The sequence below is a fragment of the Rhinolophus sinicus genome, linkage group LG06 (assembly GCF_036562045.2).
Source record: "Rhinolophus sinicus isolate RSC01 linkage group LG06, ASM3656204v1, whole genome shotgun sequence".
NCBI lineage: Eukaryota > Metazoa > Chordata > Mammalia > Chiroptera > Rhinolophidae > Rhinolophus > Rhinolophus sinicus.
Window position 1 is genome coordinate 68283755 of NC_133756.1, and position 71549 is coordinate 68355303.

General features: G+C 44.8%; 1 protein-coding gene and 1 long non-coding RNA gene across 5 annotated transcripts; one reads left to right on the top strand and one right to left on the bottom strand.

The window, feature by feature from the left end:
- The first annotated feature begins 27432 nt into the window (after nucleotides 1–27432).
- Nucleotides 27433–50166, top strand: TFAP2A (transcription factor AP-2 alpha). 4 transcript variants are annotated; one of them, XM_074335244.1, is made up of 8 exons: nucleotides 27433–27580; nucleotides 36566–36623; nucleotides 36763–37000; nucleotides 40157–40208; nucleotides 42291–42522; nucleotides 44444–44562; nucleotides 46495–46636; nucleotides 48315–50166. In XM_074335244.1, exons 1-8 carry the CDS (start codon nucleotides 27508–27510, stop codon nucleotides 48601–48603), a joined length of 1203 nt encoding a protein of 400 aa, XP_074191345.1. In that variant the 5' UTR covers nucleotides 27433–27507; the 3' UTR covers nucleotides 48604–50166. The 4 variants fall into 4 exon arrangements, with proteins under 4 accessions (XP_074191345.1, XP_074191343.1, XP_074191342.1 ...); XM_074335241.1 differs by lacking the exon at nucleotides 27433–27580 and adding an exon at nucleotides 31854–31985 and having other exon boundaries at nucleotides 36566–37000; nucleotides 48315–48599; nucleotides 48717–50166; XM_074335242.1 differs by having other exon boundaries at nucleotides 36566–37000.
- LOC141572152 (uncharacterized) lies at nucleotides 30522–35735 on the bottom strand. Its single transcript, XR_012497328.1, has 4 exons — nucleotides 35581–35735; nucleotides 34763–34969; nucleotides 31874–32242; nucleotides 30522–31670 (listed from the first exon to the last, which is right to left on the bottom strand). It is a non-coding gene; the product is annotated as an uncharacterized LOC141572152 (long non-coding RNA).
- Nucleotides 50167–71549: the final 21383 nt, after the last annotated feature.

Genomic DNA, 71549 nt, shown 5'->3' on the forward strand with positions numbered 1-71549 from the left:
ATATTGTGACAATGTTCCAATGTGGTATTTTAGATACTCAAATGTATCAAACATATAGCACATGCCCAGCCAGTTTTCTGGTATGCAAAATTATTCTTGATTCAGTATAAGAATTCAAAAGGAAGGAGTACAAGCTATACAGATATAGCTAGTTAGACATATTTATATTATTCACCAAATCTAGCTTGACAAGAAACTCTTCAGCCTGAACATGCTTCATCCAGAACTGAGCTAAACAGTACTTTTTCTGGGCTTTAGTAATATGGATGTCATTTGGTTGGGTTAGTTACAAAATTCGAGTCCAGGCCAAAACTTCCGGCTCCATAGCTACCTGAATTCCAACCTACCTTCTTGCAATTCTACACCCAGAACACAGTCTCCCTCAATGACCCAAAATAGCTAAAAAATGCATTACTAGCCTTGATATAGTATCTTGAGGAGATGCATTCTGAAGTATAGTAGTGCCCCCTTCTCCATGGTTTTGCTTTCTGCAGTTTCAGTTACCCACGGTCTGAAAATATTAAATGGAAATTTTCAGAAATAAATAATTCATGTTTGAAATTGTGCTATGTTGTGAGTAATGTGATGAAATCTCGTACCATCCCACCTGCAACATGAATCACCCCTTGTCCAGTGTCTCTACACTATATTCACTCCCCAGTTTGTTACTTTGTAGTCGTCTCAGTTATCAGATCAACTATCTCAGTATCGTGCTGCTTGTGTTCAAGGAACCTGTATTTTACCTAATACTGGACCCAAAGCACAAGGGTAATGATACTGGCAATGTTTTTTTATCATCTCAAGAGATGGTTTATTATAATCACCACACTCTTACACGTATTTGACAATCCTAGGGAAGGTTAAAAGGAGTACCAATGAACAGCTGTTTATACAGAGCATATATCCACTTTTAAAAATTCTTATCCATTCAAAAGAAGCCAAAATAAATCCTAAAATGAAGATAATCACAAAGAAGTGGCCTTGGAATCAGCATCAAAGAAAGTAGTTTTCATAGCCTTCAATTCATCAACAACTAAAAAAACCCAAAGCACTCCCATAAGCTGCAACTGAATTCTATTCTAGACGTGTTCAGCTCACCAAAATCCATCTAACTAAATCACTATTCAAATTCAGCAAATTTTAACTACATTGAATGATGCCTACAATTGTACAATGAGTTCTTCTTAGCACAGCGGACAAATTTTGGACGGGCCAGTTTAATCCATACACTAAGTTAAAGATGTTTTAATGTTTCTTGAACGGCCATTTTTTTTCTGGACCTATCTTTTGAAACGATTCTTGGGCAATCACTTAAAGGATACACTCTGTCATTGCTGCAACATCCAGTGTATCCATATCAGGTGAGTCAGGGCAACAGTTCTTGAATTCTTTTCGCAGATCAAAAAACGAATAGAAGCATTCAGGTAATAATATCTTTTTCTTGGAAGCCTCAGGATGCAAGATTTGCCTGACACAAAGCTGCCCATCAGTACAGAGACAGGAAGAGGTTCCTACCCCAATATTTAGTTCATTGCTCATTGACTGGTTAAACTGTTGCGGCGCGGAGGACAGGCTTTCGGTGTCGATCTTAGTTTCTTCTTTATAATCCTCCGTCAGCGCCAACTGATCCGGTCTAACTAGTACTTCTTGCAACTGTCCCACGTTCTTGTTGGCCAGATCCACGACTTTCCTTAACAGCAGGATCAGCTCCTTCTCATCCGACCCCAGCTTGGTCCCAGTGGCCCCAGCAGTGATTCCAAAAAGCACCACCAAGTAATCTGTAGACGCCGTCATGGTGATGGGTGGGGAGGGGGAAGTGGGAGGTCGGGAGGCGGTGAGGAAGGGTGTACATGAGAACAAGAAAACCTGTCCTAAAACCTCTCCAAGAGAAAAAGAAAGAGTGCCCCCCCCCCACCTCCTCACCGCCACCTGTGTCGATACTGGCAATTTTGATATACCAAAGAGAAGCCATAAAGTGCTTCCTTTAAGTGAAATGGTGAGTACAATACGATAAGGTATTTTGAGAAAGACAGAGAGAGAGACCACATTCACATAAGTTGTATTATAGCATATTGTTATATTTGTTCTATTTTATTATTAGTTATTGTTGTTAATCTCTTATTGTGCCTAAGCTTTATCATAGGTATGTATGTATAGGGAAAAAATAGTATATATAGGGTTCAGTACTTTCTGCAGTTTCAGGCATCCACTGGGTGTTGTTGGGGGACCCCTGTATATTGAGGTGATATATCATGGTGTCTATAATTTACTTTTAAATTGCTTAGAAGAACATGTATTCCTGTCTTCTCTCTCTCTCTCTCTCTCTCTCTCTCTCATATTGTCTGTCACTGTATCATTTATCAATATCTTTCAAAGTATAAGCAAAAGTGGTATAATAATAACAATTGTTAAATCCAGGTGAGGGGCATTTGGGTATTTGTGTACCATTTTTCCAGCATTTCTGGTTGCTTGAGTTTATTTATTTATTTGTTTGAAAAGTTGGGGGGGAAACACATGGCCTTGATTGGGTACGAGGACAGAGAAAAAAGTGCTGAGTATGTCTTGTTTCCTGATATATCACAAGTGCCCGGCACAGTCAGTGCTAATAAATAATTTTGAAACTTAAGCTCCTTTATTTTCAAGAAAGAGAGAGAGAGAGAGTGAGAGAGAGAGAAAGAAAGGAAGAAAGCACAGAAGGAAAGAAGGAAGGAAAGAAAGAAGGAAGAGTAGCAAAGAGTTCATAACAGTGAAATTTAACTTATGGAATGTCAAATTTGAATCAGAAATCAGTTAAAATAAAGAAAAAAAAAGAGATTCTTGGTGGGGGAGGGGAATCTCACTTTGATTTTCTGAGTTACCCCAGCCCATGGATTACCCATTGTCCACGATACACCTTTCCTCCTAGTAAAGAGTATCACTCTTGTCCCCCAAGATATCTATACAGTAGAATTAATCTGTCATTAAAGAAGCAAGTCTAAGCTATTGCAAAACCAGGAAAGAACACAACCTTACGTGCCCAAGATGTCCAACAATTAAAGAGCTTTAACTGCTTGGCAGAGTGTTTATGTTACTTACATAGAAACCTATGAAAGATAATAGACCTTCAAGTTTTTTGAGAAGTAATGCATTTTGGGGAAGAATAATACTTGTTTGCTCCATCATCTGGGGATAACACACAGTTTTTCTTTCCCAGACACTTCCCAGTATTAATTCAAAGAATGGTGGTGATACAAACATGGAAATGTCCATTTTTCCACCAAATGATTGTGGCACAGACATAAGAATATCCATGGACAACAGGCACAAGAATTAGAACAATTTCAACTTAAAAGCCTCTAAGGAAAGACTTAGAATAGTGTCATCCTAATATCAGAGAGACAGTTCAATTGAAAGACTGACACAAGAACCACTTGGTAAGCTGAAAGGAAAATACATAATTAAAAAAGAAAAAGAAAATACATAATCAAAAAAAAAAAAGATGGATAAACCATTGTTAATTATTATATTCTATTTTGGGAGCAAAATGTCAGTCCCACCATTTGATCCATTTGCCTCCTGGTCTACCTTCCGCATTTTAGAATGCACCCTTTCCCCATGCCAAGGATGTTAAGTCAGGGCTCTGCTCCAGTTTGGCCAGCACATGCTTCAAGAACTCCAGCTCTGCCATCTTCCTGTAGGTTTCCAGTGTTTGGGCCTGTTGGGTCTCAATCCTGGCTGCACGTTAGTGCTTTACCGTGATCCTCATCCCAGAGATTCTGATCCATCTGGTCAGGTGGGGGACTTAAGCTTTAATACTCTTTTACGTTAATACTATGTAAAACTCTGCTAATGGTTCATGTTCAGCCTGAGTTTAGAGTCACTGGACTAGACACTTTTCCTGTGCCCTGACCTCATAGAAAGAAGCATAAACTTTGTATGAACACAACCTCTCCCCCTCTATTTTCAAATTCTCAGAACCACCTGAACCCCAAACAAATTCTGGAATGACAACTCTCTTAGCAGGGCTCATTAATGAATTGCTCCTATGTCAACTGTATTTGAAAAATAAATTTAAAACAAACAAACAAACAAAGGACCTGACAATTTCAGACATTTATTTATCCTTTGGTTTAAGTATGTTACCTCATGGAATTTTCTTATATTCACATTGGGATCACCCTTCCTTTATACTCGTAGTTCACAGTCACTGGTTTAGGAACGTCTCATACATTCATTCATTCAAAAGTTTTTATTGAGGCTCTATTATATGGTAGCTTTGGGGAAATAAGCAAGCACAATGGAAGGGCTCATAGTTGCCAATAGATCTTGCAGCCTGCCACCCCCATTTCACAAAAATACCTCCTATAAATACGAGGTGTGATCAAATATGGTGAATGTTAAAATTTAAAAAAATTATTACAGTAAAAGACACATTGTCATTAATCCCCCTCAAAATACTCCCCCTCACTTCAAAATGACTTATCCCATCATTCTTGCAACTTTCTGAAGCAGTTCTGGATGTCCTCTGTCGTGAGTATCTTTAGTTGCACTATTGTGGCTGTCCCGATGTCCTGAATCAATTCAAAACAATTACGTTTCATGGTCATTTTGACTTTGGGGAAGAGCCAGAAGTCGTACAATGCCAGATCCAGTGAATAAGGTGGATGAGGACACACTGTAATTATTTTTGTTTGTTTGTTTGTTTGTTTTAAAGATTTTATTGGGGAAGGGGAACAGGACTTTATTGCGGAACAGTGTGTACTTCCAGGACTTTTCCCAAGTCAAGTTGTTGTCCTTTCAATCTTAGTCGTGGAGGCTGCAGCTCAGCTCCAGGTCCAGTTGTCATTGTTAGTTGCAGGGGGCGCAGCCTACCATCCCCTTGCAGGAGCTGAGGAATCGAACCGGCAACCTTGTAGTTGAGAGCCCACTGGCCCCTGTGGGAATCGAACTGGCAGCCTTTGGTGTTAGGAGCACGGAGCTCCAACCGCCTGAGCCACCGGGCCGGCCCCTGTAATGTTTTTATTTGCAGAAATTGCCACATACCAGAAGCAATGCATGACACGGAGTGTTGTCATGCTAGAGGATGATTTATGGCACACTTTAAAACACACCTCTCAACCATAACACACACCCGACCCACGGCACCAAACAAGTTGAAACTTGTCACACAGTTACTAAGGTTTGACGCGCTGCTTCCTATATTGAAGATCCCTGCATTTCTCTTGGATGACACTCAGCATTCACCGTATTTTGTGATCACAATGGAAAGGTTCCATGTCACACATCACTTCTGGCATATGGCGATTTCTGTCAAATAAAAACATTACGGTGTGGCCTCATCCACCTTATTCACCAGATCTGGCAACATGTGACTTCTGGCTCTTCCCCCAAAGTCAAAATGACCATGAAAGTAAACATTTTGAATCGATTCAGGACATTGAGGCAGCCACGACAGTGTAACTAAAGACACTCACGAAAGAGGACTTCCAGAACTGCTTCAGAAAGTGGCAAGAATAATGGGATAAGTGTGTTCAAAGCCGGGGGAGTATTTTGAGGGAGATTAATGGCAGTGTGTCTTTTACTGTAATAAAATTTTTTAAAAATTTAAATATTCACCATATTTGTTGATCACACATATGTAAGGTCTAGGCCAAGTTCTTTATTAGAACTCCTAACTCAAGATCAATTTATCAATATTTTTATTATAAAAGCTCTTAACAAATATATGGTGATGGAAGGAGAACTGACTCTGGGTGGTGAACACACAATGGGATTTATAGGTGATGTAATACAGAATTGTGCACCTGAAATCTATGTAATTTTACTAACAATTGTCACCCCAATAAATTTAAAAAATAAATTTAAAAAATAGTAATAAAAGCTCTTAAATATTCCAAAAAGTTGAAGGAATTTTACAGTGAACACCCAGTTTCACCAACTAGATTCAACAATTCACATTCTACTATGCTGCCTTTATTGCATATTGATCCACCTAGCCATCCTTTTATCCACCTACCAATCTCTCTCTCTCTCTCTCTCTCTCTCTTTTTTTTTGATGAATTTCAAAGTAAGTCTCAGGCAGCAATACACTTTTCCCCATATACTCCAACATGCATATCGGTTATCAGAGTTCAGTTTTCACTTACTGTTTCTTCCTTTGAGGTAAAATTGGCATATAATAATATGCACAGTTCTTAAGTGTTCATAAGGAATGCCATACTGAGCAATGCAAACCCCTGTCAAGACACAGTACATAAGATCACTTAAGGAAGTTTCTGCAGATGCCTCTTATAATCAGGCCCTGTCACCACCCTCCCACCTGCAGAAGCAACTATTAGTATGGATTTCCCTGCTCCCACCATAGATTAGTTCTGCTTGTTCTGGAATTTCATATATATATATGTGTGTATATATATATATATATATATATGTATATATATATATATATAAAGATATATGTATATATATGTATATATGTATATATATATAAAGATAGTATATATATATATATAAAGATAGTATATATATATAAATATAAAGATAGTATGTATTCTTTTGAGTAAGGCATTGCTCATTCAGCGTAGTATTTTTGAAATTCATCCATGTTTCTATATACATCAGCAATTCATCTTTTTTTGTTGTTTTTAAGCTACATACCATTCCATTGTATGAGTTTACCACATTTGGTTTGTCCATTCTCCATTGATGGACAACTGGGCTGACTTCGGTTTGGGGCCATTATGAATAAAGCTATGAACATTTTTCAAGAAGTCTCTTTGAGGACATACGCTTTCATTTCCCTTGGATAAATATCTAGGAATGGAATTGCTGGGTCAGAATGTAGATAAATGTTTAGTTTTATAAGACTGCCAGATCCTTTTTAAGATCCGTTTTTAAATTGATGAAGCATGAAAATATTATATATGTAAATTAATAAAAACACTAACATATAGATATATCAATGTTAAATGTTTCAACATCCTCTACTCTTGTGGTGAATACTTATCTACGTAAAACAGTGGAAAGAAAACCATGAAAGAGGCCAAGAGGAGTTCTCTAAGCCACAGGCCACTTGTGCTGTGGGCACCTTCATTACTAATTTCACGTCATTTTTTAAAAGATATAATTGATGTGCAACATATTAGTTTCAGGTGTACAACATAATGATTTGAGATTTGTATATATCATGAAATAAGCACCACAGTAAGTCTAGTTAACCATCACCACAGGTAGTTACAAATATTTTTTCTTATGATGAGAACTTTTAAGATCTATTCTTAGCAACTTTCAAATATACAATACAGTATTATTAACTGTAGTCAACCATACTGTACATTACATCCCCAGGACTTATTTATTTTATAACTGGAAGTGTGTATCTTTTGACTACATAAATTTCTAAACTTGTTCCCAATGGCAATGGATATTCCTCTCAAAATGGATTGTAGTTCAATTTCTCCTTAGCACTGCCACCTTTCCCCTCTATGCCTCTCTGCCCTGGGTCATAGAAGTTTCCTTTAAAAATGTCTTTCTATCTCAGGGCCTTAGGCTGAATGTCTTCCGCATCAATCCAGAAATACCCTGCTCTCTGATAACACTCTACATTGTCCTCTCCATACCCCACACTCCCTTTCCCTCTCAGTGGCGACAGCAGCATGCTGAGTGCCTCACGTCAGCCTCATTTTCAGTTGCCTCATCCTCAGATTTTAAGGTTTATCTCTAAATTGCGGAATGAGAGGTTTTATCTTGTGTTAAAGGAATTCCAGGCATCAACAAGCAGGTGGGGTAACAGGCCAGTCCAGGCACAGGCCCGGAGGCTGCCACTCACTCACATGATGCAGTCACCCACAGGGCCCCCTTGGTGGAAGACCTTTCTTCCTCTTATTGAGCTGATCCACTGGGTACACCTCTCAAGCTCCCCAAATATTCCTCTTGGAGAAAAGAACAATTAAGCATTCTAATGTGTTCAACTGATTTGAACATTTTGGTCCAGGGTGCCTGATTCCAATGTTCAAATGTGTATTTTTCATTAGTAAATTTATTAACGTGTAGGGGCGGCTGGTTGGCTCAGTTGCTTAGAGCCCAGTACTCATAACACCAAGAATGTCGGTTCGATTCCTACAAGGGCCAGTGAGCTGCGCCCTCCACAACTAGATTGAAAACAACAACTTGACTTGGAGCTGATGGGTCCTGGAAAAACACACTGTTCCCCAATATTCCCCAATTAAAAAAATTTTTTAAATAGTTTATTGGTATATGTGTCAGAGTGCAGACATAACAAAGGAAAAGCTAGTAATGCTGAAGAATAAATATGTTATTTTCACTCATTTTCTCTCCATTCTTGCAAACTCTTCTCACATCTCATCTCAGCTAAGAAACACATGCTCCAGCCATAGTCACGTGAAGGTGTGTGAGTCAGTTTGAAGCTGGGACTCCAGCTGTTTTCTTCCCAGTGGTCACAATGAAAACACAGCTCATATTTCTCTAGGTCTTTTCCTTCACCAAAGGGATTTCACCTCTCCTCTCCACTTTATTTCCTCTAGGAACTTTTAACTAACAAAACACGTTTAGGTGTAACATCTCAAAGTCAAATGTTTCCCTTTTTATTGAGATATAATTGACATGTAACACTGTATAAGTTTGAGGTATACAATGTGTTGGTTAGATAAATTTATATATTGCACTGTGATTATTAACAGCTAGTTAACACCTTTTTGCATTAATTTTTTTTCTACAGAAAATACATGGACATACTCCAAAATTCAAAAGACACTAAATGGTAAGTTGCAAAAAGGGTCTCTGTTCTCGCTTTTCCCTCAGTCATCCAGTCTTTTGCAAAGACAATATTGCTACTAGGTATTTGTGTATTTCTAGAAATCCCAAGCTTTTTCAAAGGTATATATACAATTTTTGTCTCCTCCCCACCATTTAGATGTTAGCACACCATGGCAGAGACGACAGTTGCTTGTCCCAACAGCCATTCTCCTACTCTTCTTAAAACAGCAGCCCAAATTTATTAAGTGTTGCTCATTGCTGTGTAGCTAAAAAATGGCATTTGCAGCCTTTCTTTTAGCTAATTATATTGGCTATGAAACCAAGTTCTAGATACTGGAATGAAAGCCCAAGCCCATGTGACACTTCTCAAAAGTCTTCCTCCTTCCTGCTGGCTGGATTGTATACTTGCCAACTAGAGTTTGAGCAGCCTTCCTGGACCACAAAAAAAGCCCACTTGAGACGACAGAACAACAAGATGAAAGCTGGGTCCTGAGGATCATGGAGACCCCTTATAAGCCATGACCTGCCTATATCTGGATTTTCTTTTATCAGCAAGAGAAACAGCTGAAGCCACCATTACGAGGTTACTGTTACTTGCAAGAAAACACAGTTCTGGGGCGGCTGGATGGCTCATTTGGTTATAGCACGGGAGCTCTTAACAACAAGGTTGCCAGTTCAGTTCCCGCATGGGATGCGCCCCCTGCAACTAAGATTGAAAACAGCAACTGGACTTGGAGCTGAGCTGCGCCCTACACAACTAGATTGAAGGACAATGACTTGGAGCTGATGAGCCCTGGAGAAACACACTGTTTCCTAATATTCCTCAATAAAATTTATAAAACAAGAAAGAAAGAAAGAAAGAAAGAAAGAAAGAAAGAAAGAAAGAAAGAAAGAAAGAAAGAAAGAAAGAAAGAAAGAAAGAAAGAAAGAAAGAAAGAAAGAAAGAAAGAAAGAAAGAAAGAAAGAAAGAAAGAAAGAAAGAAAGAAAGAAAGAAAACACAGTTGGTAACAGATGTGTCTATCCTACACAGTACTCTGCACTTTGCTTTGTTCCTTAACAATGTATCTTGGCAATTCGTCCATTTCAGTGTATGGAGAATTGCCTCATTCTTTTTAATGGCTGAACGGTACGCCTTTATATGACTGTAACATAATTTATTTAAAGTGTCTTATTGATAGCATTTAGATTGTTTCCAATCTTTGCTATAAGAAAAAAAATGATGCACTCTCCATCCATCATTTCACTCGCTTGCAACTACATCTGTAGGAAAAATTCCTACAAGTAGAACACTAGGTTAAAGGATATGCACACATGTGTTTGGATATATTGCATATAGCAGTCACACCATCTTATGTTCTTTCCAGGGAAGGCAGAGAATGCTGATTTATGATCACCCTCAACGACAGTAACATCAAGGTATCACATTACAATGTAAGTTGCATTTCGCTTGTAAGGCTGGGCACCCGTTCCCCTGCCACACAGCCTTTGAAACCAGCTATGCTCTTGGAATTTGGTCCTCAGAATCAGCAGGTGAACATTTGTCAGCTTAAGATCTGAAACCCCATTGTCCACGACCAGGCTCCCGAGACTAGCCCTCTTTGTTTGTGGATTAAATGGGCCAGAACACCCAACATTATAATTGAGAAATAAAAATAAAACTAATGTGAACGAGATTTTCAGTTGTTTCCAGGAACAGAGGTTTTCCACCTATATCTTCCTGTCCACAACTTACCTTTGCAAATTCAGAATGGGTCTTGGAAGTAGGAAAAGATCATATTTATTATGTTAGAATATTTATGTATTTCTTAGAATGCTTTTAGAGGGATTAAATGGAAAAAAATCATCCAGTTTTACAGTCATGAGAAAGAGAGAAATAAGCATGGCAGCATATAAGATACGGTAATGACAAAGGATGAATATTGTCCAACAAATGAGCTTTGAACAAAATTCCAGTAGGTGGCAGTATTGGCCAACTTTTTTCTTAAAACAAAAAGTTCAAGATGCTAATTACACTTTTGTTGGGCAAGTTAGATATGTTTTTTAAATTTCTAAATAAGAATTGAATATATTTTTTGATGATATATTGTGCTGTAAATTGTAAAAATAAGAAAAATAACATAAGCAATAATAGAGTAATTGAGTGATTAACATTATTGAGTACTAACACGTGCTAAGGGCTTTGTTATGGACGCCCCCCCAAAAAACTCGTATGTTGAAACCCTTACCCCCACCGTGACTACATTTGTAGACAGGGCTTTAGGAAGATAATCAAGGTTAAATGAGGTCATAAGGATGGCGCCATAATCTACTAGGACTAATGTCCCTAGAAGAAGAGGAAGAGACACCAGAGATCTCTGTCTCTCTCTCTCTCTGTGAGCACATAAGGACACAGCAAGGAGGTGGGAGCCTACAAGCCAGGAGCAGAGTCCTCTCCAGAAACCATTCATGATGACACCTTCATCTTAGACTTCCAGCCTCCAGAAGTATGAGAAAATAAATTCCTATTATTTAAGCAGCCCAGTCTGTGGTATTTTGTATGGCAGCCCAAGACCACTAACACAGGCTTCCCTAACATTATATCTTTAAGTTCTTACCACCCTGAGGTAGGAATTACTATATCTGTTTTACCAAGAAGAACACCGAGGGTCAGAGGGATAAATTGCTTAACAGTATCCAGTGCATTTGGCTAAAACTGAAGGGCTCCGTAGTTGCCATGTCTCTGCTGGTTCCACCACAGTGACCTCTCTGTGGCTACAGTCAAGGGTCTACTTTCTGTCTTCATTGTGCTCCACCTGTCATTACTACGTGACCCAGATGTTCACTCCCTCTGCTAGAAATTCGGGTTCCAGAGTTCACACTCAACGGTTTTCTTCCTGCTTCTTTGGCCATTCCTCGTGGGCTTTGCTGGTGTCCCTGCTTTTCCTTGACTCTGAGCCCCAGGGCTCAGTCTTGGGCCTCTTTCCCTGTTTATCTGCAAGCATTCCCGGGATGATCTCAACCAGTCTCGTGGTAATTGCTACATTGCTACAGCCTCCAAACTGGTTTTCCTGCCTCCATACTGGTCCCCCTACAGTGACACAGCAGCCAAAGCATCCCTGTTAAAATATGAGTCAGATTGTGTCATTCTTTGGCTCACACCCCTCCAAAGGCTTTCCTCTACCTCAGAAGAAAGACTAAGGTCTTTATAATGGCTCACAAGGCCCTGCACCCTGAGCTTCTCTAGCCTCTAGCTCCCCTGCCATCTCTCCACCTCTCTCTGGCCTGATCTATTACTACTCTTTCCTTTGCTCACTTATTCTACCCACCTAAACCCCTCATGTTTCTGCCTCAAGGCCTTTGTATGTGCTGATTTCTCAAGGAATATTTCCCTGGTGACGCAGATGTCATCTTATCCTTGGGGGCATCCCTATCTAAATTGCAAATCACATATTCTCCCAGTACTTCCTAACTCCCTTTTTAAATTTATATTTCCTTTTCCTTCCTTTCCTAGTTATCTAACACACTAAATACTTTACTTATTTGTCTTGTTTATTGTGTTTCCTCCCATCTAGAATATGAAGTCCACAAGGATAGGAATGTTTGTCCTTTATTTTCATTCTTCCGGCCCCCAAATCTAGAACAGTAAGTACGTGGCATATGGAAGATACTCAACGAGTATATGAGGAATGATTGAAAGAACCATGCCATGTTGCCCACCTAGAGATAACGACTAAGAGTGAGAAAGGTTATTGTGCAAAAATCTCCCAACAACTCTCCACATCTCACATAGAGAAAGCAAGAAAAAATGATGTAAACCACATGAAGGATTCGACTGAGTAAAAAACATATTCCTACAACTATATCAGACATTAAGTATTCTTAAGTGTGGCAATAAGCTATAAAGAAACATGACTAAATCTCTGCAGACATTGGAAAATAGATTCTAAATTTGTTGGTGCTATTGACTTACCATCGCTGTGTGTAAAGGCGAAAGGGACAATTGGCTGGCTTCTCAGGGTCTTTCAGGCCCAGGTATCTACAACTAAAGTAAATGTGTCTTCATCTGACTTTTGTGCATTTACATATCCAAATGCAGTATTCTTACATGCTTAGAGGATTGTGTAGACAACAAAGAGGATTGTCGATTAATCCTGTTTTTTAAAAAATAAATATAATATCACTGTCCTATAAAGATTATTGTATATAATCATTCGTAGGTTTGTATGAATCAGTTCCCTTAAGGAAATGTCATAATTTTTATGATATCCCTGAATATCATTGGCATGTGTTTATATAGCTCTGTTCAATGAAGTCAATAATGTGATGAAGTGGCATATTATCTCCATATCAGGCAGAACTTACCTGGATTTTGTAAGTTAGGGTATAGAATGAGACACAGATAAATGAAAATGCTCTGCCTAATAATGATAAACCTAAAATTAGGACTGACTCTCATATGTAACAAATTGTTTACTTAAGTTCCATCTGAAGGTGACGAAATATATTAGACGATGTCTTCCAGTCTTGTGACTTGTGCTTTCTTAGTTTCATTTCTATGTTTCATTTCTAGAATTGTTTCTAGGCTGTTTTAGAACTTAGCTGACAGATATATGAATCTGACTCAACAGGCTTTTTAGAGTTGGAAGGCAGAAGTCAGAAACCATCAGGACTGACATGCTTGCTTCATAAGTCAGGCAATGTGACCTGGAGACATGAAGCAACTTGCCCAATGACATACAGGTAGCTCGTGGCAAGGCTGATGCTAGACTCCTGTTCTTCCAATTCCAGTCTGGGTCTCCTTCCTTTATACCATGTTAATCAGAAAACCTATGAACACTCCAAAACACTGTAAATTGAGCATTGCCCTACCTATGACAGCAGAAGTTTTTAGAAGGGTATGTATTGTATTTAAGCAGATCATATGGCTTTGGGAAAGAATGGACACAGCATGGGGATGGGGACCAGCATTTGAGAATCACTGCAGCAAAGACGAAACCCCGGTAATGGAGAGTGGACTGCTGTTAGCCCTGGTGCTTTGCTCCTGCTCCAAACTCAACTGTGGCTCTAAAGGGAATGACTTCATGTCTGTCACTGTGCACCTGGCTCTGAGGGCAAATATCACATCTGTGACTCTCACCAGGTAGTCCTGATTATAGTTGGCAATAATCTCTATAAATTTCATTGGTTTCTTGTACAGAGAAAGAAGTAGAATAACGGAATCCTTATTTAGATAAGGACACATGAATATTTGCTACACCATAAGTCTGTTTTGTATTCAGTTCTGTGTTAGGCAATCTGGTAATGGAGAAAACGTTTGAAAATCTGCCTGAGTTAACCTGAAATGTTGCATTTCCTGCCTTTGGGGCTTTGAATTTTTAAGTTTTGTGTTGTAATAGATGGTGATCAGGCTAGAAGCAATACCTGTCTTATACATATGCACATGTTTAAGTCAGGGACACATGCATATAATTCGTGTAATAAGATGCATGTTTTACTAACATGCAGGTATGCTTAGGAAATACGAGCATGCTAGACGAGAATCCAGTTCCTCCAAGCAATAAATGTTGCAATCACTTATCACATTGTTTTATCAAGCATAGTGTGCTAGCATATGACAATTCTAGCACTAATATATGATATTTAAAGTAGGGTTCATAAATCTAAGTATGATTTAGAATCTGTGCTTGAGGTGCATAACTATTTTGTTAACATTTCAGGCATGCAAAGAATAAGACACAAAAGAAAAGAGTTAAAGGGTTTCACGGTACATCAAGTAGTGGTGCATACGTTAATGACGAAAATGATGACAAAAGCTAAAGGTAAAAAGGAAGGCTTCAAAAGCACCTCTTTAGAAGAATAACAGATTCTAATATAGAAGTTTTCAAACACTGCAGTCATTAAAACTAAACAACAGTTAAGAAACAATTAGAAAATCTTGATATGATGATAAAATGTTAAAGACAAGTGATAATGAAGTGTATGTCACTAATAATCACAGAAAAGATGACAGTAGTAAAAAGTAACAGCTGTACGTATTATGACAGTTTAAGGATTAAGTTTGTATGAATTGTAAGGTTTCCTTTTTTAGGTTTAATCTTATCCAGATCAAATAAGAACTTTCCCACTTGGTCATCTCTGCTCAAGTCCTTGTTTTATATTTGCAAATGAATGAGCTGCTTTACTTCAAAGACAGAAGTGTAAAAGAATAACATTCTGAAATTATATCCTCAAAAATTTTACTGTGTAAACAATACACATCCATACAAAAATCCTATTTATAAAATGTCCTCATAGAATACTAGCAAAATCCCATGGGACCCAGCAGTTCCAAGGACATGGTTTCAGGGACCCAATTTAAAAAACGTGTGCCTGCCTACTTTTTTAGAATTATCAGGGTATAAGCTAAGATGATTTGTCTCCAACTAAATTAAATGTCTTTTATTCACATACTCACCTATTAAGGCCTGAGGTAGGACAGCTACAGGATCAGTTAATTCAGTAGCTTAACAAGACCATCAAAGACCTAGAATTCTTTCCTTCTTTTCACGCTGCTACACCTTGCATGTGCGAGCTTCCTTCATGGTCAAAATGTGGCTGCAGCAACTCCAGACATCACATCCTTTATATCCTCACTGGGTGATAACCAAAACCTAGAAGAGAAATTAAAGGCACAACCTTATCTTCTGTTCCTTTCTAAGAATGAGGAAAACAATCCCAGATGCCCCACCCCCAATCAGATGTCCTTTTATATGGCTGAAAGTTGAGTCATGTGCTCATTCCTAAACCAATCACCAGAGAAGGGAAAGATCATCATTGGCTTAGGTAAGTGATTCTGCACACTAACCTGCACACTAACAACACTTGGAAAGTTTTCAAAATATGTCAAACTCTAGAGCAATTAACCAGATTCTCTGGAGGTGGGCCTGCGCATCATATTTTTATAGAGCTCTCAAGAAGACTCTGATTAAGAGTGAGGGGATAGAATAGCTGTTATCAAAAAGACAAGATAACAAGTGTTGGCAAGGATGTGGGGAAAGGGGAAATTTTGTGCACTGTTGGTGAAAATGTAAATTGGTGCAGCCGCTATGGAAAATAGTACGGAGTATCCTCAAAATATTAGAATTAGAACTACCATATGACTCAGTAATTCCACTTCTGGGCATTTATTCAAAGGGGCGGGGGAAGAAAACACTAACTCGAAAAGATACATGCATCCCTTGTTCATGACAGCATTATTTACAATAGCCAAGATGTGGAAAGAACCTGAATGTCCTTAAATCAATGACAGGATGAAGAAAACATAACCAACACACACACACACACACACACACACACACACACACACACACAGAGGAATATTACTTAGTCATTAAAAAAAAGAAGGAAATCTTGCCATTTGTGACAACATGGATGAACATTGAGGGCATTATGCTAAGTGAAATAAGTCAGATGGAGAAAGACAAAAAACATATAATTTCGCTTATATGTGGAATCTAAAAACAACAACAACAACAACAAGCGTATAGATATGGACAACAAATTGGTGATTGCCAGAGGCAGGGACTGAGGGATGGGCTAAATGGGTGAAGGGGATCAAAAGGTATATATTTGTAGTTATAAAATAAATAAGTCATGGGATGTAACGTACAGCATGGTGACTATAGTTAATACTGTGTTGCATATTTGGAAGTTGCTAAGGGAGTAGATCTTAAAACTTCACATCACCGAAAACAGTTTTTTAACTATTGTGATAAATATTAACTAGATTTATTGTGATCATTTCACAATATATACAAATATCCAATTATTATGTTGTACACCTGAAACTAATGTAATGTTATGTCAATTATATCTCAATAATTTAAAAAATGATAATAACAATAAAACAAAAACTTCTGAATAAAAAAATAACGAGGGGTCAGAACCAGTGAAGTCTACTTCTTAGATGAATCACAATTCATCCCCTTGGGGTAAGGGAGGGACCTAGTCTTTCTTGAAACACATGATTTCCTGATAACTGAACAAAATTGAAGTTCTGTTATCAAGGAAGTAGGCAGAGAATGGCTTTGCTAGGTCCATCATGGTGTTACAGAGAAGATTTAAGAACTAGTCAGAGCTGTAGAAGCACCTGTTCCCAATACATACTATAAACACTGAAGATGATTTTCATTTTTGAAGTCATAGCAGTCTACTGCATAATTGTTGGTCATTAAAGAAAATGAATTCCTTCTTGTCTCCTTAGGCTCAGAGCTATTTGGACATTGAGAAGCAGGTTTGTCAAGATGACAGAGGATTCCAATGACGAAACAGGAAATTCACTCATGAGTTTTTGGCACACGTCCAAATTGACTTAGCCAGAAATGAGATAACTAGATTCTCCTACTTCTGCTTTAGTATCCTCAATGAGAATGACCAAATATTAGACTAGAAGGCACCAAATAGTAGATGGCACCTTAAAACCTAGCTCCCATACTCACCCCATCCTGCCAACCTGCTACCCATTTTAATATTTGAAGAGACCTAGGCACAGAGAAGTTATGTAATTACTGAAGATTACATCAGGAATCTGTGGCAAAAGTAGCCTTTTGCTCCACCGTTCTCCCTCCCTGTCTTTGGCACACTTTCTTACAATAATTAGTGTTTCTCTGATTGTAGTTCTGTGCATCTAAATTGTGAATGCTGTATAGAGAGGTGCTAAATAAACATGATTCTCTTTCACACTCAGTTTTCTAAAGGGACACGTGGGGGCAGCAAATGTTTAAGAAAAAATTCCAATTCTGACTTGTGCAGGATATATATATATTCAAAAGATTTTGAAAAAGGAGTATTTGTGGGATTTTTGGTTTGTTTATTTGATGGTACTGAGATTGCCTATGATCCACAGGCTTCAACAAGGTGTTGGGATTTCAGAGAAAAGTAGCAGTCACCATGATTCAATCTGGCTTCCAAATGTGTCACTGCTGAAAGATTATGAAAAGCACTCCTTATATATAGGAAGTGTGTCTTCAGAATGTTTGTTAAAACTGAGCCACACCTTCCTTGTAGAAGTTAATGAGATTTTGCATCGCATGGACTGGAATAAGTAAAGGTGAGTTTATTGGTGAAGATTTCCTTTAGCTGTTATTATAACTCATTGTCATTGTTATGATTACTGATGAATAGAACATTCTTTTGGTAGTTACTTCTATTTTTTATTTCCTCACTCATTTAATGTTTTCTTTCTTATTGTCAGTTGTTTCTTATTGCTCTCTAATAACGCCCAAATAGGGATTCCTGACGGATTATTCCTGCTTTCCTTCTATTAATTGTTACTAAAAGTGGAATTCTTGCACTGGAATTTTGTGCTATAAAATATCAGGCATGTGTCCAGACAATTTTCAAGACACATGAAAGAGACAGGTAACTGCAGGCATATTCAGACTAGAAGCTTACATGTTCTGGTCTTCTTGTAGCTTTCAGTGGAGATTGAACTCATTCATGGGGAGCAGTCACCAATGAAACATCACCATTAAACCCAAGAGCTGTTTCTCTACATCATCCAGAACCGAGGCTTTGAAGGTCATTTCTATCAACACTGGACATTTCCTATTTGCAGGTAAAAATGGATGCAGGAGTCATATTTAATTCCTTTAAGGCATATTGGGTGCTTTAGGTTTACAAACACTTAGTCAAAAAGTATTCGTAATTGGGCCTTTAATCCTGACCACAAACTGGGACACAGTATGTAGCATGGTGGGCTAACTGCACAGAACAGGGGTGGTGAAGGGAAGGCCACCAGTCTGGGCACTGTGTCTGGACCCCTTTGGTCACCAGCAAGCCGAGTGGTGCTGGGCTCAGAACACACACTTGTGGTGAGGAGTATTACGATAAGAGAGTGAAAGCTCTAAAATTCTATGATTCCAATTATTTCTTTCCCAGGATAAAACTGTGGAAAGCACACTGAATTCCCTCTCTTTGGGAGGTGTGAGCCAGGCTGCTGTTGAATATGGCAAGTCAGATTTTTCCTATCTAGTGTTGGCATTAGGACACAAGACCAAGGAAATCCTATGGTGTGAAGACACTTTGGTTGTTAGCTTCTCTTTCTAGAAGTAAAAGTAAATAAGAGAAAAAAGATGTTAAAAATCTCATCAAATGCTGGAGGAAGGGGGAAGTTGTGTTACTATTTGAACACAATAAGAATATACAAACATGTTTTCACTTAACCTGAATTTTATATAATGGTTGCTTAAGTGTCCCAAACATGAAAGGAGAAAATAGGTATTTAAACAGTTTTTGGTATTTTTACCTTTATTCAGTACACTTGAGAGGTTTATTCGAGCTGTAATTTTAAAATTTTAAAATTTTAAGATAACAGGAAATTGAAGGCAGTCAAATGCTATTGTCTGAGTCTTTGTTCAACCAAGTGTCTTATATGAGTTAGCCTTTAAAAGTCCCTGAGACAAATGAAAACCAGTGTTTCAAAATTAGAAATAAAAATATTTAAACTGAAGACCACAGTTTCAACTTGGTATTTTGAATAGTAATTCTCAAAGGGGAGAGTCAAGTCAGAAAGGGAACTGTCAAGTTCAAGACCAGAACATATGTATACACTGTCAGGTTTTGGTGTTTGTTTTTAATCACTTCCCAAGAAGAAAACCTTCCTTTTTACTCTTCTCAGCACCACACTTCAAAGGAAAATTGTGCAATTCTTATGTCCACAACATTAGAGCTGAAATTATCTAATTAGAAAGGTTGTACAATTTACATCGTAAGATTCAGAAAGAACACATTTTGAGTTTGGAAACTGATGAAGTGACGTGTGCCATATCATTTTTTCAAAAAACCTCATATACTGGATCTAGCCTTGTTGAACTGTTCATTTAAATTGCGAATGCAACTTGCCATGTTGAAATAAATACAGAAAAACAATGCCATTTAAATAATGCTTCCCCAAGTTTCCAGAACCACGTTAAGTATTGTTTTATTTGGAAAAAGAGTTAATGACTTTTTAGAAATCTCTCTAGACTTGAGAAGCAAAATACATGCATCTTTGATTTTTGAATATGTCACTGGAAATCCAGAGGTAGTTGGCCTGTCATTTTGAGTTCTGCGATGAAATAATCGTGTCCAGCCTCAAAATATGCACTGCAGAGCACCCACACTGTAGAGCTAGCTTTTCAGCAGCACGTGCAAAAATCAGTAAGGGTCCATTACTGAGCAATTACAAGAGATTAAAGCATGGAAGTCTCACAGGTTTGCTCTTTTAAAGTCCGTGGTCCCGTGGAAAAGCCGTGGAATCTGGTATCGGCGGGTCTCGTTGAGCACATCTGGAGCTTCCTTGAGGAAGGCAGAAAAGGCAAAGCGAGTAATCCCCACGTTTTAAAATAAGGCCTTACCTCTTACTTCTAAATCAAAGAGACAAATCCTTGAGAAAAATCTCAGAGCACGAATTACAGCCTGTTCCGCCACTAGCCAACCAAGACAAACTGAAAGTAAACGGAACCTGATCCACCACCCAGGACCCCTCCGAGCAGCGGGGAATGGGGCGAACATTTAAGGGCCTGCACAAAAGGAACCAGAACCGACCCTCGCGACAGCCCGGGCTTTGCATGGCAGAAAGTTTTGAGGCTTCCTTCTCAGACCTTCAGGAGGCTTGCATCAATTTACGTAGGAGACTGTCTCCACCAGCCTCTAAATTCTGAATGTGAATAAGCCCAACCGGCTCTCCGCCCCTCGGCCCGCCGGGGTTTGGCGCCAGAGCTCCCTCCGGACAGAGGCTCTTGAGCAGCCGGGACTGTCCACCCGGCGGGGGCGCCCTACGCTCGGCCAGCCGCCCCCTCCTTTCACCGCAACCCCAAGCACCCGCCCCGCCGCCGGGAGGGGACTCGGCCCGAAGTGCGAAGTGTGGCGGCGGCGATGGGAGCCGGAGCGCGCTGCTCCCCAGCCGCAGATCACCGCGCGTCCTGGGAGAGACGCCCACCTGTTTGCCCAGATGGCACCATTTCCAAGGAAAGACACTTGTAGCCCGAATGGAGACCAGGCCCCACCCAGGACACACACCCTCCTCCACAGTACATGTCCCAAGGGGCCGTGAGTGTGCAGCCCGAGGGCCGGGCGCGCTTGCCCGCGGTGCTAGCCTGCAGGCCGGACTGCCGCCGTCCAGCCGCCCGCGGGAGCCCAGAAAAGGCACCCGAGCTACTGCAGCCAGCCAGCCCAGAGCCCGTTCTGGACAGGTGTGGCAGACTTGCCTAGGGCAGAGGATGGGGGTCAGAGAGGGTGCTGCGACTGGGTGCGCACCTGATCGGTACACTTAACCCGACGAGTTTGGGGGTGGGATGGAGCTGACGGAGGGCGGGGGTTTCACTCCTCTGAGGGAGGAAAAAGTCGGCGACTGGAGGATGCGCTATTTTCGGACTTCAGATTAAGAGGGCTAGTTCCAAGGACACGGCCTGAGCGAGTGAGACGACGCCAAGTAGGGTTCGAGAGCTGGGACAGGAGGGAGAGAGACGACGACTCGGGAACAAAAAGAAGCCCGGAGCTCAGCAGTTGAGTACAAGTTACTCCTGGCCCTACGTACCCAAGTGAAACCCTGGTGTGGTTCTAACCACTGACGCCACCGAGAGAGGAGGGGAAACGCTGAGTTTGTAGGCTGTTGTTTAGCAGTGATGTTGAACTTGTTCTTAAGTTGGTTAATTCTAATGCAGAACCATTTGCTTGAGAGATTCACATCTCCCTTTACCTAGGACTGAGAAACGCCCTGTCTTCCCAAAGGATAGGCAGGGAAAGCTGGCGTCTCAAGTTTTTCACAAGGCCAAAAATGAAAAACAGCAGCAGATTAGAAAGCCAACCCCCAAACTCTGCCTCAGATAGAGGCACACATTTCCCCAGGTTAGTGGTTCTCAAACTGGAGCATGTACTAGCCTGCTCCAATTTGGAGGGCTGGTTAAAATACTGAACGCTGGGCCTCACCCTCAGAGTTTTCAGTAGAGCTAATGTGATGCCTGAGAATTTGCACTTCCAATAAATTCCCAGGTGATGTTGATATTTCTGGTCCCTGGACCACACTTCAAGACCCACTGACCGAAGACACTGGTTCTCAAATTTGGCTGCACATTGCAATTACCTGGGGTACTTTTTAAAATGTTAATGTTTGGGTCAGCTTGGGCATTGGGATTGTTGAACTGTTTAGGTGATCCGGATATACAGCCAAGTTTGGATCCCACTGCTCCAGATCATCCATCGCCGCAACACCACTTTTGTGGGAGGAGAGGGGACAAGGACCCTCTCCCATCCTGCTCTTGGCAATTCTGCAGGCTGTGGATCTAGCTCCCCAGTCTTTGGAAAGGAAAAACCCTCACCTTGCAGATGTTTTGCAGTGACACGGGCACGACACTGACTCTCCCCTTTCATCAACCACACAGTAGTTATAAAGAATGAAATATTCCCCTGAAGATCTTAAAAAACCACAAATGATAATTTAGCATTGATAATTCTGCCTGCCCTGTGTAGAAGTCTCTTCAACGTCCCAGCTCAGGATATCCCAAAGTGATCTCTCAGGGTTAGTGATTGCAGACTTTTCGGTTGGAGTTATAGAGACCAAGAGCCCTAACTCCAGGCTGGATGTCAGCACTTGCATGCAAACCCACCAAACACTGACCTGCTATATTAATGTCGGCTGCAGGGGAAATCTCCCCCTTAACTAGGAGAGTGGGGATTTGGGGAGCAGTATATGATGTCCAGGATGGCTCACGCACAAACCCAAACTCTGGTTATATTAAGTGGTGAATTACTGACACCAAGACTAGAAAGGTCTTCACAGCAGACATCTGAAGTGAAATAGAAGGGGGGAGTAGGAGGGGTGAGGGTGAGAAAGCTTCTTCTCTTCCTTCTTCCCAAGGACAACAGGAGAGACAGAGGCACCTGTACCCCAGAGGAGCCCCCAGAATCACCCCACTGTGCATGGCTTCAGCTACCTTAAGGGTTTTTCACCTTATGCCGGACAAGCCAGGACAGGGAGAGATAACCAGAAGGGAGTGGGTCCTCACAGGGATTCTTATAACTTCTAGGACTTCTCCCGGTGCCCCATTTCCTGGCCATTTGACAGGTACTGCTTGGCTTGTCCTTAACACCACCTGTCTTTCATGAACAAGTGCGTGGGGGAACACCTGGGGGTTAGGGGGAGCAAAACCCTTTCCCATTGGCCAGGAATTCCTGAAAACTGTCCTTTGGGCCCTGCAGTGCTCCTGCGGGGAAATAAATTAAAAGGGACCTCTCAGTTTCCAAGAACTCATTTTCCTCTTTCCAAGCATCTATTTTGTTGGAGGGGAGGGAGTTGGAGCGTCTTGGGAGACACTAGAAAAGGAGACGTCAGAGTGGGGGCTGCAGATGGACGGATCTCATGGAGCCTAGAGAGCGATTCGGTGCTTTGCCCGGCCCAGTCTCAGGCTGGGCTCCCCTCTGTAGCACGCGGGCTGTCCTCTGTGTTTCCCGGCCTGGGGGGACATAGAGCGTGTCCAAGCGATTCCCTCTAGAAGAGAGTTGGGAGAGTTCCCTTTTTCTCCCCCTCCCCAACTCCGCGCGGTTCTTCGCTAGGGTTTCCCTCAGGGCAGATTACTTTATGACAGGGTGTGATAAGTGGTGATTTTGTTCCTCTTTTGATGGCAGGATTGCTTTGTAAACAGAAGCGCAAACTCGTTCCGATAGTGGTTCCGCACCAGTGCGCGGCAGCCGCCCTGGCACAGCGGGCGGCGGAGGCTGAGGCTGCACCTGTCGCCTGGGGCCAGAGGGACCCCGGCCGCGCGTGGAGAAGTGCACCTAGCGGGGTCACAGCTCTCCGGCCTCCAGGGCATCTTTAGGTTTTCCGCCCCTGGGCCTCCGGGCTTGCTGCACTCCTCGGGCCTTCTGTACTCGGTGATCCAAGAACTGCCAGTTGAAAGAGCATGCTTGGGAGGCGCCGGCGGACACACGTCAGCGTCGCCGGGCCTCCCTGCTGCCCTTGCCCTGGGCACCTTTGGTAAGAGGTTTGGCTTCTTTCTTCTGTGGTTACTGTAATTCTACTCCTTTGCCTTAATCCAATTGTAGAGTCAGCGGGCTTTTGAGCACTGGAAGAATGGCTCCAGGTGAGCGCTTCAGGTCCTGGCGTTGCAAGACATCTTCAAGTCCCTTCACCTTTTCCCCTGAGGGTCCAACCTTCTCCCTTCCCTGCTCTGAGCCTGGGGGCCAGTTTACTCCTCCAAGGGGCCCAAGAAAGACCCAAAGTTGACTTGGGCTCTCTCAGGCCCAAGGACGGGGAAGATGAGCCTCTGCAAGGTAAGAGGCTGAGGTTCAGTGAGCAGTCAGTCATTTCCCTACTACTCTAAGGGGAAAGCGAAGCCCAGGCCACCACGGAGTTAACTTCCGAGTTAACCCTTTCCTCAGACTCAGGTCTAGATTTCCAAGTGCCTTAAGGAGCCTCCAAAGGGGCGCTGGGAGTTTGGCACTTGGTGATGCATGAAAAGGTGGAGGAAGAGTCCGGGAGGTTCTGAGGTGGGGCGAGTGCAATTCAAGCAGAGCTTTACCCTAAGGGAAAGACGGTTCCAACTGCAACTTGGGGGCTGACGGAACTGGGAGGGGGGTTACAGGATAGAAGTAGATTCCCTCCGGATATCCCGCAAGACCAGGGGCCTCAGAGAGCCTGAACTCAGCGTTACCTGAAGCTGGGAGCTCCTGGCAATCTGGCACCAATTCATCCAGTTCCTTCCCGCAGTTCAGGTCTAGACTGAACGGTGCACAGAAAAGTTTCCTATTGGGCCAAGAATCCCAGGACCTGTTTAACTACGGAACCTGCTTTGTGTGAGTGTGTGTGTATGGGGGGGGGGGATCTCCTGATGCTCTCCCTGTCCTAACCCAGTTTATTTAAAAAGCCGCTATTTCTCTGATTCGCAGGAGGCCAGAAGCCGCGGTTCGGGAGACCGCTTGGATGCTGAGGCGGGCCGCCGAAAGCAGTTAGTGGCCTTGGGCCTGCCCTGGCACTGGGAGCAGCTGGCTAGCTAGGGGGGCTGACTGGAGCATGGGCACAGAATGAAGCTGGGAGACATCCGCCCCCCCTTCCCGTTCCCCTGCCACGGCTCTCTCCCGGAGGCGGCAGAGTCGGACGAGTGGGGCTAGGGAGGAGGTAAGGGTGGGGAAAGGCCCTGAGGGGTGAAGCGGGTGTCTGGGGAGCCAGGGGGAGCGAGCACAACTGGGGAGACAAGGGTTCTGAGGAGGGAGTAGCGGGACTTGCAGTTGACCCCTTAGAAAGCAATGGAATTGACATCACATCTGGAATGGAACCGGTCTTGGGTGGGGGTGGGGGACCGGCGGAGTAGACCGTCCTTGATCAGGCTCAACAGTGTTTCTTGACAACACAAGGTGGGCCAGGTGCTGTGCTAAGCGCTTTGCGGACATTCTCCTAGTGAATTCTCACAACAAATTACCCATTTTATAAGTGAGCAAATGAAGGTTCAAACAAGTTCAGTAACTTGCCCTAGATCACTCAGCCCATAAATGTAAATGACAGAGCAGAGTTTGGACCCCAAGTGGTCATACTCCAAAGCTCAATTTTAGCTCTCGGCTGCTCTCGGATTCCTCGAGTCCCTCATCCCTTCTCTCCGCTCTATCCACCCCAACTCCGCCGGTGACCCTAGCAACTGAGCAGACACCAAGGGCCCTCAAGCCCAAGGCTTGGGCTGCTTCCTTCCAAATCTTCCTGTCCCCTTCCATCCAACCCTAAGCGGAGGCTTGGTCTCCCGCTTAACAACACTACGTAGCAGCTTTGCCGCTTCTTTCCCGCACACTAGCCCCCACCAAAATAAAAAATAAAAAAAAAGTACCGAAGTCGGAAATGGCACTTTTCGCGCCTCACCCAGCCCTCGCACACGCTCGCGTGTCTTTCTCTGGCTTGGCCTGACCCAGAGAGCCGGGTCTCAGGTCTCTCCGGTTCTCGTCCACGAGCGCGCAGGAGAAGCGTGGTTGCCTGGGCCTGAAGTCGTGTTCATTTTGAGAGCACAGCGCCTCCCGCCGGAATCTCAAAGAACTACAGTCACTCTCCCCAGTGAGAGTCTTGGACTTTGAAGAATTCGGATTTCACCAACCTAAATCGATAACCTGGAAAAAGCCGGGAAAGTGAAGTGTAGACGCTTATGGATTAAAACACCCTAATTTTAATTATTTAAGGTTCTCAGAAGAAAAAAAAACACTCACAAACAAAAGTCAAAACTTGAGCAAGGTTCTAAGGCAGGTCCAAGAAAATTTCAAATCAACAAGAGAATCGGCACTGAGATAAAAGTCCCTTAGACCGGGGACAATTAAAATGCTTAGGCGACATGGTGACTCTTTGGAGAGACACCACCACACTATCCCTGGGAACGCCGTGAGGGCGCAGGGCCATCTGCGCAGGCCATCATGGATAGAGGCACAAACGCAGGGTTAGAAAGGGGAGGTCTTGGTGTGGGGACAGATTTCCACTCCTCAGCGCGGAGCTGACCTTTTACACACATTCGCCTGACGAGTCAGAGAAGACGATTTGAAACCGGTTCTTTGTTCATTTCCCGGTCCCCGCGACCGCAGCCGGGGAGGGTAACTGGGCCTGCCCCAGTCGTCCCAGGCCCCAGCCCTGGACAGTTTGATCTCGTGGCTGCCGAGATGGACCTGGCACGGTCTCGCGGCGAGCGCGGCCTGAGGCTAGGCTCCTCACTCTCGCCTCCCTCCCAGCCAGGTGTGGTTCCTGCCGGGGAGGTGAGCTCCTCGGAGCCCCAAATCCTGTGGCTTCTTTTAAAGCTCCCTTCTAATTAGAAGCAGCGGTGAAATCACTTGAGTGATTTTATCTGTCATGGGAAAGCAAACCCCAGCCCAAACCTCAGTTGCCCATCCCACAACCACCAACGCCCCCATTTCTCCCTTTTAAAAGTTTTTAGTGAAATAGATAAAGAGCTGGGAAGGCATAGATAGGTGGGGGAGGGGCGGGGAACTGTGAAAGGAAGAGAAGGTGGACTTAAATACAAGTGTATGAGTGTGCACGTAAGTGTGCATGTGTGTGTGTTTGTGTATGTGTGTGTGTCTGCGGTGGGAGGAGACTAAATCCAGAAGCGAGAAATGAAACAGAATCGTGAACTTCTTCACCTACTGAGAAACACTTTGATCTGGGATCCGACGCTGAAGCACCCCTGGGGGTAGCCGACTCGCATTTGCGAGGCCGGGAACTGTGCTGAACCTCGGGACTGTTCTGAATGAACCTCGTGGGCCGGTGGGGAACCGGGGACAGGGATCTGGCCCCCACCGCTTGCATCCAGATGCGCGGGACCTATCGGGACTGGCCCCATCTCCGGGCCTTGCCCTCCAACCCCCCCATCTCGGGGTGGAGACTCTCCAAGCCCCAAAGTTTCGAGGGGGAGGAGAGCCATGGGAAGAGTGTAGATGCCCCTATTGCTTGAGTGCGTAAACACAGCCACTCACGCTCACATCGCACCCAGCACACCCCAGCAGGCAGTCTGCCTCGGTTCCCTGGTCAGGGACTGACCGGGAAAGCGGGTTGGGGCTGTTGGGAAAAGCTGGAGCTGATGGCGAGATTGCCCGGGCTATAAATCCATCACTTCCCAGGTCAGCTCCGCGAGGCGCTTGGGACTAGGGCTGGCGGAGTGAATTCCTGGGCTAACGCGCATGCGTCGGCAGGTAGCAACCCAGCTCTTTATGACCAGGTGAGATGTTGGTGAGCAGGTAAAAAAGGAGGATTTGCCCAAGCGATTCCAAGGAGCGGGCCCGGTCGAGCCCTATAGCCCATGCCCGGCGGGGACCAGTCGCCAGGAGCGTCGAGCCGCGATGTCCATACTTGCCAAAATGGGGGACTGGCAGGTACGGGGGTTTGACTGGGCTGGGGCCGAGGTGGGCGGGGGTGGAGCGGGGGCGGGGGGCGGGAGGGGGAGGCGGAGAGGAAGAGCCGTGGCCCAGGGCAGGAGAGTAGTAGGTGAGGCGCGCCTGGCAGCGCCCAGGAGTGTTCCCAGGAGAGAAAGGACAGGAAAAACGCGCGCAGGCGGCGGCAGCTGCGCTGGGGGCAACGTGCGCTGCCCGCGGGGCCCGGCGCTCGGGAAAGTTTGGCGTACGCTCTACAAGTGGCCCTGGGGGTCACTTGTGGTTTGCGCTACAGCCTTCTCCCAAACCCCAAGTAGAAACTGGGGAGGATGACAAATTCAGGAGTGGGGAGGGCGCAGGGCGGAGGCTGCGGTGCGCCGTGATGAGTGTTCTCTGCTTGCAACGCTTTGGGTCTTGCCCCAGACCCCAGGGCTGCGCGTGAGGTGGGGTTCTGGTGCACCTGTCTCTCCTTGTGCCTCCAAGTTTTGGGACCTAGGCGGTGTGGAGAATGGAAAGGGGTCCGGAGAGGCGCGCGGCGAGCACGTTCTTTTCGGACATACTTCAAAGAGTTTGCTCAAAGTTTAGCTTCTCAGTCCGCTTCCTGAAGCCAGTTTTCTCCGCTTGGGCTGCGGATGGGGGTGACTGGATGGAGGTTGAATGGTGGATGATAAAGAAGAAGGTCTAAGATTTGCCGAAACCAAAGCTTGCTACACTTGGCCCTGCTAGGCCGCAGGCACCACAAGGCCAACGAGGCTCCGGATCCTGCCCGCCCTGAACCACGAACCCGGACCCCGGCCACGAGAGCATTCGCCCAGCGCTCTCCTTCTAACTTCCAGATGTTTCCCCTGTGGGAACTAGGGCGGCTTTGGCCAGGTTGGTGAGGGTAGCAGCCTCTCCCCTGTTGTCGATTTCGTAATGGGAACCCCGGGGCTCTCTTTTCGCCCCAGCAAAGCGAGGCCTGATGAGGGCGAGGTTCTGCTCGCCTAAGTGTGTAGGGCGATTCGAACCAAACGCCCGGATTTGCCAAAGAAAAGTCGAGGCCCTGCTCCTTCTGGGGCGAATTCTTTCGCTTGTTTCAGATTTAGGCCATTAGAAGTAAAGTTCGGAGAAGTCCGGTCTTCACCACATTCCCTGGAGTTGGGGAAAGGAAGTCATATTGCAATATTTCTTTCCTTGCACTCAATTGTTTTGTTTATCAACCGTGAGCTCTTTTATACCTCTTCCCCCAGTTAAATATCACTAAATGAAACTTCCTCCCCCAAAGTTACACTAACTTTGTGGTTTAAGGATACAAATCCCACACCAAACACAAGTCCTGGGAATGCACACCTTTTTCTCCCTGGCTTCTGTGGGCCTCAGGGCCCTTCATTCTCTTTTCTGGAGGGTGAAAACTGGGTAAAGTTCTTTGGCTGAGGTTTTTCGGGTTTCCTCTGTAAGCCGGAAAAACTGCTGCAGAATTCCTCTGCAGTGAGAAGGCGCTGGGACCGCAGGCAGGGTTTGGGTCTGGGCCTCCAGTGGGCCCGACTAAGGCTCGGAAGCAGCTAGATTACAGCCTGAAGAGGAAAGGAGTGAACCATGGGCCTGGCTCCTGCGGGGATCTGGGTGGGGGTAATGCAGGTTTGGGACCAGGAGGGGCGGGATGCTCCGCCGAGCTTGGCCTTTTGGGCTCCGGGGTCCCACAGGGTGGTGATAACTGGAGAGAATAGAGTCATTGTGGCCCCTCGCCGTCTCTTTGTTTCTCTTGGTGTCTCTGTCTCTCATACAGATACTTGCTCTTCCCCCCGACGTCCTCCCCACGCCCCCAAATCGGGCCTGGACCCCCACCTCTAACCCCAGGCCTGGCGCTGCTGTCCTGGGGTCCCGGCGAGGCCGCAGCATTGACATGCAATCGAGCGACTTGTCGTGGTAATGACGCTCACACCAACGCGGCTCCGCTGGCTTCAGGGGCGACCGGGGTGCCTGCCCTGGCCTTTCTTCAGTGCCCATAACACTGGCGGCGGCGCTGAGCCCGCAGGCCCCACTCTGCACCTCAAAGGCGCCCTCGGCGGGAATACAACAACAGTTTAGCAGCCCCGGCGGGTGCGGAGCCGGAGATCTGCGGGGCGCGGGACAGCAAGGTGGGGGGTCGTGGAAAAGATGAAGGGCCAATGCCTTCCTCAGCCCACAAACTGAAAGAAAGAAAGCGAAACTTAAGAGTTCCCTTAAGCACGCTGTGGTGACTTCTGGAGGTGGAAAATCCATGCTCCCAGGCCTAGGATTTGGCCTACAGATCACGCTCTGCGGCTGCGGCCACCGCTGGGAAGGTGTCAGTCCCCCTGGCGGCCCATCTCCCGACTTCAAGCCGCTGAGGTGAACCCCAGGGCAGCCCCACAGAGTGAGTGGTGCTAGCACTAGAGCTGACTTTCCAGAGTGGAGTGAGGTGGGGAGCGGAGAACTAGGTTCAGCCCTGAGACCGTGCTAGAGTTCAGGGAGGGCAGAGAGGGCAGGGCAACACCCAGGGCTCCGGAGGGAGTCCCCGGGCTCTGATTCCCTCTTCTAGCCCTAGTCTTCCTAACTTTTGTGGGGGAGGGGTTCTGGCCTCCTCTGCGTGGTTTGGGATATTTGCTGCGGTCTCCTGGAGGGAGAATTTCTCTTCTCCAGGCTGGGGGTGGGGGGAGAGGGGCACTCTCTGCTTTTGCCTTTTTTCCACCTGTTAGGGAACGCTCAGATTTTCAACAGTCTCTACCTCACTTCGAGTTCGCAGTATGGAAACCTGGGAGGCCTGGGAATTTGCAGAAAACAGGCCCAGAAGGCACAGGGGTCGTTAGTAGAGCAGCTCTGAGGCGAGACCTACTCTTGTTGGGGAGTTTGCTGTGTTCGAGTGGGAAAAAGACAGAGCGAAACTTTTTTATGGAGGACAAATGAAGAAGCTCGGCCAGAGAAATTAATTACTTTGTATTTCGAGTACCACATCTTTGTATTTTATTTCTTCCTTTAAAAAAATTCACTAAAACAGAAGAAAACAATACAAAGCCCCGGTGGGGCGAGCAGGCTCCCCTGTAGAGCAGGATAGCCTAGACTGGCCAACCTGCATGAGGGGGTAGCTGCCGGGCCTCAGGGTTCGGCGTCAGCCGGGCACTGCGCGGCGAGTGCGCCCGCGTTAGTAACATCACCAAATCATGAAGGAACTCTTCCTGCTTTAATTAAAAAGGGGGATCTTGGGAAAACTGGAGCAGATTAGCACAGCGAAGAGTTGGTTCCCAGCGATTTATTTTGATGCATGCATGACACAGTGCATACATGTCAGTATTTCAGCTCAACTCCAGAAGCGACTGTGAGTCTCCATGGGAGTTCTGTGTCCTGTGCACCTCGCATCCGGGAAACCCTTAGCCCAAACACCATGTTGATGTATCACTCGGCCCTAGCTACATACAAACGAGAGGAAGATCATTTAACCCCCAGAGCTGTTAAGTAACCTTTTCAGGGTACAATTTTTATTTTACACGCGGCAATTAAAGGATCGCAAACCCCAGCCGAGCGACTGGAACCGTTTGGCAAAATCTCCAACCTGGAGGAAAGTGCAAAGCCAATAAAACTCCCAAGGCACTGCGGCCCGAGGTGGTGCTGCCCCGAGCGGAGGCGATCTCTTGTTGAGTAAAAATCCTGGAGTGACTTCGCTGGTCTTGGTTTGGTGGTTATATTTAATTGCGAAAGAGATAATAATTTCTAATAAAATTGGACGGGGCCGAAAGGACAGCGCCGTTAGTGGCAGCAGGGGTGGGGAAGAGGTGCTGAGAGCCGAGCCCCAGGCGCGGCCGCTCGGGCCCTGCGCAGCGTCCGGCCTTTGCTCAGGGCATCTCCCGCGAGGAGGCGACGGAGGGGAAGGGGAGTGGGGAGGAATGGGAGGGGGGGCGGCACAGTTAGGACAGGGGGGTGCGGCGGGGCTAGGGGAGATTTCCTCGGCTCACAGGCAAGCGTGCGCTCTAGGAGCAAGTTCGCGGCTCGAAGAGGCCTTTATACCTGGGTCGGAGCGGCCGGCGGCAGATTGTGGTGCTGGCGAGTAATTGGACTATTGTTGATATGCTAATGAGGCGATTAGGCTGTTGGTAAAGAGCTGGAAAAAGGAAAAGTTTCTACCATTAGAGGGAGATCTCCGAGCGCACACGGGAGCTCTATCCCTTCTCTCCTCCTCCTCCTCCTTCTCACCCTCCTCCTCCTCCTTTTTGCCCTCCTCCTCCTCTCCCTCCTCCCTCCTCCTCCTCCTCCCTCCTCCTCCTCCTCCTCCGCTCCCCGTCGCAGCCTGCACTTTGCGCTTACCCAGAGAGTAGCTCCACTTGGGTGCGAGGAGGAGAGGGGGCAAATCCGTTCACGCCGATCCATGAAAATGCTTTGGAAACTGACGGATAATATCAAGTACGAGGACTGCGAGGTAAGCGCGGCGCTGGCTCAGTTATCCCTGCGGCCTCAGGCTCCGAGCTCTACCTTCCCGCACCTCCTCTTCTCGCCTCCAGCTGAGAAACGCGGGTGAGACAAACTTTCCCAAGCGCAGCGCTCGCCTCTCGGATTCGCTCGACGAAGGCAGGGGAGAGGCTGGAGAGGGAGGATGTTGGACGCTCCCTTTTTCATTTCCCTCCTTGGAAGCCCATGTCCCACTTTCTCCCTTTTTCTGACCAATATTGGCTGTGTCTAAGAGTAGAGCGAAGAGACAAGCATGGATTTTTTTGAAGCAATTGCTGGCAGTTGGGCACGCGCCTGTGCACTCTGCGTGTCTCACCAGCGAGATTCTTGGGGCCCAAGTACCAGGAAGAGAAAGGAAAGAGAAAAAACCCTTTTCCCTTTTTAACCTCCTTTCTGATCCTTAATATTCCCTATTTTATTTATTTATTTTTCCTTCCTTCCATCCTCCCCGCCCCCCTTTCTTAAAAGGCTCATTTCTGTTTGGAGAAGGGGTCCGCACACTTCGGTCTCAGCCTGGGTTGTATCTCCTAGTTAGCGGGTTCACTTTGAGAGCACTCATCTCCCAAATCACAACGGGGCCCGCCGCAGGTAGTCTACGTTGAATATTCAAGAAGTTCTAAGCCGCTTCTCCCTCTGAGCTACTTGGTCGGCGCATACCTGGGGTGGGGGTGGAGGACTGAGCCACACGGAGTCTGCTGGCTGCGGGTCCCCACGCATCTGCCCCTACAGGAGCCCAGTACTCGGCTGTGAGACCGTGTGAATCCTGGCGGGGCTGCATGCGACCTCCAGTGCGGAGAGCCCGCCGAGCCAATAAAACGCGCCGCACTGGAACCCATTTAAAAGCCCAGGGTCTCTGGATTTCGGCTTCTTGGGGCAGCCGGGGAAGCCCCAGCACCACCGGTCCGCCCGCGGGAGGCGCTGGGACCGGGCCTGGCGGCCGCCGCCCCAACCTCCCTCACAATCCCGGCTGAAATGATCCGATGATTCACGGGAGGGGAAGATGGAGGGGGCCGCGCCGGAGATTACCTAAATAAATAGGTGGGAGTCCCTGCTTTAGCTATTTTTCTTCTTTTTTTCTTTTTGGCATTTGAAGTGGGAAAGCCAGGCGTGAAGGTCTGTGAGGACGCAGTGGCGGGGGTCTTGTCTTCACTTGAAATCAGAACCTGGTTTTATGTGAACGTTGTGTCACCGTCCCTTTCCCCCGTTCTTTCTGTAGACTATTTGAAATCTCACTCGTTTCCCGGGCCCTTCCTTTTCGTCTGACCCCGTTCCCCGCCCCCCATGGGGCAAGGGGTGACATCCCACCGGGACGCGCGCTTCTCTGGGGACTCCTGTGGTGCGCAGTGCGGGGCGCAGACACCCACGTCAGACCAGCTGCTTTGTTTTCAGGATGGGGGAACCTTTGAGAACTAGTCGAGGTGAAACTCTGCCCCTAGTCTCCAAGGGTTTATTGTCCTGGTCGCCGCAGTAGCCCGGGGCTCGGGCATTCACTTTCGCGAAGGCCGAAACCCAGCTTCCAGCGCCGAGTCCGAACTTCCACGCCGCGCTAGGTGCCTATGGGACCTAGGTGGGAGGCGATGAATTTGCACCCCAAGAGAGAGACCCTGAGGGGGCGCATGTGAATGTGTGTGTGAGGCAGAAAAGGAAAACAGAAACGAGACGAAGAAGAGAATAGAGTGAAGGCTGTTTCGATAACTTTGACTGCGGTGGGAGAGCGCCGGAGCAGGGATTTCGGGTTTCCGAGCCGGATTGGGGCTGTCTAATTATGTCGGGGCTCTGCAGAGACACGCAGGAGGCGAGGTGCCGCTTGTTCTGACAACCCGGCGGGCAGACTGGCAGCGGCGGCAGCCTTGCCGCGCTGGGAGAGAGCGAGCAGTGTCATCAGGGGGGGCGTCGGCCGGGAGTGGCCCAGCCAGTCGGACGGGTTTGTGCCGGGAGCCGGGAGCCCGTGCCAGCAGCGCCCAGGCTGGGCCGCCTCGCATCTCTGCCTGCCTCGGGCCGCGTCCGGGCTTTGGTCCCCGAGCCCCTGCCCTGGAGAGCCGAGGGCGGGGCGGCAGCTGCCGCAGAGAGCACAGCGCAGGGTGTCCGAGGGAAACTCGCTCCGCGGCGGAGGCGAGGGCCGGTCCGGGGAGGGGCGCCGAGTTATGGAGGAGCGGCGCGGCAGCGGGCAGCAGAATCCCAAGTCCCAGGCCCGGCTGCGGAGCGGAGGAGCCCGCGGCCGGAGAGGGCGGGGAAACACCGCGGGTGCCGAGAGCCGGATGAACGCCTGGACGCGGTCGCCGGCAGCTCCTGTCCGCGACGCACGGCCCCCACGGTATCCCGAGGTCTGCCCCAGTCTTTTAGGTCCGATTGTCCTCTCTCGCTTCCTCTCCCCCTCCCCCTCCCCCGCGGCCTCCCCCTCCGTGCGCTCCGACTCGGCCCCCTCCTCCTCCCTCCCTCCCTCCCTCTTTCCCTCCCTTCCTCTTCTCGGCCTCTCCCTCCTTCCCTCCCTCCCCTCTTCCCACTCCGGGCTCCTCTCCCTCGCCCACACTTTCTTTCTCACACACGCACGCAGACACATTCTCCCTCTCCGCGCTCTCTCCCTTCGTCTCCCTCTCTCCCTCTTTCTCTTTCACTTTTGCATGCCCTGCAACCTTTTAAAATGTTGCCCCTTCCCTGTGATTCGCCAGACGCCGCGCGGCGGCCCCCCGCGCGCTCGCCCGCTCCCTCTCTCGCCCGCTTTTTGTCTCTCGCGCTCCCGCTCCCCACCTCCGATTTGCTACACTGAGGCTCCCGTCAATGGACTGCATTGAGAGCCGGCTCCGGCGCGAGTTGCCTCTCCGCTTCACGCTCGATTTCCAGGCATTCTTCCCTTATTAAGTATTCGTGTAATATTAATAGTCATGAATATCTGCTATTAGGAGGCTCCAGGAACGCTGCCCAGCGTGGTTATTAGAAGCTCAAGCGAAGCCGCCGCTAAGAAAAGAGGGGGAGACACGGATTAAGGAACACGCGCGCACACACACACACACACACACTTTTTCTTTTCCTTTTTTGGGGCCTTTCATTTTCTAAGGAACTTTGAATCATAACCGATCACGGCAGGATAGAGACCGTGGGTTCGACAAGCTGAAGGCGCCGCTCGAATCGGTGGTTCAAGTTCGGATGGACCAGAGCGGGGCTCCAGCGCTCGGGCGAGCGTCGGCGCGGTGACTGGAGTTCTGGGTGGCGCGGGGCTCCCGGCGCCTTTTGTGTGGGGCGTACTCGGGCGGCGGGGCAGCCGGGCTCTCCAGGCTTGCTTGGTTTCTTCCACCCTGACTCGTTACCCCAGACTCTTCGCAGATGTTAGTTCACAGTTTTTCAGCTATGGTGAGTCCCATCCCCCACCCCATCCCTGTTTCCTCAGGAATTCTATTCTGGAAACCTGGTGCTACGGAGCTGCCCAAAACCTCGGGTTTCACGCCCAGGTTTCCATCAGGGCACCCCTTTCCATTTGCATTTTCTTCTTTCCACTTTTCTCTCTTCCATTCTCAAATCCAATGCTTTACCCCGCGTCCCCGCTCCACCTCTCCCGCGCGCAGACCTACCTCGCAGCTACTTCCCAAGGCATGTTTCTCTCCACGTTCATCTTTATTTCCTTGCGTCTTCACTTGTTCTCGAGATGTGCTCAACATTTGAAGCTTAATCCGTTTGCAGTAAAAACGCAGCCCAGAGTGCCCCTTACCCTCGGGGCCGGGGCATTCCCTGGAACCAACTCTGTTCGCTTGTTTTGCAAGTGAATTGCAATAGAGGAACATAAAGTCATGCGTTTCTTCTGCCCTTTGGGGCTGGGGTGAAAGGGGCGGGGGCCTCCGCCCCGGGGTGCACTTCTCTCTTTTAAACCCAATAAGGCTGAATCTTTCTATTTTAAACCTTGACTTGAAGTCCCCTTCTCCCCATTCATATCATAAACCGACCCTGTGGAGAAAAAGGCTCCTAACTGAGGAAGCGGAAAAGACAGACCCCCAACCTGCAGTTAAAACCTTCTTTAAGCTGGTAATTTGAACGTGTGCTTTCTTTACAGCCCCTCTACAAAATATGTTTCTATTTAAATAGTCATGAAATGCCAATAGTCTTTGAACGTGTATGATTTTTCCCTCCAAATAAATGGAAAAGGGTAAACAATAACGCACTAGCAGGCAAGTTCAAATACGGGGGAAAGAAAAGGCCGCTTCTACTGTTTAATATTTGGCAGGAATTTTAATCTTGCTTAAGGGAGGTTTCACGCCCCAGCTTAACGGGCTGTATTCTGGGAGGCCCTTTTTAATATTTTCCCCCCGTTGAAAGAAAAGGTTAAGGAGACTCTCTTTTATGCCTCCACAGTTGCACAGTTTAATTCCTTGAGTTTTGGAAGGGCCCGTTTCACTTCGGGGGTATTTTCTGAAATGAACAACTTAGAGCTCATTTCTTTCGGCGGCCTGCCGTCGGGAAGGGGCGGTTTCCCACCCAGTCTTGCGGAGTGGATTTAGTGTGGAAAGCTGTAACTCGACGCCTGATTTCTTGTTCTTCCCCCTTGCTCTCGCTCTCTTCTAGGACCGTCACGACGGCACCAGCAACGGGACTGCACGGTTGCCCCAGCTGGGCACTGTAGGTCAATCTCCCTACACGAGCGCCCCGCCGCTGTCCCACACCCCCAATGCCGACTTCCAGCCCCCCTACTTTCCCCCACCCTACCAGCCTATCTATCCCCAGTCGCAAGATCCTTACTCCCACGTCAACGACCCCTACAGCCTGAACCCCTTGCACGCCCAGCCGCAGCCGCAGCACCCGGGCTGGCCCGGCCAGAGGCAGAGCCAGGAGTCAGGCCTCCTGCACACGCACCGGGGGCTGCCCCACCAGCTGTCTGGCCTGGATCCTCGCAGGGACTACCGGCGACACGAGGACCTTCTGCACGGCCCACACGGGCTTGGCTCAGGACTCGGAGACCTCCCCATCCACTCCTTACCTCATGCCATCGAGGATGTCCCGGTAAGAGGCCGCGCGGATGGCTCGACAGGGAGTGCAGCCCCTACTCACCCACCCCTAGAGAAGATGTCGGGAACATACAGCCGGTGGGCCCGGGTTTTCCTCAGTGGTGTTTACTTTTTCAAAATGTCACTTTAGTTTTTGGGCAGGCGCTTTCAGGACCCACATGGACAACCGAATTAAAAAATTAAAAAGAAATTGAGAGTTCTGCCCCTAGAACAATGGTTCCTGGAGCTCCTCCAAACAATGCCTGCATTACCATTTCCACCAACACAAATAAATCAGACAAATGTCACCGTTAACAATATCTTACCCTCTCCAAGACAGTAAACTATTTCGATTAGGAGAGGATCTAATCCACTGCTGAGTCTGGCATGGTAATTTCTCCCTGTCCTGAAAAGGATGTTAAATTCAACCGAAAGAGCTCATTAAATGCCCTAGTAATTTTAAAGAACGTGTAAAAGACATACTAAGAAAATTATTTTTACCGGATTTTGTAAGCACTAGTCATGTCTGAAAGTTATGTGTATACCCTACTCTGATTAAAGAATAGTTAAGTAGCAAATCCGAGCAGAGGGACATTAAAACGCAGCCTTCTCTTCCTAGGGGTGCTAAGTGCTGACCTCATAAATCATTAGCTGGGTTCCCAATGCCTATCAGAACCTGCTACACCCCATATTAAATTAAATGTTTTGAGACTATTGGGCAATACATTATTTGAGTTCTAATTCGGTTATCAATAAATGCAGTTAAAAATGATTTCTTAATAAGCATGGTATTAGCACATTTACTATTTACAATGTAAACCAGGCTATTGATAATTTGAAAATACTTTCTGAAATTAAATTTAAACCAGCATCTCTGCTTCAATTCTACATATTTATGGTTTCCTCACAACCTTCCTGAAATGGAATTAGAACAAGCCAATAATTTTATTAAAGCTGTAAAGGCTCTGTTAATGCTGCTTTTCTTTGGAGAGGAAATGTATCTGGATGTGATTTTTGCTAAAATGCTATTTCAAATTACTGCATCAAATATTGCAGCAATATGTCCGTTGACAGTTTAATGATTACTGCATTAGATTGCAAAGAAAATGGTCAGATGAACTTACCTGCTTGCTTGGTGAATTTAAAACATTATTTATGTTACATAGGAAAATAGAAAATTTATTACATCTCTCATTTAGCCCAGTTAATCACTGAAATTTGTTGGTTATGTTTAGCAGACTTGCATGGAAAGCAGGAAAGTAGGCACTTAACCCAATGTGGGGTTTAGTAAGCATCGTATGTGTGTGTGTGTTCCAAGCTGTTTGCAGAAACTGATACTAAACAGTGCATTTCATGGGGAAGAAAATGAGAGGAGCAATAGTTGAGAAAAAAGCAATTTAAAAACAAACCTGGAAGTTGTGGTCATTTTAGTTCCGCTTCCCAAAGAGTCTCCGAATCCTTTTTCTAGAATCCTTTTTCTAGCCGGCTCTTTGGAAATATTTGAATTGCAAAATAACGTGGTAAGCTTTTGGAACTACTGTGAATTACAATCGCTCTACTTTGCAAAAATTCCAAAGTGGCTGGTGTGAATTCTTAACACCTGTGTAGTCACACTTTGTGGTGAAATTGGTCAGTAGAAAAAAATTAACCAAATGATCAAATAAAAACAAGGAAATCCAGTTGCTGCTCTTCCCCCTCCCTTCCCAAACTTTTAAGAAAAAAAAATTCTTTCAAAGGAATTTGGGTCAGGAAAAGGGTTGCTTTCAATTTCCCCATTGCTGCAACAGTTAACCTTTAATAAGAATGACTGCTAAATATTTAAGAAAATCAAATCGATGGTGAAAATTATTTAATCATTAATATCTCAGTGGGGTTTTAAACTTAACAGTCTTCCCTGTATGGACAAGGTCTAGAAATAACACAAATAAAAGTATTATGCCACACTACATTTACTTTATGGGTTTAGGGTGCATGCATAAAGGGATCATATTTCCCCATATAGTTAAAACACAAGAACTGCAGCAGTAGTCATTTCTGAACATTTCTCAATTTAATTATACTTAAATCCAGAAGCACTTTAGGCAAGTTACAAATGAGAGCATTGAGTATAATAAAACCTGTAATAAAGCAACTTAGTACCATCCACCCGGAATCATAGCGATCAGGCACAATTAACAGGAGCATAAATCCAAGACAGAATGGAAAATGTTCAAATCAGTATTATTGTTGGACAAAGACTAGAGAAGGAAGTAATAGTTTTTTAAATGGTAATGCCTGTGTTTGGTAACAATTGCGAAATCTTCTATCTCAGCAGCCCTGGTGCTAATTTGTAAACACAGCCAGACATTATATTGCCTGTCAGTTTCTGCATTAGAAAACATGATTTCATTTTACTTTCTAATCACGTTTTGACTCTGGCATACACGTATACTCACCCATCTGTAAAAAAAAAAAAAGAAAGAAAGAAAGAAAGAAAGAAAGAAAGAAAGAAAGAAAGAAAGAAAGAAAGAAAGAAAAAAAAGAAAAGAAAGAAACCCACATCAACAAATCTGCTGCTGGACAACAGGAAAACAACCTCAAACATTTTTTGTGTTTTTCATTTTCATATTCTTATCTGATACCCAGCTAAGGCAGTAGCCCTTTAAAAATTTTTCTTTTCATTTTTTCTGTAAGTGAAGGTGTGTATATGCGTTTGCTTTTTGCCACCCCACCTAAAACGTTTCCAACACTCCTCTGTTACTCCCGCTTCTGTCATTTCTATTGTGTTTCTCTGTTTTTTGCTTCCTGAGCACTGGAATCGCTAAAAGTCCGAAGCCGCTGAGGCGCCAAACTAATGCTAGGTGCATTTTAAAAGGTTGAGCTGATTGTGAGAAAGATTAGGTGCTCCAAAACTTGCTTTAATTTCCAAAGAAAGTTTTATTCCCCACCCCCACCTCCTTCAACCGTGGATTATTTGCTGGGGGAGGAGAAATTGGCCGTGGGTGTGCAGTGAAACCTCTTGAGTTGCAAAGCCCCAAATTCCAATAAGCCAAGATGAGATGTTTATATATAAATGTCACTATATGGGGGGAATTTGGATTCTACACCTTCCCCTCCCCCCATCTTGCACAGAATATTCATTTCCTTTTGTTTTGATTACACACTTACATGCATGTGTATCCTTTTGTTGCAGCATGTAGAAGACCCGGGTATTAACATCCCAGATCAAACTGTAATTAAGAAAGGTAAGCCATTTCCTTCTGCATTCCAAGCATGTCCTTACAGGCATAGTGCTATTTAAAAGAACTTGCAGAGCTGTATTTATTTTTTCAAATAGGATTTTCCTAAAGGCTCAGAATTAGCAAACAGGCATAGAACAGCAATGCTTAAATGATTGGCTTTCAGTAGGTTAGTTATGGCAACAGGCTAGCTTTGTTCTGATTCATGATTTGACCATTTAATTTAATGATATAAGGACAAACACATGAAATGTGCAATAGTTGAAGTGATTTGGAAGTGGCATTTCAATTTTGACACGTTTTAGTAGTTTACTCGTTAATCTATTGTGCGAGTGGCCATGAGTGTAATTAAGAAAGGTAAGAAGTGTAACATGCTAAAAGAGTGCAAATAATTTAATATTAATATAAGGGCAGATGATAAAAAGGCAAAGCACTCCTTAGCAGAGGGAAAAAAACCTTCCATGTTCTTCAATTTAATTTCTCATTAGCTGTTTAAGGGTTTTTAAACTTTGTGAATTAGGTTAACAAAAATTTGGCTTTTGGTTAAAATTAGCATCCTGAAGATGTCAGGATTGTTAGCATAATTGTTCGGGGGGGGAAAAACTTTTTAAAAAAGCGTCAAGTGATTTGGATGGATTTGTAATATTGTATTGTATTTAGTGAGTAGAAATAAAATGCTATTCACAGCTTTTTTTGTTGTTGTTGTTGTTGTGGTGGCAATATTACATTTCAGGATTCTAGGCACCACCAGAGGATGATGCTATATAAAACTGTTCTCATTTCTAACCCCAATCAGTATATTGTTAGCTAGTTTAAAGTTTCATTTTTGCATCTGTGAAGTCATTGTCACGTCAAATTAGATGTGCAAGGGATAAATCTTAAGAGATGCTCTTTCCAAGTCGACATGATAATTGGCTCTTTTATTAGTAATCTCTCAAGAGTTCGTTTAACTCCTATTGTCTCTATTAGCCTCCCCAGAGCTATTAATGTCACAAGTGATCTATCCAAAACCTAGAGCCCCCCCCCACCTCCCAATACGTCTAGAATATCCCCCATTAAAAAGGGAGGAGTGCTGTGATGAGGATGTATACATATTGTATGTCTCCATGTGGAATTTAAAAATAGAAATGCATACTGTACTTAAAACTGTTGTGAATGCATTTTAATTATATTGGTGTTGAGAAATGTAATGTTAATATACTTTCTGCTGGCTTTGAATTTTTTTCTAACTGGTGGGTCCAACAGTGAAGAGTTTATAATTTTAGTAATATATCCTACCCCCTTCCCAATGAAGACGCTTAAGTGGAGAAGGTCTACTAACTATTTGCTCAACAAAAGATCCCATTCCTGGTGTTCTATGGTAGGCCTGTTTATCCTTACTACCAATTCAAAACAGGGCTTGTCATGAATTTCCCAAATTCGAGTCTTTCTCAAAACTAAACATAGGAAAGGGCCTATTTATCAAAAGGATGGGGCACGTGTGGTGTGTGACAACAGAATCCGCTCCTTCCCAGATTGGTGCCTTAACTGAAATGCTCGTTTACAGGCTGATTTAGCCATCTAAACTCTGGGCTGATTTTAATTATAGGTCTTTGAAGCAATTTCTTCCCAACACTAAAACCCTCACTTCAAAAAACTCCCAAGTACACATAGCTTGCTCTCGGTTTGCAAACGTAACCCACTCCCCTGCACTCTAAACCGGTGCTCCAGCACCTCGTCTGGGGCCCACTCTCCTGGGATGCTAAGAGCCGAGAGGGTCACAATTTCACGACCATCTCTAATCTCTAGACAGTGCACTTGTGGCTAAAAGGAAAGGGTCCGGGCAGAAGCACAGGCCTGTCTGGCAGGGCTGGGTGGGGTCGCCTCCCGGCAGCGGGGTGAAGCGCACCAAGGGGCAGAGGTTCGATCCCCAGGACAGTATAAGGCAGGAAGTAGGTAAACAGCCATGGAATTTGCAGGGATGGAAGAAAAGTGGGGTTTGCGGCGCAAGCAAGGGCGCCAGCCGTGGCCGGGGCGAGAGCCGGACTCAGGCAAGACTTGGGAGGGATCCTCGACGCCCACACGCGGCCTCCTGGTCTGTCTCCGCAGGCCCCGTGTCCCTGTCCAAGTCCAACAGCAACGCCGTCTCCGCCATCCCCATTAACAAGGACAACCTCTTCGGCGGCGTCGTGAACCCCAACGAAGTCTTCTGTTCAGTTCCGGGTCGTCTCTCCCTTCTCAGCTCCACCTCGAAGTACAAGGTCACGGTGGCGGAAGTACAGCGGCGCCTCTCACCGCCCGAGTGTCTCAATGCTTCGCTGCTGGGCGGAGTGCTGCGGAGGTGAGGCCTGGCGCGGCCCTGCCCGACCTGCCCCGCCCCGCGGCCCGGGGAAACTCTGCGCCTGCGCCGGGGCGGCGACGCAAACGGGCCTCGCGCCACAGCCCTCCCTTCGCGGGAAAAGAAAGGGGCGGGGAGAAAAGCGTGGAACTGGGTGGGCGGGAGCTGCAGGCGGGGTGAGGCGGCGCGCGCCTGCGCTTTCTGCCGCCTTCCCGCGCGTGCGGGTTGCTGGCGCGCGCATGGGACGGCCGCGGCCGCGCGCTCGCCCGGCACTCCGGCCCCTCCCTCCCTTTTCCGCGCTCACGCGCAGCTAGAACCGTCTTGGGCTCAGTGCCGGCTGCTGCAGCCGTGGGGCGCAGTGCAGCCGTGTTTTTTCTCCTTGCACACACCTTTCGGGCTCTGGAAAACTTCTTCTCGGGCTCCTCACTGTACCTCCGTGTATGGTCTCCGACGGTAACCCCACCGTCTCTTGAATAGGGTTTTAAGTGGAAGACAGTGGCTTTCTCTCGAGTCCGCAACCCTTCTTCCTCTCCCCCCCCCCCGCCCCCGCCATTACCGCCTCCAGCCTGACGGCGACTCCTGGTGCCCAAGGCACTGGCTTCAATGGTTGCAATGTTTGGCGTCCCCGATGTGTGCTGGGCAGCGTGCAAGGCACGTTTAAGTGCGTTATGTATAGTCGCTACCGACGAATGCTTGTTACATAGGTGACCAGGGACTCTCATCTCACCCCCACAAGGTCGGAATGACTCATTTCACAGATAAGGTTTTATAAGGGTCCGCGAGATGAAGCATCTTCCTTCAGGGCAGGTTTCTTCTTCCTGTGGGCTTCCTCCTCTTAGAGTCCCACCCAACGTTGTGAGTGATGGGTTTTGTGTTGAACATTCCCAGGCAATATTTTTCTTCCTTTTTTTAAAAAATAAGAACATACACCAAACACTTCATTCTTTTGACATTTATTCATTTATCTATCTATGGACTCTTAGTTCCACTCTGATGGGTATATCCCATACAAAGCCTGTAAAACCGTTTTCTGAAGATTTTAACATCAGGTATTCTAATCTTTTCTTCACAGTCATTTTGCTGTCCCTTTGTAATCTTTCACTGTCAAAGATCTGAATCTACCCTCTGCCTTTTCTTCCCCTTCCCCCATCTCCAGTATTGGAGACTGTTTACCTAGGGGAGTATAATCTAATCCACACAATTAAAGAGCACTTGGGTAGGGAATAAAATCTGAAATTAATTAATTTGCTGTTTTATTTAAACAATTTATTTTAACCACTTTCTGATTATGGGAGTCTATTTAGACATCTATTTAGAACTGCCTTCATTGTCTCTGAAATTAGTGGAATTTTTAACCGCTGATACCAGCATTTGACATTTCCAGTTAGGCTGGTGACATGGCATGTAAACAGTTGGTGAAATGAATTTCCCATTGGGGCTAAAGCCAGAGCAAGAAATGTGAGAGTGATGATAACTTTGGTTATTCTGAACAACCTAACAGCAGATCTTACAAGGACAATTTAAACACCCCATTGGGATTTGTGTGATTGTAACAAAAGGAAAATACAGTAATCAGCTGAACTTAAAAAACACACACACACACAAAAAAAACCTCAAATCTAGAGGTGAGAGCTGTTTTTGTTTATTGTGTTTTTTTTTAGAGAGTTGGGAAATCAAAACCTTCCAAGCTGGCATAATAGTTGCAATAATAACTGAACACAGGGGCTGTTTTACAGTTTAACAAACATTTATCTCCTACAATCTTTTTGTATCATCCTTCCTAGATTTCCCTCCCTTAAATATCTCTCGGGGCATGATTCTTCATTTTAAAAGCACATTTTAGGAAATTGTTACAATGACTGTAATGTGATGCAGAGTAACCCAATGTTTTCTAAATCCCTTTCTCATATATTTTGTGAAACAGGGCGAAGTCTAAAAATGGAGGAAGATCTTTGAGAGAAAAACTGGACAAAATAGGATTGAATCTGCCAGCAGGGAGACGTAAAGCTGCCAATGTCACTCTGCTCACATCACTAGTGGAGGGTAAGCGAGTTTACTTGCTAACAAGAAGGGAACTTTCTTCTGGGAAAATGGATAATACTGAGTCGCCAGATGTTTGGTTGTATTTTGTGTCAATTGGGCAGTTCCATTTTTTCCCAGAGAATAAAGGAGGAAGTGAACGGAAGTCTTGCATGTCAGAAAACTATTTGCATTTACTCTTATCCTTTCCTCTTCCCCTCTGCCACAAAATTACACCTCCCTAGCTCAATTCTGACCTAAACAATTGTGAAAATTTAAGAACTGCATATTCTCCAAGTTCCTGTCTGCTTTATAGAGCTCAGCAGTAAATCACTTAAGGTATTCTGACATCTGCGTTTGAGAAATGCGTGACCATTACTTCCTGAATTAATTTGGGAATCTTTGACCTGCATCCTGATTTAAGACTGTCCTGAAAGCTCAGGGTTATATGCCCTTTTAGGTTTTTGTTTTCCAAACATATGCTCCCTTATCTCTCCTTTAACTGTGCCTTTCACTGGAGGGGAAGAAAGTGAGCTATTTTAGACTTTGAATTGTTTAAATAGAAGAAAAAAGAAATATAAGCAGTACAGAAAGTTTCTCATGGCAGTTTTTAAGACACACGCACCCAGCGCATGCATGCATGCACACATGACCACATATATACAAGCTTCCAAACCCCTGAAAACAAAAGCTAACTCTGTCCTCACTCCCTGCTCTAGATGTACTGTCACCAGAATCCACTTACATTCCTGTTTCCTCCAAATTCCTGTTAAGTTTTTCTGATACTAAATTGGCTTAAGTTTGAGTGTGTTGGAATAAATATATAGCTTTTGTGCATTTTACTTTGTGTTCTGTTGGAAATGTCTTATGCCAATAAGAAAAAAGGCACTTAAATTATCAGGCAGCTTTTTTTATGTTTAAAGAAGGCATTTTATTTTATTTATATCTTGTATTTGAGGAGATATATTACAGTTAAATTCAAGTTCTAGCTTTGTGAATAACTAAAAACAATGTTTAAGGCCATATATTTAAGGAGGAAGCCCATGAACCACTTGTTAATGGTGTCAAAGATGGCAATAATATAACTTAAATAAGAAGCAATTGTTTAGTGCTAGAAACTCATCTACAGTAGCATTATATTCAATGTATTAAAAATAATACCAGTACATAGAGAACACTCTTTCCATACCCCAAAAGAACTATAAAAGCAAAGAAAATGGTAGTAGTGGCTTTGGGGGTAGTGTAAAAGCGAGTATGAGTTTGGGGGTTGAGTCGTGTAGCAGGGAGGCAGAGGCAGTTTCTGGAGAACTGTTATTGTTTGTGATCCGCTCCATTTTATGGAAACAAGCTCTGTGGAGAGGGCTTTGATGCTCTAATTGGCGCATGCGTTCTTCCGGAGCTGGAGCTAATGGCAGGAAGCCCTGCAGTAAAAACCAACTGGTTCAGGAAATTAAAACCAAAGATTCGAAAATCAACAACACAGACAGACTCAGTGGAGTGACCCTCAAATCCTCTTGGTTAATCGGTTTGGATGAACAGATAATTATATGCGATCAAGTTAAAATGTAAACCCTTAGCTGTTCCCTTGCAGAAAAGCTCGAGGAGTAATTATGAATATCATTTATGAATGTGTTGATAGGTGTGAGGTTGGAATACAAGAAACATTTTAAAAGAGAAGTTGGGAAAATGTTATGAGGGTGGGGAAGCAGACTGGAAGGTAGTGGATGGGATTTACATTTTCAAATCATCTTGGCCTTTTAGGATAGGTGGCCATTTTTCCTGATAACTACATCCACCGGATCCTACAGAGAAGGAAATAAAATGCCTGAAATGAGAAAACAAGTATTTTGTGTTTCCTTCAACATCTGGGTTAAGAAAATAAGGGATTTGGGAGGAAGTTTTGATCCCAACTCTTCATTCTCTTGTACTCACCTCGTTCCTCTCACCTCTTGCCAGGAGAAGCTGTCCACCTGGCCAGGGACTTTGGGTACGTGTGCGAAACTGAATTTCCTGCCAAAGCAGTAGCTGAATTTCTCAACCGACAACATTCCGATCCCAATGAGCAAGTGACAAGAAAAAACATGCTCCTGGCTACAAAGTAAGGCGTTTACCTCTTCAGGGTCTCTGTGTCTCATTGTGAAGAGAAACAAAAATCAAAATCGTTTTCTGCTCTCACGTTTCTTCTCTTTGATTTTGTGTTAATCGACTTTGTTGTAAATATTGAAGTCGCAACACAATCTTCTAAACCATAATCTATTTTAAAGGGAAAACACCAGTAGGATTGTTTGTGTGTTTCCATTTATTCCCTCTCTTCTGCTCCTTCTCATTGAAAAAAAAAAATTGTGTGTGAGGGTGGGGAATAGTGGGGATTTGATTGAAGCTGAGTGTGGATTTGTGACTATGTTGTTTCTGAAAGGCCAGAATCAAGTCCTTAAAGGGGTAACAGGCTTGCCTAGATCAGTTTTTGTCTATCAGTGTTCTCCAAGGGCAAGGATTAAACAGTGGCCTGCAAAATGTGCAAGCCAGAATCTGCCCTAGTTTCAACCCTAATCCCTTATCCCATTTCTTGCCTTCCTTTCTCTTCCCTCCTTGAAAGTGACACACACACACACACACACACACACACACACACACAGACACACACACCCCAGAAGTTTTAGCCCACAGGCAAGATGTCAAGTAGATCTCAAAATGGCCCAAGTTATATTCCCATGGGTGCCTGGGCTGAATAGGCTTCTCCAGGTGGTGTGTGAAAAGAAAATGACTGTTTTGATATGTTTTCTGGAAATTAAAAGGCTTGTTTGGAAGCCCTTAATTATCAAAGTCCATGTCACAGGAGGGCATGGAACCAGAGGGCAGAGGCTGAGGCCTCAGGCGGGACAGTTTCTGGCCTGTGGATATCAGCTGGCCTTGGAGAAGGCAGTCTGCATTGCTCCCCATTCTCCCTACACTCCCCTGCCCGCCCCTCCAAGGCCCTCGCTAGTCCTTGTTTCCCTGGTTCAGAGACAGAGCTTCCAGTGTGCAGGCCTCATCTGCCTGTATTTCAACATTTTCTCTTCCCTTAGTTTCTTAAGCACATCCATAATTACAGTTTCCCTAGAGAATTTTATTTTATTTTGATGTGTAGGAAAAGACATGGACTGGGAAATGAAATGTCTGTTTCTTCTTCCCAAAACCATTCTGAATTATCTCCAAGTAACAGGTTTTTCATGCCTTTTTTTAAAAGGCAAAATAATCCCAAGAAAAGTTTTGCCTTTCTGTTCACATCCAACTGATTTGAAGGTGAGTGAGTGGAGACTTCATCCCACAGACTGCTGCTGAGGTGTCTAGACTGTCAGAGAAGAGGTCTCTATACTATTTTTAACAGAATAGCTGATGGCTGCATGCTATTGGTTATTGAAGAGAGGCTCCTGTTTCTGACACTTGTCCCTCTTCCTCTCCTTTGTTTCTCTTCTCATGTGTGAAGTTTTTTCTGTGCCTAGGATGTTTTGTGTGAGTGAGAGAAAAGGGGATTAGAAGTTTGGAGTAGCTGAGAGGAGAGAGGGAGGAGGTGAGAGGGAACATTCGTGGAAAGGTTTAAGGAAGGAGAGATGTTTAGTGGACACTGGGTCGCCCAGCATGTGGCCACCGCAAGTCTGTCTCTGGGCCTTGGGTCAGGTCAGTGTCGGCTGGATTCCGGCAGAGGTAACTGCACTGAGATAGGTTCTCTTTGCTGCTGGCTCTGCCCACAGGGGAGCCTCACGTCTCTCTCTCTCTCTGCTTCCCTTGTGCTGCAGACAGATATGCAAAGAGTTCACCGACCTGCTGGCTCAGGACCGATCTCCCCTGGGGAACTCGCGGCCCAACCCCATCCTGGAGCCCGGCATCCAGAGCTGCTTGACCCACTTCAACCTCATCTCCCACGGCTTCGGCAGCCCGGCTGTGTGCGCCGCGGTCACGGCCCTGCAGAACTATCTCACCGAGGCCCTCAAGGCCATGGACAAAATGTACCTCAGCAACAACCCCAACAGCCACACGGACAACAGCGCCAAAAGCAGTGACAAAGAGGAGAAACACAGAAAGTGAGGCTCTCCTCCCTCCCTGCCCCCTCCCAGGCCTCACCAGGGCCCCTGCCTTTCCTCCCCACCCCCCTGCCCACCCACCCACTCAGTCTCCACCCCACCAACCACCACCGGCAGGTGACAGCTCCGGGATCAGCAAACCCCTACTGCTGCTACTGCTGCTGCTGCTGCTACTGCTGCCACCTTCAGTCCTCCAGTCTGGGAGTCTGGGGACTGCTCTCCACTGTCAGTGGGGCAGCCCCTGCCTCAACTTTCCCCGTCAGCACCAACTCCCATTTGCCCTCATGTGGAGCCTAAGAGAACAGGACAGGCCGTGAAGCCAGCAAAGAAAAGTTCTGTTCGAGTTTGTGAACCTTTTTTTTTTTTTAAATACGCCCCCCCCCCAAATCAACAATGGCAACAACAAAAAAATTTAAACTTTTTTTCTAAAAAAAGAACGTAAAAAAAAAATTATATGAGCTTCATGGGACTGAATCACCACCTTCCTTTACATACTTCAGTTGAGATTGTAGCCATACTTAAAAAAAAAGGCAAAACGGATAATGACATTTTTATCAGTATTGTGAATAAACTTGAACACAAATACACGAAGTTCCATGTCATGTCTTCAGTTGTAGAAGTTTTTCCTCTTCAAGGTAAAGCGACCAACTTGAACTTTCTCTGGCAACACGATTCACAGTTATATAAGGGAATCAGTGTTCATGTCTCTGTATATATTTATTTATGTGTAATTTAATGGGAATTGTAAATATGGTGAGTCTGTTTTAAGCCTTTTTTTATTTATCTGGTGATCCCGTTTACCTCTTGTTTAGTGGGTTTTGAATCTTCCCTATTAGTTCTTCATGTGGTTCATGGTACTTATTTAGAAATTCAAGGTTTGGGGGATTTGTTTTCCTCTGGGATTCATGAATTTAGCCCTGTTGTAGCATGTTAAAGACGACAATGAAACAGCTGAACAAATAAAAAGTAAAATAAAATTTTATATACAATTAGTATTACATTTAGCTTTTCATTGAACTGAAAGAGAAATTGATATTGGACCCTGGAAAGATTTTTAAACTTAAATGGTTTGAGAACTCTTCTATGTATTGTGGGGAGAAAAAAAAGTTAATTTTTTTCCACTGTCCTCCCTTTAAAGCACCATTTGAGCAATAAATGAGTATTGTCCTTAAACCAAGGGTTAGGGAATTCTCTTCTCTCTCTCTCTCTCTTTTTGTTCAAAAAACTTCAAACATTTGGGACCACCTGGTATTCTGTATTTTCACTGGCCATTTTGGAAGCAGTTCTAGTTGTATTGTATTGAGTTGTGCTGGCAGTAGTTTCCAAGCCTGTCAATGTATCATAGTCCTTTGTTGCCCAGATAAATAAATATTTGATACGCTTTATGTCGATTTTTTTTTATTCAGTGGCTGTCTTTACCCAGGCGTATTTTTGTTCTTGGCAGTATTTTTTATTCAGTATGGTTACAGTAATTGAGTTTAACTCTCCCTTGGCAATTGCTCCTTGCAATAAGCAGCTGAACCCATTGTTTCCCTCAAGTATAATAAAAACTTACTTTCAACTTGGAGTTCAGAGCAGGGTATCATTTAGATATTCCACTGAGTCTGTATTCAGACAAATGACACAATAAAACCCAATGTATTCTTTTGGATAAAAGATTGTTTGTACTGCTAAAGGAATGACATACTATCTTTTCCTTACTAGAAACATTAATTTTATTATTAAAAATAAAGTTTTATTTTTATTTATGTTGATCCTTTAGGTTTTCATTTGTGTTTTGGAAACCAAAATATAAAGGCTTCAGAACCAAACAGTAAGGATGACAAGGAAGATGGAGAACAGAAGACACCCTCCCTTCCCCACCTTAACTACTATGGAATCTGTCTCAGAGAATAACTGAAATTGAAATTGTTAGTTCATTAGCACAAAGGAAATACTACTTCAGTCTTCACTTGATCACTCTGGCTTCTCAGTGGCTAAGACATGTAAATAAGCTAAAGCTAGCTCTAGTTTCCTGAGAACAGGAATAGTGGCAAAAATGTACTTGGGGGCAGACAGAGGGCAAATTGTTGCCCATGTATTTAAATATTTTATTTAGAGATGAGTCACTACTGTGCTGTTCTTACTAGCTCTTGTGGTAGCAGAGGGAAGTGGGAAATTATGTTGATTTCCAGAATCCTTTCTGTCTGCCCCCTATATGCCGACCCACCCCTTTCTATCACCATGTGGCTTCTCCTAGGACCTTTTAGAAACAGAAAATGTTCTCTGAGGTGGAGAGAATGGGGGAGGGTCTCTGTAGACCTCTCCTATCTGTCTTCTACAATAACAGGACTTGTGCTTAGCTCTTAAAGAAGGACTTCCTGTACATAAAAAATGGCGAATTCAGAGCTTTTGTAAACTGATTTGGAAAGTCTTTGCTTTGGAAGAGAGGAGGATTTCTAATGATTTTTTTTTTTCAGAAGAAAATGGAGGTGGGTTATTGGAAAGGTCACAGAAAAAGTGTCTAGGTATAGGTATAATCTCCTACATACTGGAGATTTAACATTTGTTCATCCGGTTTGACATTCTGAAGGACTAAGGAAGCAAAGCATTAGGCAGTGTCCATTTTGCAGCCTCTTGCTTTCTAATCTTCTTATGGAAGGCAGTGTAAAATCAATCCCAACAGATGAACGAGAGTTGGTGGAGTCTAAATTCTATTTTCCAAAGCCAGAGAATTCATAACAATAGTAGGTTTAAAAAAAAATTCAAATGGAGAGTGTATCCTCAGAATGCAAGGTGGCAATTGTTTTTTAAAGCGGTTATTTATTATTTCCTAGAGAGACTGGTTAAGTGTAACGTAGATGTAACAAAATAATGAGGCGAATGAACCCTAACTGTACATACTCTTGACAGAAATGAAATGCACACAGCATCGTAGCAGGTGAAGTGAAGCATTGTCTATCAGGGCTGTTTTTCTTGGCTGCATCTCAGATTGTGTGGGGGGATCCTAACCTCAGGCACAATCGCATTCATAAACAGCCATACATTGCTGCTCTTTCTCCAACGGCCCATAAATACTCATTTTAAAACGAAAACAATCTTATTAAATACCATTCATTCATATCTGGATTTACAGATGCTTGTTATGTTGGAAAACCTGAACCCAATATAATCCTTGCATCCTGAGAAAGACAGAAAGGAAATAGTGGGTTAGAACATTACAAGGTCATAATAAACAATGGTTTCCAAAGGCACAGAATTAGTTATTTTTATTCTGTAGTTGGACATTTTGAGGATCATGATATTGCCCCTGCTTTTTCTTTTTTTTAACAAAAAATTTAAAAGAACTTATATATATTTTAAGGGGTGAGAGGATTACAGGGGTTATTAAAAATAAATTTGTGGGACTAATCAAAGACTATATGTATGTTTGGCTTTCTCTGTTGTGACCAATGTGTATTTTCTAAAACACATTGATTAGTGGTGATTACTGGACAGGTCACGTGTTTATATACTAACAACAATGATTCTCCTTGGATTAACTCAAATTAGGATACATAGTTGAATTATAAGAATGGTTGCTAGGCTATGCTAATTACCACGCCCAATTTTTATGGAAACACAATGCTCCTTCATTATCCCTTCTATTCTTCAATACCTTTTAAAAATTACAATCCAACCCTTTCCTCCCCAAAATCGAATATTAATATAATTTGAGTTCGTGATGGAACTACCATCAGGACTGCAATGCCCCGCAGCTGAAATAATATTTAAAATAGAAGGGATTTGACATTTGAGAAGTCAGTGGCTTGAAATACCCAGTTGTACTTAGCTAATTCAGTCCTTAACCTCTGGTTTCAAATAAATCAATTACAGTCGATTCCACTTCAGTTCAGAAGTGCACAGGGTTTTAGTTAATTGAATACATTTTATTCACTTGCTAGGAATATTCATTTATCAAAATTCCAAACTTAATATACATTTCTTTACAACTCAGGTTATGTTAGGCTGCACAATCAGATCAAATTTGCCCTGGTTTTCCCCAAATCCTGCTTAAAATCTAAATTTCACCACTCTTTATGAAACAATGTCTCCCTATTCCTTTCTCAATCAAAAGTAAATTTATAGTAATTCCATGTCAGTCAGGAGAGTTGTTTTCCACCACAAAGAAAAAATCATATGTGGTCATCAGCCTTGAATTAAGTTTAAATAGGTTAAGAACAGAGCTGGATTAATTAAGTTTTTAAAAAGTATTGACCTGAAATTAAAAAAAAAAATTACGCATGGTTTCCATTAGAGCTTAACTTTGCTGCAGCTGACAGGTATGACAGCATTTTGTGGTCTTAAAGCCGCAGGCCCCTTTTCTTAACCCCCTCTCTTCCTCTGCCTACCCACTCCGACTTTTGGAGAAGTGCTTGAATAAATAGCGAATTGTTAACTGAAAGCAGTACGGTTAAATGTGCACACATGAAGTTGTTCTTTAAACAGATATTGATGTATGCAGTGTTTTATATTTATTGTTTGTAGCATCCTGCTGGCAGCAGTTTACTGTTTGGAAAGGAAAGGGGTTAATTAGCGTCATTATCAATCACTAATGCTTGCCTAACGTGTCCAAAGAATAACCAAGTTAGAGGATGGCATGAAGCCAACAGCTGCTTCATCCCAGTTACATGTCTCCTCCTAAGCCACTCAGCTATGGGGGTGGGGAGGACAGGAGGTGAAGTGAGGGGAAGAATCCCTATTGCTTGGGTAAAAGGGCTATAAAAATCAGGTCAACTCACCAGAGATCCAAGAGGCGGAAAGTATAACATAAATAACCAGTTTTCATTCTCTGAGTTATAGGTGCAGAGATGGCAGCGGTCCTGAGGAAAGAGTAGTAAAATTTGTCCTTTAATTTGCTGGATTATCCAAGTTGGGCATTTGAAGAAACACATCCATATGTCCCTATCATTTAGAGCTAGATGGCAAAAAGAAATCTAAAATGCAAGGAGAGAAAAAAGAAGAAAACCTGCCATCACAGACAAACCCAAGTCAACCCCAAATATCACCCAACCACCCATCTCAGAAGAGTGAATCCACAGAGCACAACAGGCAATAGTAGTTCTCACGCCTCTGCATAGGGATATTTTTCCTTGTGAATTTCAGTGAACAATACTTTTTAATATTAAACTTGGTTGCTGCACAGGCATGCCATCTCAGCTTCCTGTTGGTTGCTACTACTCTTAGTGATCCCGTCCTCCCTGTGACACACCGCGGGAGAGAAACTGAAAAAGTCTGACCCGTTATGGGTTCCTCTTAGAAGCTTGTTTTTATTTGTAAGTTAACCACGAATTAGAACTAAAGACCCCATTGACGATGGGAGTTTACTCAACTGTTTCTCTGAAGGCAGGGATGCATTAGTCCGAGTTGCAGTATTTATAAACAGAGAGCACTTGTACGGTTGAACAAGACATTGACTTCTTTCTGTGAAAGCATAGCCCAAACTCATGTTTGTCCATGTGGACATAGGTGAGCAACGTTTTCAATCAAATTGTGACTATATGAGTAAGTTAAATCTCCACCCAACGAAGTAGCTGGTGTATCCAGGGCAGTAGGATAGTCATCAGAGTGGGAAGAGAGAAGAATGTTGGGATGGAAAACTGTATGATGCATGCATATGGAAAGTTCCTGTGTTTAAAAACTAATGTTCTGTTCCTTAGGATCATAATTGAAAAGAGGAAAGGAGGGAATAAAAGATTTTAGGCTGAAACTGGAGTCTTATAACTAAACTTAAATATTATTAATGTGCAAAACTATTTCTTTTTCATCTTTGATGTCTGAAAATGATGGCACAGCATCAACTTTAATTTCATAGATCTCTCTGTGAAATAAAAGTTGGTGCTATACTGTCCTTTTTAGAAGAGCAATACTTAGCATATTGCTGGAGAAATCTATTTAGGGAAGAAGGAAGCTCAGGGAGACAACCTTTCTATAGTGGATACCTAAGGATACTTACAGCAGGAATTTCTCTCTTCTTTCTTTCCTTCCTTCCCTCCCCCCTTTCCTCCTTCCTGCCCTCCCTCCGGCCCTCCCTCCCTCTCTTCCTTCTCCTCCTTCATCTTTCTGTCTCTCTCTTTCCCCTCCCTCCCTCCTTTCTTCCTTTTGTCTCTTTTTAACGCAAGAATGAGTCTGATGTCTTCGGTGGAACGTCCTAATGATTATTTTGACTTTCTATACGAACGTCCCTTTAGAGGTGGGAATATTTTCAACCTCAAGGAGGGATATATATTTTTTTTAAGTGGCCCGATTCTATGCTGTAATTTCGCTGCGGGAGATTTTTCTATGGAAATAAATATTACATCCACTAAATTCCTATAACAACCCTAAACACAAAGCCCTTAAACTAAAGGTGGAGTCTGGTGGTCTAGCTTGGCCCACCGTTGGGTTGTCCATCACAACTCTCAACTTTTACAAGTGAAAAACACCGGGCCCCTGTTTTGTCTGGACGCACATCTCTCGGGGTTCTCGCTTGAGTTGTTTCCGCTCATCACTCTTTTAAACTCGGGCTATCCTGGGGAAATATACACACCTATGTGTATAGATATTTATTTATATTTATATTTGAAGTATTTGGTGAACCTAAATTTAGCTAATATAGCTTAAAAGATTTTTTCCCCCTGAGGCACTTAGTTAATGCTAGGATCAAATTTCCGTTTGCTTTGTCAGCTACCAAATCCTATTTTAGGTTCCCCCTGTCTATTTTGGAGCCCCCAAGTCTCGGCTGCGCTTTTGTCCACAGCATGAAGTCGGTCCCAGCTCCTGATCTCAGCTCCGGTAGCCAAGACCCCCGCCCGGGAGGAGGCGGCTAACTCCCCACCCCTCACTGAGTCGGGTCCGGCCCACCTCGGACCCCGCCCGCCTGCCTGGGCGCCGGCCTAGCTAAATTCCCGGAAAAAATCCCCTGCGTGCCCCTTTCGATTAGAAGCAATTCGCAACTTGATTTTGATGGCCTGGAGTGGGAGGTGGGAGGCGGGCGAAGTGAAGATGGAATGCGGGACGAGAGGTTTGAGCCTGGAGTTGGACGGAGGCGGGGGTGTGGGGTGCAGGGGCTTAGAGGGCAGCCGGGATGGAGGTTTGGGCGGCTTGGGCGGCGGCCACCGGCGCTCGCGTCCGGGTTAGACCCAATTAAGCTGCAGTTAAACCCTGAGAAAGAGGTTTGGGACTTGCCTGCGCCTCCCGCCTCCCTTCACGCGCTTGCCGGTGCAGTGAGGGGAGTCGGGAGTCAGCAGGTCAGAGTTTTAAGGGCCTTTTTCGCGGGAACAGAGCTTTAATTAATGACTGGAGGCAGGATCGGGGAAACTTTCTGGCTCCACGACTCCCAAGGCAGCACGAAGTTTCAGCATCCCCGGCCCGGGTGTCTAAGCAGGTAGAGAGCTGCGTGGGGCTTCCCTCCCGGCACCCGCACCCTTTCTCTCCCACCAGGCCTCCCCGAGCTTTTCACTCTTAACTCCTGTCACCAAACGTCTAACTGCGGGGACACCTCTCCCGAGGCGAGGCCTTCCCTTCACCCGGACCCCAGGCGCGCCTGGGAACCCACGCAGCCGCCCAGCCGCCTGCCCACCACAACGTTGACCATTAGCCACTTGAGTCTTTGAAAAGTCATTAACACCTTGTTTTATTGCAACAATTTGGTTGACCTTCCAATACCCGTTTGACTAAACATCCAGCACCGAACTACCTTAGCAGCGGGAAATTCTATGGGGGAGTATTTATGCAACCCAAGCAGGGGTCTCCCATTAGGATGACCCGAGATGAAAACCTTGGGTGGCGCTCCGGGCCAATCCCAGGCCCATTTGCACCTCTGGACTTCCCCTCCCCCTTCTTCCCTCCTCCCAGATCCCTCCTCCTCCTCCTCTTCCTCCCCTTATAAAAATGCACTCGGACTTTTCGGGGCGGGGGCGGGGAGACTGGTAGGGCTGGGCTGGGCTGTGGAGGGGGGCTTCGCAGATAGTTGATATTCCGGGTCCAGCCGCTCTCCGCGCTCCCATTCTCTAAGCTCAGCCGGGGGGAAGTGTCGCCCCGGGCCAAACATATGCTTCTTTCCAGCGCGCTAATCCACCTTCAGCGTGGAAGCATAATTGCTCGAGTGTCCATGGATTCGCGGCGCTTTGTCCCTCGCTGGCTCCCATCAGCCCTGGCACACGCCATTTCAATCAAATCTTTTCAGAAAACTGTCTCCTTTTATCAAGTCCCAGCCCCTGCGAACGACGGGAGCATTTAACAAAACACCCTCCGTGTTCCGCCAGCCTCCCTCAGCCCTGGCGGAGCGCGGAGCTGCGATTATTGCAACAACTTTTCATTGAGTTCAGCGTCTGAGAAGGGGGGCTTGCGGAGAGAGAGAGAGAGAGAGAGAGAGAGAGAGAGAGAGAGAGAGAGAAAGCAACATCAGCATTACAGACCCAAACAGGTCTTTTTCTAAAACCCTTGGTGTCAGGTGTATGGAAAGGAAAGGTCAAAGGTCACCCTTAAAGAGAAAACACGTTTCATCTCAGTTATTTTTTTCTTTGAAATTACAGAATTGACTGCCTCTGTGGAGTATTTGGGCAGTCCAGTGGGATAAAAAGACAGGCAGAAACAAGCTCAGCGAAATGGGCAGAGAACAGGGAAGGACTCTGTTGAAAAGATATTATTGGTAGTCTCTTTAGCAAAAAGCTCTGACAAAAAAAATCCCCAGCGCTGATTCCCATGTACCTATCCAATCTCTCGTTTGTGGCCTCTGACAGGCGTAAATCAAAGTTGAATCTGAAGATGACTGCCTTATGATAATACTTTCTTGGTAAATATGGAAGTCTTACACACTCATGATTTAATATTTTGACTGGATTCCTAGCTACAGGAGAAAAAACTTTTATTGATTAGGAGAAAAAAAGGGGGGGGGTAGGTATGACAGAGTGAAAGATGAACTCTGGAAAAGACCTTAGAAGCTGATATAAATAATATTTTTGATGCTGTAGAAAAAAGTAATGAAGCCAAACGCAAAAGATGAAGCATGAGGTTTGATTTTGTGTAGCAATTATTATGTAAATACACACAAACAGAAGAGATTGTAGTTCTATTATAGGAACACAGCTTTGCTGCTTGTTCATAAAATGAGAACGTCAGAGTAATGAACAGTTTTCTTCAAATCTCAGATCACCTCATCTTGAGATTGATTTTAAGGGACTTAGGTTGTTTGCTTTCTGTAACAATTTATTTCATGATGATCAAGGAGGAGAAAGTCAACACAAATGGACATCGCACTTGTTCTACAGCCTAAGAATACAACAGGCGTTTATGGCATGAAACACCCTGGGACTTTTTGGTGCTTCCTCTTATTCCTTACATGTCCAGGCTAAGGAAGCTTATGAAGTGCTTGAAAGTGATAAGTTCTTCTCACTCATATGGGCCTTTCAATGCCAGTCCCACTATCCTTCATCCACTTCCAGAGCCAGATGAAATCGTTGAGGTCTCCTGGATTAACCAAATGGATGAGGGAAGTTTTCTGTTAATGTTGAGGTTCCAGTACTTATTTTATGTGAGACCCTCCATGACCACAGTTGCCAATAGGTGATTGGCAACTGGCTGCGTTAGTCTTCTAAAGTGTTCAGACAGTGGGATTGGAAATAATAGGACTTTGGGGAGAAGAAGGCTGTCCTTACTCAGCCTGGAAACTGGAAAATGAGACACGGGAACTTCATATATATATACAAGAAATTACTTTGTTATGGTTATGAAACAGTAAATAATCGATAACATCCTTCAATACCTAAACCTCATCAGGGGATTGTCAGGGGAAAGACAGGGAGAGTGATTTTGAAATGTTTATTCATTTGCTTACATTATGATCTTTTTGTAATTATAGAGCAAAAGAAAGACAGTAACCAAGATCACCTCCAATCCTCTTTTTATCCCTGTAATAAGATGGGGGTGGAGGGGAGAGGGGGGAGAACTCAGTAGGAAGCAGTAATCTTGGGAAGGAGAAAGAAGTTAAATGCTAAACACCAGGATGGCAAGGACAGGAAGAACCTTTTCAGTTGGGGAGACCATAGTCTTGCATATTCTATTTCTCACCCACACCTTCCATAGCCAGTTAAATGGAAGAACTGAAAATAATGGGATCCATGGAGGGAAACTGTTCTCTGGCATATCAGGGAATATCCTAACCTTGAGGATATTTCTCCAAGCCAAAATTGTCTTGAAGAGTCCCACAAAGTTCGGAGGCTGGGAACTGAATGGGTTCCCTCCTCTTTCATCACGAGTCATAAGCAGGTGACTCCAGCGTCTTGAGATGACTGAAACAAGGTGGGGGTGGGGAGACCAATTATATGGAGATGATGAATTCCATGAGGCTTCTAACCATCTAGGACTGTACCTATAAAAGCTCCAAGAACAACAGAATAGAGGAAAGTTCTGAAGAGGAAAACCTAAAATTAAACTAGCTCATTCAAAATGAGACCATTCTTAGAGGTGTTTTTTTTTTTTTTTTTTTTTTTTTTAAACACTCAAAGAAATACCGATCTCTCCAAATTCCACCTACACCGCTGATATCTAACTCTGTTACAAGGTTGAGAAGCCTGGACTGGCACTGCCTCTTCAAACTCTAGCAAAGCCTTGTGTTCCTCAGTGACATGGCTTAGAAAGGGAAGAATCCACCTGTGTGTTTCTGAAGGGGACTTTTGCCACTAACTCAATCAGATCTAAGGGGAAGACTGGAGTAGGGAGGTGCCTCAGAGAATCTTGGGGCTAGAAAATCCCCTTCCTATACCCTTTAGAATAATTCCCAGTTCTTGGAAGTTAGTGCCGTGCCACATCAAGAGAATCAAATCACTGGTCTGTGACTCAGTGAAACTAGAGCTGCTTAGAAAAAACTATTTCAATGGGTGCCACTAAGTTTGGAGAAAGCTCTTCTAAGGAAATGAATCAAGAAGAAAACAAGAATTCAGAGAATCCTCTTGATTTTCTGTCTCACCCCATTTTCTTCCCCTCTCTCCCCACTGAGTATTTCGACTGAACTTAGTGTTTCTTTCTTAGTGTTTCCCTCCTTTGCTGAGAAAGCCTAAGAACCTTCTACTAGGCTTAGATTTAACCACAACTCTTACTAAATCTGGCTTATGAAAACCAGACTTCTCTGAGAGACGGGTCTTCTGGCAGCAATTAGTCTGACTTTTCTTTAACAAAATTCTTTGTAATGCCATTCAGAAAAAGGCCAGTAGGAGTTTGTGGCAGGGAGTGTGTATGTGTGTGGGTGGGTATGGGAGGGGTAGCTGAGGTGGGGGATGGTGTTACAGAAGGCCAATTTGTATGACTTGGTGGAAAAAAAATCCCAATGTTAGCACATTAACTTTGGGAGCTGTGAAATATTTAATTAGTGCACTGGTTGGAATCCTATTAAAACTGGCTCTATTTCTGAAGACTGCCCTGAAAATCAGCTTGTTCTTTTCCTATGTGCAGTGTATAAAACAGCATTGCCATCTCTCCTTGTCACAGAATTATTTCAAACAGTTTACCAAAGGAATTTACCTTTAAAAGCACGACTTCCTGGAACAAACGAAAGAAATATCCAATTAGTGAGTATTTGAAGGTAGAGGATTGATTCTATGAGTGGGAATGAGAAAAGAGGGAGAGAACCTGGAGGAGCGAGGAAACAACAGTCTGTCACCTTCTCTGTTTCTGACTCCTGGGGCAGCAGCAAAGTCCTAGAGATGTCTTCCTATTGCCCTCCTCCCCTACATGTATTTAAAAATTAAACCCCACAACACACACACAACAAACAAGAGACCTATTCATTGAGTCTGCAAAGCCACCTTCTTCTCCTGGTTATGCAAATACTAAATTAAATCAAGTGGCTATAGTGTTCAGCCCATTGCTGAAATATGATAGAAAAAAAAAAGTTGAGTATTCCAGGGAAATTGATCCGAACAGCTCAGTTTCAGTCGGTGTGGATGTCTGTTTGTCTGAAGGTGGAGACACAAATACATCTTGTTAAAGTTGTGGCTGCCATTCTGAGAAGCAGCCTAAGGTTTTAGAACCCCGCCCCACACCCCTTCCTGGGGAGATAAGAATTTGAGCCATTTAAGATACAACGCAGAAAACTTTGGCCAGCGAACTCCTGAGAGAGGACTCCTCTCTGAACTCCCTCTCGTCCTGGTTTCCCCGACGTTGACGGGATCCGAGGTCCGAAGGGCCAATTTAATTTAGAGTCCATCCCGAGCGGGAAGCCTGTCAGCTCCTGCCTCCAATCTTCCCCAGAGGAAGGAAGGGTTGTGGAAACTGCCCGAGAGCCTGCTGGGAGCAAACACACGCTCCCGTTCCCCTTCAGACCTGGGGCGCAAGGACTTTCTTTAGGCTATCGAGAGAACTGAGTCTTGTTCCTGAGAACCAGGGCACACCTTGGGCGTTCTTTTTCCTCTCTAGGCCTCCGGAGTCACTGACTTCGCGAACTTAGGGACAGCTATGCCTGAACATCAGTTTCCCTGCTGCGGCGACCAGGGCGGGAAGTTTCTGAGAAGGCCTGGGACACTTGTGCTTCGGGAAATCAAGGTGGGGGCCGGCAGAAGCAAAGGGATCAGCTTCTCTTCGTAGTCCAAGGTGGCGATCTCCGGAGCAGGGCCCTGGGCAGAGCCCCAGGAACCCAAACCCTGCCCAGAACAAGGACAAGACGCAGCGCTTGTTCTCCGCCACCATCTCCATCTTAAGCATCATAAAAAAAAACAAAAACAAAAAAAAAACACAAAACCCTAAAAAACAATCTTTCTGTACACCCAATACATCATTTCAATAAGAATGACTTCACTTTAATAAAGATTTAATACGTTAAATCTGTCTTTGTCGCTGATTGATGCTTCTTTGTCTTGAAAACGATTTGGGTTTTACTGATCAAGAATTCTGGGGGAAATGCTGTAATTCAGAGTCGGGGGTTGTTATTATTGTTTGATAACAGTTCCCGAGGAAGAAAAACCCCGCGTGCGCACTGACACACATGCGCTCGCACACTCACAGGCCCGCTTGCTTTCTCTCCTTAGGCTCTCCAGCACGGAAACCTAGAAAGCTTTCCTGAGCTTCCCGGGACGTGGGGGAAGGGGAGCGCGGGGAGAGGAGGGGGGCGCGGGCGGGGAAGGGGGGGGCGGAATGCAGAGCACGGCGTCTGTCGGGGAATCATTTGCCCTGAATCACAAATTTTCACGGCTTAAAAAGAAAAGGTAAAGCTAATGTCTGGCTCAATTAATAAACATGGTAATTTCACACCCGGAGAAGGACATAATTTCATCCGAGCGCTATCGGCGCCATCACAAAGGGTCAGGGCGCAGCTGCGGCGAACCCAGGTCATTACGGAGTCGCCGAGCGGCTCCAGCTCCCCGGCCCAGCGCGCGCCTCGAGGCGAAGGATGGCTGCGGGCGAGGCCGGGGCTTCCCCCGATAAAGGACTTACCCACCGTGCAGGAAATGGAGAGGCCTGCAGATGAGGAGTAATCAGCTCGCAGACGTATCGCCCGCCACGGTCCCCCGCCCCCCGCCACTGACTTTTTAAAAATAAAAGATAAAACAAGCAAACACCCTCTCCCTGTCATCATCTCTTTCTCTTTCTTTTTCTTGTACTTTTATAATAAAACCACGACCAAAACACTATAGAGACACACACATACATATTTTTATTTTTTTCGAGGTTGTCTTTGATTCGTCGGCAGTAGAAACCTATTGTATCTGTAAATTTCAGGACAGTTGTAGTTGATAAATTTCTGGTGTCAAGGTTTGGGGCCAGGAGCGCGGAGACAAGATATTAGCTTCAATCTCATAATCTCTTAATCACATTACACTTTAAGTGAGCATGTGTAATTTCACCCATCAATGATTTATTTAAGCATTTGGAGCACAATTACTTGTCTCATACACAAATACTGACTGGAGCATTGTTTGCTAGAAAGAAACCCTGAGATTTAGGAAAAAGAACATCTCTTTTCTGTTCCATTATGTGCCCCACCGCGGAATCAAAATTCATCTGTAATCGAGACCCGCAGGGCCCATCTCCTCAAAGGAAGGGGCCCCGAGGCAAATCCACCCGAACCACAAGGGGGGCACCCCTCCCTCTTTTCTGGGTTTAGATTTTTAAGCAGATCTTCAAAGCTAAAATAAATGCCCATTAAATAGTCGCATGCAAATGGAATGGAGCCGGGCAGCTAAACACACAAAGCCCATCTCACATAAAACAAAAGCATGATTGATGGCAACCCGGATGCTCGTGTGTTTGGAAAAAAAATTATACTTGTCCAGTCTCCTAGGTGTCTAAATTATTGAAGAGCGATGTGCATATTTCAACGGGAGAAGGTGGCAGAGGTTAGGGACCGGCGGTCGGCGCAGCGAGTGCCACAGGGTTGTTGGTACATTTGGGTCTAGGGAGACTCCCGTGTAAAGAATTTTAACACATTCTTTTCTGGGCGGTCAAAGAGGCAGTGTTAACCTGACAGTTCTCGGGCAAATGGTTAGAGAAAATGGATCGCTTTCCTCGGCCAGGGACCCTACTTCCCCGCCTTGGGCAGCCGGACCCTCTGCAAGGCTGACCGCTCCGCGTGCGGTGCAGGCCTCAGACGCGGGCCGACAGGGCACCCGCCGCGCTGCAGCTTAGCTGGTCCCGCGGTGCCCAGCCCAGCCCTGAACTTCCGCTCGCGAAGGGGGTTTTGGAGCCTTCACCGGGGAGCTCAGCCCAGGGGTTGGACTGTGCAGGCGGGGCCCAAGGAGATCAGCCACTGGAGGAGGCGCTCGCGGCGTCAGTTCTTTGTTCTGGCCCTTTCAGGGCCTCCAAGTGAGGCACCTCAGGGGAGGCGCGACTCGTCACTATGTCGGTGGGGGGATCAGACTGTGCCGGCTTGGCTCCAAGCGGGAGGCAAGATTGGGGGGAGTTAGTGTTGGGACTATGTGGCTACTTTGGACGGGGGGTGGGATTTGCTAAAGCAGGGAATGGTAAAACAAGTGGGAAATGGAGGGAACTCTCCCGTATCTGATTTTAAATCTAGGAAGGAAACATTTGAAAATAAGCAAGCACCTGTGTTTATCTCCCCCCATTTTTTCTCCCCTCTGTTTTTCTCTTGTCTTCAACTCTCCATCCCGTCTCTCCCTCTGTTACTTTCTCTTCCTTTTCTCCCTCCCTTCATTCTTCTTTTACCCTCTATAAATATGCTAGAGAGAAAAACGAACCTCAGCAACAGCAATTCCTGCTCCTAGAGAGTGGATCTGTCTATGGGGATCAGCCTTAACAGCCTCTGGTCTACGAGGGAACCTCAAGCGTCCTCTTTTTTGCTAGGTTTGGGGTGGGGGGAGGGGGAGAGACAGGGGGTCCCCTTGTCCTCAGCGGGCGGAGAAATCAGTATTCCCACGCATCGAATCCTAACCCCAAACTTGATTCCATCTTGCTACTCCAGTCAGGCTCGGCGGATTCATGATAGCGATGACAAAGAGTAATTACATATTAGAAAACAAAACAATAATTACATCACCACGTCGACACACACTAGTCAACGAAGCACAGTCGCCTGGGTTGGAAACAACACAGCCCGCGCCGTCCGCGGTTGACTCAGCAAATCAGAAAAGCCGGGGAACCGTGTCCACACCCGTGGATGCGAACAACCTCTCTCGAGGCTGGACCGCAGATGAGCTTCTGTCCCTGCGGGGTCACCTGCTAACAGATCTCAGAAGTCTCCTTTCATAATATCTGATTTGGGAGCTGTCTGGAGGAAAAACATGCCACGAGGATCACACGGCCGGTTTCTTGGAGAGCCAAGTGTAGTTTTTTAACCAAGGTAGACACAGATTCTTGGGTTTGAACTACTGTTTTACAGTTTTACATCGAGCATAGAAAAAGGTGGTCCTTACATGTTAGTTTCCCCCAGCACCTGTCACCTGGTTCCTTGGTTACTTTACAGCCCCCTCAGGCCTCGGCGTCTTCGGGTTTCCACTTTACTCCCCCAAGTGTCAAATCCGTCAAGCCCTTTTTACTTCTTCCCGGGGACCTGGAGGCGGGATATTGGGCCCAGCGTGGGATAGTGCGCGTCTCTAAAAGGCCCATCGCGATTGCTGTCATATTCCCCAGTTCCTTTGGACCGGGCGTGGGGGAGGCTCCTCGTCGGGCATTGCTCCCCTTGCCCTCTCCAGTGACTCCAGCGAGTTCTCTGGTTCGTCTTGGGGCCCGGGCCCGGAGGGTAGATGCAGGATTTGGGGGACGGCTGGGGAGTAGAGGCGTCGCCCGTGACCAGGCGGAGATCTGTCCGACTCCTGGCTGCCATTCATTGCCCGCCAGCTCCGACTGCAGTCCGGGTGTGAACACGAACCCAGTCTGCTTGGACCAGGAGACCGCGGCTAGAAGATGCATCTAAGCTTGAAACACGGGGAAAGGCTTTAAAAAGACTTAGCCGGGGCCTCTATTCGGGTCTCTCCTCCCACTTCCCCCAGGCCTTTCTTCCGGGGTTTGGAGCCTGTCTCAAAGGCGAGGGGCTCGGATGTGGGGTGGGGGTGGGGGCGCCAGTGCGTTTGTGCCAAGGGGGGCATCGAAGGGCGAGAGCCGATCTAAGGATCGTCCTTGCCAGGCGCGGGGATGCCGTGCCCCCTCGCCCGGGAGAAAGCCCGGAGCATCCCTTTAGGCCCCAGGTGTGAGCTGCACTCAGGCCAGGGGATCAGCCGCACGTTCCCCTTAGCTAGGCGACACCATCCACAGGCGGTAAAGGAATAAGACTTGGCCAAGAAGGGAAAAGGCCGTAGCGACTCAGAGTGGGTACCTAAGACTTGGCGAGTCTGAAAAGCCGGTGGGTTAAAGCCAGGTGGAAGCGAGCGAGCAGCCCTTGATGGGTCTAGCGCCCTCTATAGGGCTCTCGAGCCCCGCCGCGTGTGGACCGCTCTCCTTTCATCCCCCAGGGCTCAGAGAAGGACAAAGGACCTATAAAAAAATCCAACAACAACAAAAAAATATCAGCTTGACCCCCAAAAGAACACTGTTTAATGAGGTGGAAAATTCTTCCACACAAATTGCTTTTTCTACTACTTTATGAGAGTTCATAAATGTTAATGAAATCCAGTTACCAAAAAGTAACATACATCATTGCAGCTGAAGGGAAGCAGAGGAAGGAAGGTGGTGGTTAACGTACAATCATAATTAAAATAAGAGCAGCGGCAGCAACAATGCGGCCTATGGCTAATGTGGTTGGAAGCCCAGTCCAGCGTCGCACCATTATATCCGATCTGGGTTGACCACTGGTTCTTTCACTGGAGAGAAACAACTACGGCATAACCCTGTCAGCAACAACACAACCAAAACTGTGGAGGTGCAGAAGCTGGTGGATCAGCGTGAAAATAAAAACGAAATGCTGCTCTGTTTCTTTTCTTTTACAACAGAATGCTTATGATGGACTCAAACGTCCTCAGAATTCATGCAGAAGGAGGAGCCCAACAGGAATGCCTAGGAGAAGAGAAAGGGAGACAGCAAATTCACAGACGACCTGCAGGACCTGATTACTTTTGTCCTTCCTCTCTGTACATCAGACTCTAAACTCCTAGAGCAAGAGTTCTTATATTTCAAGCATCGTTTCTATCCTCAGTACCCAGTCCAGGGTTTGCACATAGTAGGTGCTTAATAGGTATGTGTTGAGTAAGTGAATGATTGAATGGACCAATAACAGAAAGGTAAATAACTCAATAGACAATCTACTTGATAACATTTGGAGGTGGACTGAGGTACCCAAGCACTAAATATTTTCCATATCCAATAAATAGTTTTCAGTAACTTACTCTGTGCAGGAACTGTTCTTGGCAGTGGGATTACAGCAAGCAAAACAAACAGACAAAAAATACCTGTCCTCATGAAGCTTACATTTTGATTTGGGATGTTTTGGTAGATGCATTGTTTTACATGGCCCAACAAATGGTATTCTATCAAACTTTGGAAAAATGCCTTTTCACCTTCCAGATTCCTCTGTATTAAATGGAATTTAGGTGAAGAGATGTGACGTCTACTGGTGAAAGTCATTGTATAAAGAATATGCTTTTTTTCCTTTCAGCTTTATTAATATATGATTGACAAATTTGACTTGTATATATTTAAAGGTGTATGACTTAATGTTTTGATATCATACGTATATGTATATACTTGTACATATATAATTAAATGATTACCACACAAGCTAATTAACATATCCATCACCTCACTTAGTTATCTTGATTTTTGTTTTGTTTTTGTGACAATACTTAAGATCTACCCTCTTAGCAAATTTCAAGTATACAATACAGTATTGTAAACTATAGTCACCATGCTGTACATTAGCTCTCAAGAACTCATTCATCTTGCATAACTGAAACTTTGCAGCCTTTGACTAACATTTTCTCATTTCCCCCTCCTCCTAGCCACTGGCAATCACCATTCTATTTTCTGTTTCTATGAATTCAACTATATTACATTGCATGTTACAGTGAGCTCATGCAGTGTGTATTTGTCCTTCTGTGCTGGGCTTATTTCACTTAACATAGTGTCCTCCAGTTTTATCCCTGCTGTTGCAACTGGCAAAATGTTCTTCTTTTTAAAGGCTGAATAATATTCCAGTGGAATATATTTTGAAGGAAGATGTGTTATATTTCTTTAATGGTATCATTTTTGTCTTATGACTTTATTTCTGAAGGAGAATGTTGTCCTGTTTCCTTGAGAGCTGCTAAAATCAAGTCATTCTGACTTTTCACACGTGGAGTAATATATCATGTCATCTGAATATGAGTACTAATACTAATAACTATAATTTTTTAGCCCTTATCTTTTGTCAGTTATGTGTTTAGTGCCTTATGGACTTTATTTCATTTAAACTCTCAACAACCCTTAGAGATAGGTGCTGTTGTTGGTATCTTTACTTTTTAAATGAGGGAATCAAGGCTAAGAGAAGGTAAATAATTTATCTTAGACCATTGATGAGTAACATCTGGAACCCAGGACACTATAATGGAGAATGCACTGCCGCAGGAGTTTCAGACGTTGTGATCAAAGGCAAGCCATTGTCCTCAGCTTTCTTATCCATAAAATGCAGCTAAAACCTGCCTAGTCTATATTGTTCACAGTGTGGTGAAGATAAAATTTGATTCATTTATGAAAACACATTGTAAATATTAAAATGCTGCATGAATATATGGCAGGTTTTGTTGTTGTTATTATTATATGTTGTTTCTTATCTGTAATTGCTGGTACCTCCAATGACCTACTCTGTAGCGGTAATCCCTGAAATTGATTAAACTTTAGCTGAACGATTCTTTTGGGGTGTGGACCATGCAGGTTGAATGGAGGAAAAGCCACTGGAGAGGATTTGGCTCTTCCTGATGAGTCTCCCTGCATCCTGTGGGATCTCAGGGTCTGCCAGGAGTGGGTGTCTGAGGCCCCTGCCCCCTCCACAGTCTTCCTCCCTCCTAATTGCAGGGTGCTCTGCTCTGCCTTGCCTGAGCCATCACTCTTAGCAGCCAGTCCTGGCACAACAGTGAGAAAAGTTAAGTGTTAATTTTTGTGAGTAAATTTGCAATGCTGCTTTGAGACAACATAATTACTACTTCCCATACCTTATTGTGTCTGCTGGAGAAGTGGTCATAAAGACATCAAACGAGCATCAAGTCTCTGTCACCGCCTACTGCACCTGTCACCCTCCCAAAAGTGGGCAAAACCTGTGGGTGTTTGAAAACCTTTCGTACATTTTCACGCTAGGCCCTTGTCTGAGGCAGCACCTGGCCGTGTCTTTAATGTTTGAAACTCGGGTCAGTAAATCAAGGAATAAAGAAGCAGAGCTATTAAGGACACACTGGCTTCTTCATTGCTATGGTAATCAGTCTTTATATTTCATTCATTCAGGTGTTCATTCATTTATTCAACACTTTTGAGCTCTTTTCTAGGAATTCAAAAATTTCATCGAGAAGCTTCTGTGCTGGTGGAGCGGCACATGAGTAAAAATGTAATTATAGGACAGTAAGGTAAGTTCTAATAGAGATTTATACACAGAGTAGGGCTCGATCAGTGAATCATTTTGATACATGAAATTAGGCCAGAGCATGCAATCTCACCTGGGGTGATATTGCCCTCAAAGGGACAAACATTGGTTCTTGGAGGTCAAAAATATCTCAGATGTTACAATGATGTGTGGCCCTCCAAGCTCAACCCTACTTGACAAAATCTTATTCCTTTGTATATAATTTCTTTTGTTAGGTAGACTTTAAATTAAGTTTATTGTTTTTCTCCTTAGAGGGAGTAATAATGAAAGAAAGGCTGCTGATCCCTGGGCCAGATAGATGAATTTGCCCCACCAGTTGAGACTGTCTCAGGTAGCAGGTTGGCTGTGTGGCTGCCTTTTCCACTCAGTTAAAAAGCAGCAGTTGGTTGGGCTGATTTGTCAAAAAAATTGTCATTATTTTATTGATAAAAATCCTCCTGATTCATGGCTTCATATAGACAGATTCCACCCCCCCCAGGCCCCCACCAAATCTCATAAAATAGGAAAGTGAATTCTCAAATATTCTTCTAGTTACCTCAGAAAATTAGTTAATGCTGGAAAAGCATGGAAAACCAACTTTTGGCCTCAGTTTTCCTGCTGCAAAATGAAGCTGCTAGATAAAATGTTGAGACTCTAGAAGGGAGAGGTTTTGGAAAGATGAGATTCCATGTTATTAATTACAAATAGATGATTGCTGAGTTTGTAAACATGTTTCCTCTTGTTCATGTAAAGGTTAAGATATCAAATTTTAATAAACAGGGAAAGCAATAAAATTCCTTTGCAAGGTTGTAAATCATTTATTTTTTTTTGTTGTTTGCAGTTTTTATCCTTTGGGCTAACTGTAATTAGCACTTCAATATCTTGTCCCCAAATTAACCTAAGAAATTGCTGAACCCAATATTTGAGATTTTTGGAGACAGCTTTGGAAGGAATTTTTCACGCTACAAAGACATTTAAGTAGTAGAACATAAGACAAGCTGGAAAATGTAATAGTTGGACTTTAAAAATCAAGAAAGAAGAAATGATGATAATTCCTGAACAACTTGAGTGAAAAGGGAGGAAGAAAGGTGGCCCGAGTAGGGGAAGGGGGATGAAGATGGTCACAAAAATAGCTTTACCTGAAATGGCCTCATTTAAAAAGAATAATAGAACTTTCTGTTCCCCCTTCCACCAAAGTTTAAAAAATAAAAAAGGCCTCCCACCCACAAAGATATCCAGGGCAGTCCTAAGGAGTAAATGAACACATAAGGGGTTGCCATAGGAATCCTGGCTTAGGAGTCATTGCCAACAAAGGGCAGAGTGAGTCAGCTGGAGTTAGTGACTTTCCCAAACAAGGCCAAGCAGGGAGGGGGTGGGACTGCACAGGGCTTCTCAATAGCATTTCAATCCATCTGGGTCAGAAGGGGCTACTGTAGATATAAACCTTTATATATATAAACTCTTCTTGTGTGAACTAGCTGCTTGTCCAGTCACATACCACGGTCACACAGACAGGGACACAAAAGCCATTTGTTAAGGTTTCAGACAAGGCTGAAGGGGAGGCCTGAGAAGGTTGACCCACATTCCTAAGGGAATGTAACAAACAATTCTTCTCATTCACACCATATTAGTATTGACTGTTTTATTGTAGCCTTGTTATTGTGGCTGTTATTCCTTTAATGACACCATTTTCAAAAGTTTAAAAGTTGACTGCTAACATTTGCTTCACTTTAAATCTTGGTGTTAAAGATTTTGGGGAGTGAGTGTATGTGTGTTCACACACAAGGATGACAGAAGAGGCAATTTTGTCTAAGGGAAACTCATTTTTAAATTCCCAAATATGTCCTTTTAAAAAAATCCACAACCCTAGTTACCTTTGAGAAAATAATCTTCATTATAAAATGAAGATGGACGTGTTTGGAGTTGGATGTGGTTTAGTGGAAAGAGGAGAGGACGCCGTGGCAGAGGAACTGGGAATTTTTAGCTGTGGCAAACCACTTAATATCTATGAGCTTTGATTTTCTCATCTGTAAAATGGACATAACTGTATGTATCTCATAGGAATGCTGGGTGGATTGGATAAAATAATGGATACCGCAAAACTGTAGAGTGTTTTGAAAATCTAAGATGGCTTTCTAATGATGCTGGGAATGAGCTAACACCAAGATTTCCCCTAAGATCCTCCTACGAGTATACAGGTTTTCTTCATCCATTTCGTCTGCCACACTGGATTAATGCTGAGTATTTTACTGTAGCCTAGATTTATACTCCTAAATGTAGGTCTAATTATATCAATCTCTCCACACAACTGCAACAGTTTCCCTTTCGTAAAGATTAACTTCTAAAACTCTTAGCCTGGCAGGTAAGGTCTCCCTTGATCCAACCTCAAACTGCCTTTTCAGACTTATTGTTCATTAAGTGCATCCAAACACCCATGCTTTGGCTGCTCCAGTCTTCTTGCCTTACCCTGAATATATCAGGGACTACAGGATTCCCCCTGGTTTTTGCTTAGCCTAGAATGCTGTGCCTCCCACTCAGAAAAATGAAAAAATAAAAATTTTATCCTTTAAATCCCGGCTTACAAATTCATCTTATAAAGCATCTCTAGTCTCTCTAGTCAGAAACAATTGTCTTTTCTCCAGATTTCTTATAGCATAATTCTTGTAATTTTATTTAACCTTGCTTGAATTCTATTTAAACCCTTTTACTATGATAATTATCATTACTTATTGAAGAGTTATAGTAAAGTTAATAAACGTAATGCTGTGTATGCTTCAGGTACAGTGAGACCGTTTAATAAAAGCTAACGAATACTCTCACTCTACTTTGTGTTTGGTTCATTGTTTATGTCTATTTCCTTCACCAGATGACAAGTATACAGAGGGCAGGACTTATGCTTTATTTATATCTGTGTTCCTTCTAGTGATTGGCAAAGAGCCTTGCATATATTAGCAACAAAAAATGTGAGGTTAATGCGATACACT

Coding starts and splice junctions, on each gene's coding strand:
- TFAP2A (XM_074335241.1), top strand. CDS start 31,935: ATGAAAATGCTTTGGAAACTGACGGATAATATCAAGTACGAGGACTGC. Junction 40,209..42,290: donor TCAAACTGTAATTAAGAAAG/GTAAGCCATTTC, acceptor CTGTCTCCGCAG/GCCCCGTGTCCCTGTCCAAG. Junction 42,523..44,443: donor CTGGGCGGAGTGCTGCGGAG/GTGAGGCCTGGC, acceptor TTTGTGAAACAG/GGCGAAGTCTAAAAATGGAG.